General features: G+C 41.2%; 1 protein-coding gene across 4 annotated transcripts; it reads left to right on the top strand.

Annotated features, from left to right (window-relative positions):
- Window positions 1–13,645: 13,645 nt before the first annotated feature.
- Window positions 13,646–53,849, top strand: ILDR1 (immunoglobulin like domain containing receptor 1). Of its 4 annotated transcripts, none has more exons than XM_061194244.1 (8): window positions 13,646–13,900; window positions 26,675–26,845; window positions 28,240–28,389; window positions 32,028–32,147; window positions 32,430–32,576; window positions 38,573–38,704; window positions 38,923–39,711; window positions 52,454–53,849. In XM_061194244.1, exons 1-8 carry the CDS (start codon window positions 13,846–13,848, stop codon window positions 52,471–52,473), a joined length of 1,584 nt encoding a protein of 527 aa, XP_061050227.1. In that variant the 5' UTR covers window positions 13,646–13,845; the 3' UTR covers window positions 52,474–53,849. The 4 variants fall into 4 exon arrangements, with proteins under 4 accessions (XP_061050227.1, XP_061050226.1, XP_061050225.1 ...); XM_061194243.1 differs by having other exon boundaries at window positions 38,923–39,752; XM_061194242.1 differs by lacking the exon at window positions 52,454–53,849 and having other exon boundaries at window positions 38,923–40,475.
- Window positions 53,850–72,089: the final 18,240 nt, after the last annotated feature.

Below are 72,089 nucleotides of genomic sequence, written 5' to 3'. Positions count from 1 at the left end.
TGGGAAACCAGAAAATTTGTGTGACTCACTTTGTTAAGGTGGTTTGGAAACAAACCAGTGGTATCTCTGAGGTATGCCTGTTAATTTCTGACCAATACATATTCCTTCACCTAAAGGGTTTTGTTTGCTTGTTTTCTGCTCTTTGTGTTTTTTTACATTTCTTGGGGAGTATGCATACTGGCAATGAATTTTATCAACATTTGTCTGAAAAAGTATTTCTCCATCATTTCTGAAGAATATTTTTTGCTGAGCAAAGAATTGGAGTTGACAGGTTTTTTTTACTTTCAGCACTTTAAATATGTCACTCCATTGTCTTCTTACTTGCATGGTTTCAGGGGGAGAAAAAGAATTACAGTCTGCTGTAATTCTTATCCTTGTTCTTCTGCAGGTACTTTTTTTTTTTTTTTTTCCTATTTTTAAGATTTTCTCTTTGCTTTTGGTTTTCAGCACTTTGAATATTGGTGTGGACTGAATTGTGTCCCCCCCTCAAATTTATATGTTGAAGTCCTAACCCCAATTACCATGGATGTGACTGTATTTGAAGATATGGTCTTTAAGGAGGTGATTAAGTTTAAATGAGGCTGTTAAGATGGTTCCTAATCCAATCTGACTGATGTCCTTATAAGAAGGGAAAGTTTGGACACAAAAAGAGACACCATGGATGATAGTCATGGACAAAGGGATGATCATGTGAAGAGACAGCAAGAGGATGGCCATCTGCAAGCCACAAGGAGATGCCTCAGAGGAAATCAGTCCTGCCATACCTTGATCTTGAACTTGCACACTTCAGAACTGTGAGAAATAAATTTCTGTTGCTTAAGTCAACCAGTCTGTGGCATTTTGTTAGGGTAGCCTAGCAAATACAAATATTAGTGGGTTTTGGGGTTTTTTTTTTTTTGGTTTGGTTTGATTTTGATATTTATCCTTCATGGTGTTCTCTGAGCTTCTTAGGTCTGTGGTTTGAGGTATGGCATTAATTTTAGAAAATTTTTGGCCATTATTTCTCCAGATATTTGTTCTGTCTCATATTCTTTCTATTTAGTCCTTCTGGGATTCCAATTACACGTATATTATACCTTTTGGGATTTTCCTTCAGCTCTTGGTTGCTCTGTTCTGTTTTTTTTCCCCCATCCTATTTTTCCTCTTATCAGTTTATATAATTTTTATTGACCTACTTTCAAGTTCCATGATCTTTCTTTTGCTATGTCAAGTCTATTGATGGGCCTGTTTAAGGCATTTTCCTTCTCTGTTACTGCATTTTTAAATTGATTCTTTCTTATAGTTTACATTTCTCTGCTAAAATTATCTTTAAAATACCTTTTCCATTAGGTCCTTTAACATATTAATTACAATTATTTTAAATCTCCTATAAGATGGTGCCAACATCTGTATCATATTTGTGTTTGGTTCTGATGATTGCTTTGTCTCTTCAGATTTTTATTTTTCTTGCCTTTTTGTATGCCTCTGCTATACAAATTTGTATGTTGAGGCCCTAACATCCAATGTGATAGTATTTGGAGATGAAGCCTTTGGGAGGTAATTAGATGTGGGACCCTTGTGATGGGATTAGTGCCCATATACAAAGAGACACCAGAGAGCTTGCATGCTCACTCTCTTTCTCTCTCTTACCATATGAGGACACAGAGAGAAGGCAGCCATCTGAAAGTCAGGAAGAGAGCTCTCACTGGTACCAAACCAAACTTGGGTCTGCTTGTCCAATGCACAGCAAAGCCAGTCCATTAACACTGGGTTGTGGTGCAGGAAAGTATAGCATTTATTGTAGGGTGCCAAACAAGGAGAATAGGCAGCTCATGTTTAAAAGACCTGAACTCTCCAATGACTTTCAGGGAAGGGTTTTTAAAGACAGTGTGAGAGAGGGTGTGCACAATCCATGCACAGTTTTTTGATTGGTTGATGATGAGGTAATAGAGTGGTGTTTTGGGGATCTAGATCATCAACATTCTGGTTCCAAACAGTCTGGGGTTTACTTGCTGGTGGTCAGCATGCAGTTAACTTTTTTCCACCTGGTGGGGTTTTTAGTATCTGCAAAACAACTTAAGGATATGGCTCAGGATATTATCTACAGCTCTTGAGGAGGAACTAAAGACTTGACTTTCTTGACTTTGTTTTATGGCTAAACTATTATTATTTTGTTTTGCTTGATTGTTTTTCTTTGTTTTTTCATTTTTTTCACTTCTCTGATTAAATTTGCTCTTTGGAACTCAGGGAAGGCCTAGGAAGCTAAAGCAATTTTACGAAGAAGAGATGGGGAACACAGGGGTGGGGCATGTCCCTGCGAAGGCCCCACAGGGTCCTGCTTGTTTTCATCATCAGAACCCAACCATGCTGGCATGCTGATCTTGGACTTCCAACCTCCAGAACTGTGAGAAATAAATTTCTTCTTAAGCCACCCAGTCTATGGAATTTTGTTACGACAGCCTGAATCAAGTAAGACAGCCTCATAATTTTTTGTTCAAAATCAGATGTGTTATATAAAATAATAGATGCTGAGGTAAATATGTTTTGTGCTTAGAGATAAACATGCCTTCCTTCTGCTAGGTCCTTAGCAATGTGGGGATTTGTGTTAAGTTTGTCTGGAGTTGAGTTGGGTTTGAAGTTTGTTGTTGGTATGGTTAACCTCAGTGTACCGTAGACTTCAAATTTCTCTAATGATAACTTGTGTGGGCTATTTGCCAGGGTGTTTCTCCAAATGTCTGCTCTACACCTGGCTTCATCTCTCTCTGCTTTGAGTCTTCCCTTTGAACTGCTCCCCAGAAAGAATCTGTCTTTTGCAGCTCTCCTAGCTGTATTCCATTCTTATCTTACTTGATGCTTATCAGAGTGATTATGGAGGAGGGGCATGAGGAAGGCAGAGTTCTCTGATTCTCTAATTGTTTCAGTTTTAGTCAGACATTGTGAACCTGCTTCCTGTGGGCCTTCACTAAGTGTTCCTGTCCCTCCTCCAAATCAAGTGCTGGGCTAGAACCTATTCCTGACTTTTTCCCAGGGATGAACATGGTTTTCCTGCTTTTGTACCCAAGCGGCAACGGGCTTCCACAAGTGCCCTAAGGATATAGTTTTTGTTTTCATTATCCCTGCAGATTAAGCCTTTTGTTCCATATGGGAGACAGGATAGATGGGTTTGGGCAGAGTTTCTGCAGCAGTTTCTAATCTCCATCATCCACCCATCCCTGTGAAGAAAATTTCCTCAGGATTTTCTCCAGTTTTCCTTGTGAGCTCCCGATGATGTTCTCACAGAAAAACGATGCAAGCCAGGAGCTTCGCTGTATCACACTAACCTACACTCAGTCTTTACAATTAATTGTTACAATTTTCCAGCTGATTCTTGTTACTGATATGTGGCATCTGGAGGCATCTGCCCCAGGTAATCAAATGCTCGCATCCTGTTTTTCCATATAGGAGCTTGTCTCTCCCTAAATTTTGGGTTATATTTTTGCCCTGTTATAGCAGTTCTTTTAAGAGTTCTTCATTGGTTTGCAGTTTGTCCAGCATTTTCTCGTTGTTAGGGTGGGAACCACTGTCCTTATAGCTTTCTACATCTTCTGAGGTGAAACCAGAATTAATCACTGTAATTTTTCATGTACAATTTCTGGGGCTCAACAAAAATGACCAGACACACAAGTCTGCTGAATACAAGGTCAGTATACAAAATCAACTTAATGTCTATATACCAACTGCAAATAATAGAAAATAAAATTTTTTTAAGGATACAATTTGCCATCAAACAATATCAATAGAAATAAACCTCATGAAGATGTGTGGCATTTCTACCAAAAAAAAAAACCCTTAAAAATTATTAAGAGAAATTGAAAAATATAAAAATAAATGGAGATATTGAAGGGCTCAAAATATAAAAATGTTAACTCCCCCAAATTGACCTACTGATGTAAGGCAATCCCAATTAAGATCCTAGCAGATTTTTCTGGAAATTATCACACTGATTCCAAAATGTGTGTGTCAATGCAAAGAGATAAGAAAAGTCAGTCTTAAGGAAAAAATGAAGTAGAAGGACTTGCTCTAGCTGATATCAGGACTTGTTATAAAGCTCTAATTAAAAGAGTATAGATACAAAGGTAGGCAAATAAATAGACCAATGGAAGAGAATAGAGAATCCAGAATCAGAGAGACACATGTATCAACACTTGACTTTTGGAAGAGCTAACACTGCTGAGCAGTGGATAAATAAATTAATTTTCAATAACTGGTCTTGGTCAATTGGATCCATATGAGAAAAAGAAACTTAACCCACCCCGTACTTCACAACTTAATTCTATGTGGGTTATAGACCTAAATGTAAAAACCAAAATATAATCCTTCTAGGAGACATTAGAGGAGAATATCTTCATTACCTTAGGGAAGGCAAGTATTTCTTAAATAAAATACTAAAATATTAAGGACATTAAAGGAAAAGATTTTAAAATTTATAAATAATAAATTATTAAATAAATAAAAATATTTGTTCATCAAACAATATCATTAAGAGAGCAAGAAGGCAAGTCCTATAAATTAGGAGAAGATATTTTTAACCACGGAAAGGACCATATCCAAGACATATAAGAAACTCCTAAAAATCAAGAAATTAATAGAAAAATAAGCAAAAGATTCCACCAAAGCTAAAAATAAGATATCCAAAAGTCCAAAAGGCCAATAAACATATGAAAGTTTACTAGTCATCTAATCAACTTCATTAGTCATCAGGGAAATGCAAATTAAACCACAATACAATACCATTACACACCTACCCGTAGAGCTATACTTGAAAAGACTGTCAGTTCCAAATATTGCCAAGGATGTGGAACAATTAAAACTTTCATACACTGGTGGTGTGTGGGTAAATTTGGAAAAAATCTTTGGCATTTTCTACTAAGGTTGAACATACGCTTCCTCTGCTGGTAATCTATTGCTGCATAATAACAATATTGTTTCAGTGACTTAAAATAATAAATATATATTCTCTCACTCTTTCTGTGGGTCAGGTATTTGAAAGTAGTTTAGCTGTAGGGTTTTTGGCTCAGGGTCTCTCATGAGTTTAGTCAAGATGTCGGTTCTTTGGAAGACTTCACTGCAGCTAGACAATTTCCTTCCAGGATAGCTCACTCACATGGCCACTGGCAGGAGGCCTTACTTCCTCAGTGTGTGGGCCTCTCCATAGGACTAGCTAAGTATCCTCATAATATTGCAACTGCTTTTCCCCCAGAGGAGACAAGGAAGAAACTGTAATGTCTTTTATGACCTAGTCTCGGAGGTAACACGGTGTCACTTCTGTTATTTTATTCATTAGAAGTGAGTCACTAAGTCTGGCCTACACTTGAGGGTCATGGATTTAGGCTCCCCCTTTCGAAGACAGGAGGGTCAAAGACTTTATGGACATATATTAAAATCACCACACATACCCTGTGACCAAATAATTTGACCCTGAATTATAGAAGCAAAAAAGGGTGGGTGTATGGCCCCCCAAACATTTACAAGTATGTTTATAGCATCGTTATTCATAATAGCCAAATTGTAGAAACAAATCAAATGTCTATCAACAATAGAATGCATAAATAAATTGTGGTATATTCTAACAATGGGAAACTATTCAGAAATGAAAATTAGTAAACTACAGATTCATAAACTACAGGTACATGCGAAACCATAGATGAATCTCACTAATTCTTTTGCTCACTAATATTGAGCAAAAGAGACAAACTCCAAAAACTGTACTACATTATTTCCTTTATATAAATGTTAAAAGAGGCAAAACCAATCTACAATGTAAGAAATCAAGATGGTGGTTACCTTTGAAGAGGAGAAAGGAGGGAATGACTACGAGGGGTAATGAGGCGGAGCTTCTGAAATGGTGTTAACTGTTCTGTAACTTGCCCAGAGTGGTGGTTGCGAAGGTGTGTTTACAGCATGATGGTTCAATGAACCATACACCTCTTATTTGTGCAGATTTCAGCATTGTTTTATAATTCAAATTAGGAAAATTTTAAAAAGATACCAAGGAAAGAAAAGAATACTCTTCAGGCAAAGACAAAACAGGACTTTGTGCTGAATTTGGCTTTCAACTAGCCAGTTTATAATATCTGCTTTAGACCAGGGTTGGTAAATGTGATCTTCAGCAGGCCTCAAGGCATATGGGTTACAGTAGCCTTTGGTGGTAGCATAAATCTATTCCTATAGAATTTGGAATTGTTGAATGTTGGTTCTGGAAAAGACCTTCTGGATCATTTGATCCAGTGATTTTTCAAACCGGCCTCTCTGACAGAGGCAACCCCTTAGATATTCCACAGAACAGTTTCTCAGAACAGTTTAAAAACCACTGATCTAGTTTAACTCCCTTGTGCTACAAATAAAGAAACAGGCTTAGAGAGTGTGTGTTACTACTGTGTTATAACTGTTCAGAGTTATACAGCTATTACTTGGTGGTAATGACCTGAGATTCACTGCCATCTGAAGGTACCATATTGTGCTGCCCTGATGGAGAGGCCAAAAAAGGGGAAAGTTACACATCTCAGGATCATAGTTTTTGGAGTAGAAACTCTCCTATTCTGTCACTCAAGGTGGCAGCAAAGCAAAGTTACTAAAGAGAAGCTGACATAGGAGATGTGTTGGAAAGTGTTTCATTTAAGGACTGCGCTAGGGAATACCCTGTTTGGTAACAAATATGTGGGGCATTCTTTTATCCAGCTCACGCTTCAACTAGCTTCTCAACTCTGCCTGCACATTGGAACCACCTGGGAACTTAAAAAAAAATACTCCTTCCTGGGCCTCCCCATAGACTAATTGAACCAGAGTCTCTGAAGTGGGCTGCAAAGAACTGGATATTCTGACCCTCATTGAGCTTTACCGAGATGTGCATAGAGTGAGCTCATCATCTTAGAGGAGCTCTGAGTCTGAATAGCAAACTGGGCCTTGACACAAGAGGAAGAAACACTAGAGAGGAAAAAAAAAATTCCTCTGGTGGTAGCAAAACTCCAGGCTTTCTGCCTTTGTTGCTATGACCTGAGGACATGGACCTCTTCTCTATGGCTCCAACCTCAGGAATGCAGCCCCATTCCCCCAGCCCCCCCCCCCCCCCAATTCGTCTCTGGTTTCTCTCCTTATAATAAAATATTGAGAGAACCAGATTCTTAGGCCTTTCAATGACAAGTGCGATTAAAGTACATGGGTCTCATCCTTTGGCAGAACATGGAGTCTACCCCTTTGCTCAGAATGGGCAGAACCCAGCAGGACCCTTCTCTCAGGGAGGTCACCCTTAGAGATGCATTGGTTCTGTATTCCTCTGTCCAGTCAAGGGACCCTAACATCTTCCTAATCTGGGTTCTTCTCACCTTTGAACTGTAGAATACCAGAGCTGGGAGGGACCAAGGAGGTTATCTCATGCAGTTTCCCATTCGATAGATAAAAACATCTAGGCCCAAAGTGACTTACATAAAGTCACACTGAATGCCAGTGGAAATGTCATGAGACAAACACACTTGGTCTGATTCTACACCCACTGCTCACTCTCTTTTTTTGTCTTGAAAGTATTTTTTAAATACCTAAGATTCCAAAGGTACAGAAAAGCACACAAAATAATATAATCTCACACTTATACCACCTAAATTTAACTGATTTTACCTTTTTAGCATATTTGTTTCAAATATTTAAAAAAAAATTAAATGTTACAGATTCAGCTAAAGTCCCTTCCAACCCATTTCTCTCCTCCCCCTCTCTCAGGAGTAACAACACTCTAATACTGGTGAATCCCATTCCCCTGAATGTTTTTATACTTCGTTCTACATATATATGAATCTTCTATAACACTACACGATATTGTTTTGTGTCTTAACATTTGACAAAACAGTATCTTGCAACTTCTTTATTCATATAACATTATATTTGTAATGTTCATCCATGGTATAGATCTAGTTAATTCATTTTAACAGCGGCATATTATCTCATTCCATTGATAAGCCCTATCTTATTATTTCCCTCCAGTAGAAAGTTGTTTCCAAGTTTTGCACAAATTGCTTTGCAGTGAACACCCTTGCACATGTATCTGTGTTCACAAGAGTTGAGAATTTCTATAGAGTGGAGACCTAGAGGGGAAATCACAAGATCCTAGGATATGTTCACCTTCAACTTTATGAGGCTTTGTAAAATTGTTCTTCAAAGTATTTGAACCAATTTACACTTCTCACATCTTTACTAATGCTTAGTTGGCTCAGACTTTTACATTTTAACCAATTTGTCAAATGTGAAGTAGCATTTGTTGTTTTAAATTTCCAGTTTTTGACTACTAGGCAAGTTGAGCATCTTTTAATATGTTTAATACTGAATCAGATTTCCTCTAATGTGAATTGCCTGTTCATCTCCCTTACCATTGGATTGTCTCCTGCTTACTTTTTAGGAGTTTTTTAATATTTGTTGGTTATAGCTTTTTTGCCTTTTAAATGCACAGCAAATATATTTTTCCAGTTTGTGGTTTGTTTGTTCACTTTGTATATGTTGTCTTTTGTTTATAGAACTTTTAAATTTAATTTAGTCTTATGTATCAGTATTCCTTAATGAATTATTCTTTTTGTTTTCTGTTTAAGAATTCAGTCTTTTCTACAAGGTCATATCGGTATTCTATATTTTCTTATAAAAAATTGAAATTCTTGCCTTTAATATGTAGATTTTAATCAGTTTGGAATTTTGTATGTGGTATGAAGAAAAGATACACCTTATCTTTTAATACGACAGACACTAATTGTCCCAGCATCACTTACTTAATAGTTTATGGTTGTCCCATTGCATTGTAATGCCATCTCTGTTATATATCAAGTTCCCATTATTATGGGTGTCTATTTCCAGAATCTCTTTTACGTTCTACTTGTCTGTCTATCTATATGCAAGTGCCACATTGTTTTAATTGCTCTAGCTTTATCATTTGAAGAGGCAAATTCCCTCTTCCTCCTAATTTTTCTTCAAAATTATTTAGCTACTTATCACCCTATAATTTCCTTTTAATCTTAGAAATGGCTTGTGAAGTTTTACAGAGGTTTTTTTCAGAATTTTGTTAGAAATATATAGAATTTGATTAATTGGGGAAATATTATCATCCTTAGTGATATTGAGTGTTCTTATCTATGAGCATGGTACATCTTTGTATTTATTTAAATCTTTAAAAAATGTCTTCAGTACCTTTTTTCAAATTTCTTCATAAAACTGTTCCACATATATTTTTAGATTTATTCCTAGTTACTTTATAGATTTACTGCTATTGCAAATGTATATTTTAAATTCATTTCTTCTAAATGGATATTGTTGGTATATACAAACACCAGTGACATTAGTATATTGACCTTGTTTCCAGCAACCTTTCTTGTTAGTCCTTATATATAATTTATAGATTCTCTTCAATGTTTTGTGTAGATAATCATAATGTAACATCTTTATTCTTCATTTTCAGACTTTTACTTTTTATTTTCTTATTATACTAGTTATAATATCCTGTAAAATGTTGACTAGGAATGGTGATACTAAACGTATTTGTTCTCAAACTCCTTTTACTAGATTCTACCACCTCCTGCTTTTAGCCCTACTCCAAGATAAATTGTCTTGTTATATCCCACTAATCCAGAAGGTTTCTCAGTCCCTACTAACCCAGACCTCCCTATATAGTTGTGCATGTCCTACTAACCTAAACTAACCAGATCGCACTTAATAAAGATGTCCAACCCTCCATAGGATTTTCATTTGGATGGTCCACTATTCTCTCAGGTGCAATGTGTTTGAAGTGATTCAAAACCTTTCTATATATCTGTGTTCTTTAAAGGCATCACCATCCACCCAGGCTCAATAGTCAGAAACTTATATTCTTCTCTCAATTCCCACATCTAATTTATCACCAATCTTGTCAATTCTATATTCGAAATATCTGCCCAACTATTCTCTCCTCTCCATTCCCAACACCAACGACTGGCTTAAGCCCTCAGTATCTCCCACCTTGACTATAGTATCAGTTTCCTAACTGGTCTCCCTGCCTTTCATCTCAGTTCTCACCTACCATTCTTCTTACTGCTACCAAGTTTATCTTTCTAAAATGCAAGTCTGATCATGCCTCGCCCAGCTTAAAACCCTTCACTGGCTTCCCAGTGTCTATTATATGAAGTCTTAGTAATCCAGCTGGTCATGCAAGGCCCTTTATTTACCCTGGCTAGCTCTCTAACATACTTTCCTACCACTCCCCACCTTGCTCTATAGTCTAGCAGAACTCAAGTGCTTATAATTCAGCTATGCTATTTCCTGGTTCCATGATTCTTCACATGCTGGTCTCTCTGCTTGGATTACTCTGGCAAAATCTTATTTGTTTTCAAACCCAGATCACATGTCACTTCCTCCAGAAACTATGGATTAACAGCTCAACAAATATTTATTGAGCACTACCTATATGCCAGGTACTATGCTATATGCCAGGCATACAAAGATGAATAAGACATACTCCAAATGGTGCAGCATCAGTTGGTGACTTTCTTTTCTTGCCCTCCTTTACCTTTAACTGCCTGAAGCATAATTTTTATTTACATGTTCTTTTCTTTTCTCCATTTTGATAAATACACATATAGATGTAGAAATATCACAGTATTCTCAAATACAGATGCATATGCACATATAGACTCAGTATTCAGAACATTCATGGATACAGTTTCAACTAGGAAGTGCAATTATAAATGGTGAGATCATAAGCTCAGTACTTTGTGGTCAGAGCCTGGACCAGTCGACACAAAGAAGCACAGCATAACTAGAGTAGTAATTAAGGCTGTGTGCTCTGAAGACAGGTTGCTTGAGTTTGCATCTCAGCTCTATTACTTACAAACTGGGTGGCCCTGGGTAAATAACTGAATCTTTGTGCCTCAAGTTCATCAGCTATAAAATGGGGTCAATGATAGTCCTTGCCTCATAGTGTTGTTGAAAGAATTATTGAGGTTAAAACAAAAAGTGCTTAGAATAGTGCTTAGCACAATGTAAGTGTTTAATAATAGTAGCTATTATTATTTTGCAGATGAGGACACTTTTGTCTCAGTCAGTATCAGCAGGTCAAATGATTTTTACTTCTATATCTAGCAATGAAAAAACAATTTGTTCTGAGCCAAATGTATACTCTTATTTAATCTTTGTTGAATGAATGGCACATGTTGGCAAAATGACTGGTCCGGGAGAGCTCATGGCAGTGGAATGGAGTTTTTCTTTGTCTGGAGCTAAATGGCATATGTGGAAAGAAACTGCATTAGCACACGCTGATAGAGTCAACTATACACATTGAGACGTAACTAGGTGAGAGTGTATGGTGGTATAATAACTAAGAGCACAAGATCTGGAATTAGATTGCCTCACTTAGACTCATAACTCCACCACTTACTAGCTTTGTCACCTTGGGCAAGTTACTTCTTTGTATTTCAGCTTCCATTCCATAAAATGGGATTGATAATAAGCTCCTATTTCATACAGTTATTGTGGGAATTTAATGAGATAATGCATGTAAAGCACGTAGAACATTACTTGGTACATAATATGTAATAAGTGGTGAAGAAAAAAAGATGCACATAGTAGACAGAGGACCATATAAAGTTAACCTAAGTGTTCACTACAGGAGAAGAAATGGAGGTAGATGTTCAGTTGAATGAGTGATTCTCAAGAGAAAATAAGGGAATTTTCTAATTCTACTACACTTGGAATAACCTTTGTTAAAATCATTATTTTGTTGTTGTTGTTCCTATGTAAGCCTCAGCGTATTCCCCCAGTTATGTTTGGGTTAGACCACCAGGCTTTCCCAGAATATGTTCCATGGGACATCTGCCCTAAGATATGTATGAGAAAAAAGGGTTTTGTGGTTGAACAATGCTGGGAAATGCTGCATGACATATTCTCTTGGAAATTCAAATGTATATTAGCACCCTAAGGGGTTGATAGGTCCTGGAAAAATGTTTCATTTAGTTTAACCCAGCATTTCTTGAATATATGTGATCAAAGAGTCCTTTTTCCATATACTATTTATTAACATTCCATGGAACTACTGTTCCATGGAATAAACATGGAGAAATGCTGACTTCAGTGAATAGCAAAATGACCTTAATACCAAAGCAAGTGCTAAGGGAGGTATAGGTGTGGGAAGGAGAGGACTCATACTTTTTTAGACTGGATTGAAAATTTCCCTAGAACAATTCTCAAAGCCAGGAATCACACAAATCCCTCAGGGTCACAAACTCTCAAACACATACAAGGTTCCTGGGAGCACGTGCAGGGTCCCTGGAAGGCGTTGGGGGAGCACCCCTCACTCACATTGTATCCTGCTGCTCCTGCTGTGCTGGGATCCCACTGTGGAAGATCCAAAGGCTCCTAAACACACTGTGCCATCTGCCTTTGGCCATGCACTTCCTGATTTTACTTCCTACTTTTTAGAAGAGAAGAGGCTACAAGAAAACTCTTTAAAGTGGAGAGGCCCTATTGGGGAACCAGAGGCCAGACCCAGGAGTGGAGGGGGGAGGAGGGGATTTGGAGAGAAGAGACTGGGTTGAAACCTCCAGTCAGATTCAGGACAAGGATGCTCCTCTGGGTGGAGGCGAGATGAGGGACTCCAGTAGTGCCAAGCGAAGAGGAGCCTTCCTGGCAGAGCAAAACAAGATATACACTTAGGAGAAATAATACTGACTTCTAAGGTCGGTGAGCAGAATAGGAGATCCCTGAGGGCAGAAACCATGTTCAATGCATTTTTATAACTATTTTCTTCAGGAAAAAGGTGGTGGCTAGGAGGAGGGGGGAATTGTGTTTGTTACAGAATGGGGAGCACAGTGAGAAATCCCTGATAAAGGAGAGGTGTATAAGGTGGCTTGCTGTCTATTTATATTGGCCAGTGTTCATGTCACTTTCCAAATTAATGTCATTGGTTGGCTGGTTCCTGAAGGCAACTGTGCCTTCCTCCTCTGATTTGCTTTACCCCTTACTTCCTACCAAGGAAGAAGGAGAGACTGGGAATACATCCTAGGTGGCCTGGTGCAAAGAGACCTAGAATCTTTTATCTTGGGAGGCTGAGGTCTGTGAGGGGCTGCTGAGCTGCATGCAGGATGGCAAATAATAAGGCCTAAACCAATATTAACAATGCCTAACTATGGATGGTGGGAGCAGGATTTTTTCTTACTTCCATTAATTTATATTTTTTCTAACTTTTCTATAATGAGCACCCTTTTCTTTTATAACTTGGAAAATTACGTCTATTTCTCTAGTTCACACCCCACCATCTTTATTTATAGAAAACCTGAACAATCATTACACATAAACTTCCTATTAGTGTGTTTTTAGTGGGGAAAAAAATGTTTTCCAAGCACGTATGAGTGAATGGAAACATATGGCAGGAAATATTCCCTAGAAAGTTATATCCACATAATTCTACGAAGAGTGAGGGAGAAATTTGCTAGGGGTAAGATTTTCCAAGAACTTCTGGGGAAAATGGTAACAGGCTCTTGTAGGTGGGAGGCGAGAGTGGCACGAGATGGTGTTTCGGTGAGGAGAATCACCTGGCAGCCTGCCTGGGGGCGGTGGCAGGTAGGAACGGTGGCCGCGGGCCAGGGCCGGGGCGGAGCAGGAAACGGCGGCGCGCGGAGCGGGAGGCGGAGCCGCGGGGAGCTCCCAGGTGGACTGGAGGCGGGCGGTACCTGCCCGCGGAGCTGGACCGGTCCTCCCGCCGCGCTGCGCGCAGTGAGCGGAAAGCGGGGGGATTCCTTGGAGAAGCGGTGCGCCCTGAACCGGCCGCTGATGAAGACAGACACAGTGTCCCTGGAGCCCCTGAGCTGAAAGGGACCGGAGAGGGCCGGCATGGGCCCCGAGCTGACCGGACCTTGGCTGCTGCTCTTCACCTGGCTCCCAGCAGGTGAGCCGTGGGAAAATGGGTCCCACCCGGGGCCCAAGGGGAGAGGAAGCCATTGTTGCCTGGCCTTGCAGAGCTGGCCGCAGGCAGGACAGCGGAGGCCTGGGCCGCGCTCAGGTGGCTCTTGGCACGGGCGCCAGGAGTTGCGGGGACTGAATCGAGTTTCTGCCTGTGGGAACCTGTTGTTTTCTTCTTTTATTAGCCTAGGCCCTTCCGAAACAGGTGCAGCTAAGGAAGAAGCCAGGAGCCTCTGGGCTTCTCCTCCTGCTCTTTAGGCACTTCTTGGTCTCTAAAGCCAAACTGATGGAGGAGGAAACACCACTCTTACAATTCCTAATTGTAATTCTTAATTCCCACGTCTGACCCTGGGCACCCCATCCTCAGAATTAGGACTTTGTAGCCAGCAGTCATCTAGGTCAAAAGAATAATAAAAGAAGACTTACAAAAATCCCATTAGGGTATAAAACCCAGTCCTTAAATCACCAGCATGATGTTTTAAAAGCTGTTCTATTTTTACAAAGAATATTGAACGCTCAACATTTTTCAAACACAATGATTATAACCAAAGGGTATATCCTTTTTTTTTGGAATTTTATTTTATTTTTATGCAGCAGGTTCTTATTTGTTATCTATTTTATACATATTGGTGTATATATGTCAATCCCATTCTCCCAATTCATCCCTCTTTCCCCCTTTGGTGTCCATACGTTTGTTCTCTACGTCTGTGTCTCTATTTCTGTCTTGCAAACCGGTTCATCTATACCATTTTTCTAGATTCTACATGTATGTGTTAATGCATGATATTTGTTTTTCTCTTTCTGACTTACTTCACTCTGTACGACAGTCTCTAGGTCCATCCACGTCTCTACAAATGACCCAATTTCGTTCCTTTTTATGCTGAGTAATATCCCATTGTATATATGTACCACATCTTCTTTATCCATTAGTCTGTCGATGGGCATTTAGATTGCTTCCATGACCTGGCTACTGTAAATAGTGCTGCAATGAACATTGGGGTACATGTGTCTTTCTGAATTATTGTTTTCTCTGGGTATATGCCCAGCAGTGGGATTGCTGTGTCATATGGTAATTCTATTTTTAGTTTTTTAAGGAACCTCCATACTGTTCTCCATAGTGGCTGTATCAATTTATATTCCCACCAACAGTGCAAGAGGGTTCCCTTTTCTCCACACCCTCTCCATCATTTGTTGTTTGTAGATTTTCTGATGATGCCCATTCTAACCAGTGTGAGGTGATACCTCATTGTAGTTTTGGTTTGCATTTCTCTAATAATTAGTGATGTTGAGCATCTTTTCATGTGCCTCTTGGCCATCTATATGTCTCCTTTGGAGAAATGTCTATTTAGGTCTTCTGCACATTTTTGGATTGGGTTGTTTGTTATTCTAATATTGAGCTGCATGAACTGTTTATATATTTTGGAGATTAATCCTTTGTCCATTGATTCGTTTGCAAATATTTTCTCCCACTCTGAGGGTTGTCTTTTCATCTTGTTTATAGTTTCCTTTGCTGTGCAAAAGCTTTGAAGTTTCATTAGGGCCCATTTGTTTATTTTTGTTTTTATTTCCATTACTCTAGGAGGTGGATCAAAAAAGATCTTGCTGTGATTTATGTCAAAGAGTGTTCTTCCTATGTTTTCCTCTAAGAGTTTTATAGTGTCTGGTCTTACATTTAGGTCTTTAATCCATTTTGAGTTTATTTTTGTGTATGGTGTTAGGGAGTGTTCTAATTTCATTCTTTTACATGTAGCTGTCCAGTTTTCCCAGCACCACTTATCGAAGAGACTGTCTTTTCTCCATTGTATATCCTTGCCTCCTTTGTCATAGATGAGTTGACCATAGGTGTGTGGGTTTATCTCTGGGCTTTTGATCCTGTTCCATTGATCTATGTTTCTGTTTTTGTGCCAGTACCATATTGTCTTGATTACTGTAGCTTTGTAGTATAGTCTGAAGTCAGAGAGTCTGATTCCTCCAGCTCCATTTTTTTCCCTGAAGACTGCTTTGGCTATTCGGGGTCTTTTGTGTCTCCATACAAATTTTAAGATTTTTTGTTCCAGTTCTGTAAAAAATGACACTGGTAATTTGATAGGGATTGCATTGAATCTGTAGATTGCTTTGGGCAGTATAGTCATTTTCACACTATTGATTCTTCCAATCCAAGAACATGGTATATCTCTCCTTCTGTTTGTGTCATCTTTGATTTCTTTCATCAGTGTCTTATAGTTTTCTGAGTACAGGTCTTTTACCTCCTTAGGTAGGTTTATTCCTAGGTATTTTATTCTTTTTGTTGCAATGGTGAATGGGATTGTTTCCTTAATTTCTCTTTCTGATCTTTTGTTGTTAGTGTATAGGAATGCAAGAGATTTCTGTGCATTAATTTTGTAGCCTGCAACTTTACCAAATTCATTGATTAGCTCTAGTAGTTTTCTGGTGGCTAAAGGGTATATTCTTAAAGTAAGCCAATTGCTAAATGGACAGAGACTTCAGAAAGTGGAGCTCCAGGTGTTCATGAACCAACCATGCAGTGTGAGTAGCCAGGATACTGAGGTGGTCAAATAATACAGACTGCTGTATTTGCCTGGCATTCGTTAAGTGGAAGCCTACCTGCGTGACCCATTTTAGAAGCAAAGAATGCTGAACACGGAAAAATCCCAAGTCCAGGAAGAAATACAGTTTACATTGTGACATATACACACATATATGAGCTTTATGAAATAGGAACAAAAGGTATACACACACACACACAAAACCAGTTACTATGTTGATAAAAGAATAACAAATTAACATTAAATATTACTTTAATAACATTTAAATTCATAGAAAGTAAGCCCCAAATTAACAGTATTAAATAGAAAAATCCAGTAAGTTGATTTTCTCAAGACCCACTGCAAACTGAGGTATGAACTTTGGAAAACCCTGCATTAGAACGTGTTCATTTTGGTCTGTCACCTTGTTCTTTTCTGTTTCTAAAGAAAAGTCAACGCAGCTCTCTGATTAGCATCCAAGTTTCTGCAGTTGCGAAGTGTGGGTCAGTAGAGAGATTATGTCAGATGTGGGTACTGGCTAGTTGGTGTGGCTTGGGGCCTCTGATGAAGCCTCTGAGGTCAGGAAGTCCTGTGAAGTTACCACAGTCTTTATGTTTGGAGCTGTGGAGAGATGGGTTGTCAGAGGGTTTTGTGCGTGTGTAATTCTCCAAACTGTCTTTCCTTAAAAAGAAAGACATTTTTATCACACAAGTGATATTTGCTTCTTAATACAGAGCCTTAAGTTAAGGCTAAAGTAAGTTCCTATAGCCCTTTGCATTATTGGCTAATAGCTCTGGTTACCTTCATCCAACCTCAAAGTTTATTCCTGGAATGAAAAGTTTAGATTCCGCCCCCCGCCCCCCCACTGCCAAATTCTAAAAGGTTGTGTGTTGTTTGTGCTTTTGTGAATATTTAAAAAGATCTTAGAGGGGTGTTAACTTATAGATACACGTAGCTATCAACTTATATTATTCTTTGGGAAATCAGACGGCTGACATCTAAGGGACAAGATTCTTAGAGAGCGTCTAGACCAGGAGCTTCCCCTTGGTGGTGGGGGTGAAGGTTGGGATCATACTGAAGACCTAATGACATCTTGGTCCCTGATACAGTAGATAGTAAAAAGTAGAGCTTCTCAGGTGATGGATGGGGGACTGTCCACTCGACTCCTCCCTTGCCCCCCACCCCCCTGCCGTGAGGCTCCCTGAAGTACCTCCCAGAACCCCAGTGCTCTGCGAACACAAGTAGAAATCACTCCCAGTCCTTGTCTTCCCCTCCCAGCCAGTTTTACAGATAAGGAAATCCGTGTCCCGGGAAGTCAGGCGTCTCAAGTTGACACAGTGGAGTTGGTTTGAGAGCTGGGACGACGGGAACCCTGGCATCCTCACTCAGTCCATTGCTCTTTCACCTATTTCATACCATGGAGCAGGTTTGTTTTGTCTAATTGAATCCTGGTAGAAATAGAAATTGACCTCCTCCTGGATGTGTAACCAGATGTTAATCATTAAACCTCTTGCCTCAACAACAATGCAGTGGGATGAGATGCTGGGTAATTACTGTACTGTCTGCCTAAGTTTCTTTCAGCCTAATACTTTATTTCATTATTTGAAGTCCTTAGGGGAGAAATAAAATTGTGTGTTTTAAGAGTTAGGAAGACTCTGATCATGTCTTGTCTTTCTCCAGTCCTCGTTTCTGGATCTTCCAATCTACAAATCTTAGGGTAAGGTGGGGTCAGAGGAAAGCATTCTACACTTTCTTCATTTCCCAAACCCAGTTAATCACCATGTGCTATTGCTTAATCCCAGCATCTTAACCATCTCCTTGCCTCTAGGCCTGCTACCTCTCTGCCTAGTTCCAACCATCCTCCACCCAGATGATGGGTTAACCTACCTGGATTAATCTTTCCCACCTTCACTTGAGTCCTCCAAGAACCTCTACTAGATCCCCATAGTTTATATGAGTGGATTAAAGCTCTTTGGAATTCAAGACTCACTCATTATGGCCTCACTATCATGGGCAGCCTTGTCTCCACTGCTATGAGCATGCTCTTGTACCCCCTCTCCCCCCAACACACACCCTTCTTGCTTGCTTTTTGTCTGGCCATATTACAAATGGTTGACTTTAACCGTTTGTTTTCTGTACTTTCAGAGCACTTAAAATTTGTTCCAAGCAGCTTAGCCTGTCTTGTATGAATTTATTTGTTTGTTTATTCAGCAAAGATTTAATGCACACCATGTGCCAGACGTACTCTCAAACAAAAGCAGACACGGCTTTGGTCCCCATGGTGCTTATGGTCTAAAGGAAATACAAGCAAATGTAGAAATACAACTATGATAGGGACCATGAGAAAGAGATACAAGGCACCACAAGAGCATATAATAGATGGATTTTGCTCATTCAGGAGGCCCTCCCTGGAGAAATGATGCTTACACTGAGAGCTGAGGGGTGATCATCCCAAACAAATGAATAGTATGTGCAAGGCTGCTGGATAGGAGCTCAGTGTGAATGAGAGGTGGCAAGAATATCAGTGTGACTGAGAGGAGGAAGCCACCGGACGTGTGGTGGAAAGGAGGCCGGGGATAGGTAGGACCAGATATGCATGGCCTCATGGGTCATGGTAGAAGACTTTGTATTTATCCTAAGAACGATGGACAGCTTTTGGAGATATTTAAGGAGAAAGAGTTGGGAGACAGGTGTGGAATCCACATGGAGGAAAACCAGAGTATGTGCAGGTACCAGTTAAGCTGAAGCAGTATCCAGGCTGGAAGTGATGGTAGCTTGTGCTAGGGTGATGGTGACGATGGAGAGACAGAGATTCCAGAAATACTTAGGAGACAAATAAACCCAATTTGATAATAGATTTTATATGGAGTGAGGAAGAAAGAGATGTCAAGGACGATTCCTAGTTTTCAGTCTTGTCCATTCACTGAGATGGGAAATAGGGAAGAAGCCCAAGTTTGTACAGAAGGAATAGGATTTAGATTTGGGGCCTGATTTAGATTCTGAAACAACGAAGAAGAGCTATGAGGAGGATTTGGACCCGTGTGTCCTCTTGGCTCTTATTGTACAGTAGTAGGATTTGTTATTCAAAGCTCTAGCAGTTTCTAAGCAATCCTATAAAGCTTAGCCATGACCAGAGGTACCTTGTTTATCCGTTTACTTATATATTGTTGACTTTCCCCAAGAGTATAAGTTCCAAGAGTACAGGGACCTTGTCTCTCTCATTAGCTACTTTACCCCCATCATCTGGAACAGCACCTGGCTCATAGTAGGTATTCAATAAATGAGTGAATGAGTGACCTCTGAAGGCCCAGGGCACACAGAAATTTGTCATTCTGGTGAGACTTAAATTTGCATGTGCTCTGAGATTAGCATGTGGGGACACAGATGAGTCACTGAGTCACAGACACTGAGCGTCTGACTTTGGGAAACCCCGAGCATCTGCCTCTCAACCAGGTCTTGTTGTCCTCTACCCCTAATAACCAAAGGATATCAAATTCAAACCACCTGAGGGGCTATTTTTTTCACCTAGTAGTTTATCAGAAAATTTTTAAAGATTGATATTTCCCCTGTTGGAAGGATTGTGGTGAAACATGGGAGTGTCACACACTGTTGATGGGAATATAAATTTCTTTCCTGAATTGCCTTTTAAAATATAAAAGCCTTATCCCCTTTGACCCAGCAATCTCTCTTTGAGAAATACATCCTACTAGAATAAAAGCATGCATGTGAAGAGATACTTTATATAATATAAAGGTATTCATTTCAACAAATTATTTCAGCATTGTTTGTAATAGTGAAATATTAGAAACAACCTAAATGCCCATCATTAGAAAAATGGGTAAATTATGGTTCATCCATGTAGCGAATTTTCATGCAGCCACTAAAAAAATTAGATTTATATATACTGAGATAGAATATAATGATATCTCATTAGTTTGAAGAAAAAACAAAATTGCAGGTCAATGTACATAATATGATTAATTTTAAAAAAAAAAAGTGTAGGAAAAGATGTGGAGGGTAGACACCAAATTATGGTGCCTCTGGAGAGTAGAGTTCATAGTGAGCAAGGATGAACATTTTACCTTATACCCTTCTCTATTGTTTGAAGTTTCTTATTATTTATCTTATAAATAAAAAAGGAAGAAAGGGGTTTCTCTACAAAATGGTTAAAATAAATTTGTGAATGTCTCTTAAAGGGTTAAACCTCCACCATTAGGAAACTTATCCAGAAGGCAGGTGGTACAATGGAAACTGTAGGATTTGGGATTTTAGAGGTATACGCTTATATCTAGTTTTGCTATTTACTAGCTGTGTGGCTTCAAACCAGTTACTTAATCTCCCTGAGGATTTTCCTCATCTATGAAATTGAGAGAAAAATAAGGCTGATCTCATGGGGGTTTGCCAAGGTTAAACTACATACTGCATACTGAAGCCCCCAATACCATGCTGACCAACACTGAAGTGCTCAGTAGTTACCAGTTTCCTCCCCACGGTAGACATAGGCTTCTGCCACCCCAAGCCTAACAACTGTCGAGAAGCACCCCCAGACCTTTGTTAAATGTGCAATGCGTAGACATAATTCCTCCCCCGCCCCAACCTGCTTCTTTCTCCCCTTTTCTCCTCTCCTTGCTCTCTCTGTCCCTTACTTCTTGCCCATGCATTGCCAGGCCCTCTTCCCCTTGATTCCTCTTCTGTTTGCACTGTTACCTGAGGAAATGTAACAAATACTGATGGTAAATATACTTGGGGAGATAGCTTGCCCTGACATAAACTCTGATAGGATTAAACCTGTGTACTTTTTGTTAACCTGATTAGTGGAGCAGAGGTGCCTGGGTGCCTGAAAAACAGGAATCAAGACCTTCCATCGGAGGCACCATCAGGCCACTGCCCCTTGCTGGGAAAGACCTTGCTCTCCTCCCTGCCTGCCACTCCCTTCCAAGCAAGACCCTTCATGTGGAAAGGAGGGGAAATGCCATCCAGTCCCCTGAAAATGATTCTTAGCTTAAAAGGAAAAAAAACTTTTGTACCTGTATCCCTATACTGTATGGATAATATGTTCTAGAAACTATAAAACATCTTGCCCACTCTGATACTACACAGGGAAGACAGGCTGAATAAATAAATGTGTAAAGATCTGCATCTATTTGGGAACACATGGCATTTAATTGTAAAGATACTCTTTTTTTCCATTGGTATATTTACCTTCCACTTCAACGCAGGATGGTAGTCCCCACTCTGTGCAGCAGCGTAGTCTTGGAAAGTACCTCATGGCGGGAAACAGAGAATCCCCTTCTCCTTCCCTCCTTCCCATGAGCTCTGCTATCTCATCTGAAGTTACCTTTCCACCCTTACAGATCTCCCTTCCTCTTTCACAGAGACAAACTGTGAATGGGTTTGCCAGGTAAGACGCAGCTTTAAAAGCTTTTAATGCACTAACTCATTTTGCAAAGAGAAGGCAGTAATGATAGCTTACATTTGTATCATTTTAATTCTTTCAAAATGCTTTTACATGCTGTTCTCAATTGATCTCAACCTCTTGAAGTGGGCAAGGTAAGAACAAATGATACAAATAATAGCTACTGTTTATTGAGTGTCTATTATGTGCCAGGTTCTTTGCTAAATGCTGGACATATTTATCTTATTTAACCTTCACTATTACCCTATCAGGCACATTTTATCATCATCCCAATTTTGCATATATAGAAACAACTGTAGTTTGGAAATAACTTGTCAGGTCTTTTAGCTAGCGGGGGAGTGGAGGCAGAATTTGAACTCGGAAAATCAGTCTCCAGAATTAACGTTTTCAGGAGAAAATTATAGACACAACTAGGCAATTAGATGGTGATGAACTGGGGAGAAGGAGATGCCACAGGATGAAGGGAATTTAAGAAGAGAAAGAAAATTTAAGAATTTGAAAACCTGTAGTACCGGGTTTAAAAGAGCAAGGATGCAACCAGGACACATATAAACAGAACACTTATCTTTTTGAATCTCTTCATATTTTCAGCCCAGATTCTGCTGCCCTTAGTCTCTTCTTGAAAACTTTACCTGCTTACTAGTGTGCGTGCCCAGTGTGGTTAGTTTTACAGAGAAATTAGAGGCTAAAGGAAAAGATAGGAGGTTTCTGCCTTTGAAATGGTCTGTCTTGCTACTTCCTCTCTCTTCCTCCCAATCTGGAAATTCCTCCTGCTTTTTGAGAGTCCAGTGCCTGACTTCTACTTGGAAAGTCAGGCTTGCCTTCTTGGGAAAGATTGGATTTGGTGTGAGCAAGACCCGAGTTCAAATCCTGAGGCTGAGAGGGCCTGGTTTATTATAGTCTCTGAACTTTTGCCCACAGATATGAGCAGGGCTGACCCCACCCTAGGGAATTTTGTGAGGATTAGAGACAATGTATGTACATCACCTGGTACACAGTAGATGCTGAAATCCAGAGCAACAGCTGAGAAGAAGTGAGAAGGGTTTGCTGGTTGCTCGGTACCTTTTGTCCTGAGACTCTCCCCCACTCTCCATGTGAGGGTGGGCGAGGGGTGAAGGTCTGGGAGCTGTTCAGGATGCTGTAGGGCCAACAGACCCCTGGAGGGAGTGTGAGTGAGCTCATTATGGTCAGATATGTGGGAACCTGCCGTATTTCAAGGCTTGAAATTCACCTAAGGCATGAAATTAAAGAGAGGATAAAAGAGAAATACCAGGCAACAAAGCCAGTGCTGACGTTGGTAAAGGTGAGTCAAGTCACCCCACGTGTAGTTTGTCCATAACAAGAGCATTCATGGAAAAGAAGCTGAGTGAGCATTTGGTAATGAAGGTGATCACCCTTGTCCCCATTCTTCTGCCTCAGGGTGTCAGATTCAGCCATCTTCAAAGCTACCCCAGAGCAACTTCTGGCTCCAACCAAATACCCTCTCTGACTCCCAGCAAACCTGCACTACCCCCCTGCAGATATTCCACCTCTATACAAATAATGTTGACTGGAGTCCTTTGAATAAACTGTCATTTGTATTGAATTACCGTTCAGCAAAATAAAGAACATGTAGTTTATTAATCACGGTATTAGAGTTAACTGCTGCCCGTTGTATATTAATTATTGCTCTTGTAGCCTGGCCCCATGCTCTGATTATTTGCAAGCTATTGAATACCAAACATCTTCCTTTATTTAAAGAATAGCCAGGTAGAGTGGCAAGAGACTGCTCAGGGGCAGAATCTTGGCTCCAACCCCCTTAGAAAATGAATGACCACAGACAAGCCACTTGCCTTATCCAATCCTAGATTTGCTGTGTATGCACCGGCACAACTTGTTTCCTCCCAGGGCTCATATTTAGGGAATAAAAGAAAATATTTGAAAGTGCTTTGTGAACCTAAGATTTTGTTTACACCACAAATCAATGTTTTTCTCTCTATTCCAATCCATGCATGTTACTGAACAAAATAAGCTAGTGTTGACAGTGCCATCCTATTCATTGTCAAATCTTACCTGTAGCTGCTTCTGGTATTCAGTTAAAGCTGTGTTGGGTAAAAGCTCCAAGGTCTACTTCAGGTCAGTTCTGGAAAAAAACAAAGAGGTGGTGAAGGTGGAGAAGCAAAAATAAAAAATCAGATTATGAAATAATCCTCATTAGGCTTGAGATACTAGTCATTAGCTCTTCCATTCTGATTGGACTGATTTCAAGGAATCCTACAGCTAATAGAGACAGCAGCTATTTCCCCCAAACTCCTCAAGGCTTATTTTCAAAATGATGTTCTTTTTCCATTCACAACTAAATAAGGAAGTCATCCATCTTCCTAAAAACATCACTTTCACCTTATTACTCTTCTTCAGGAAAGCCTTCAGTGATTATCCATTAACTGGAAATAGACTCTGGAGTGCAATTTACACTCTACCCCATCTCCCCACTTCCTACTCCCCACCACCAGCTCGCCTTATTTATCCTCTGTCTATAAAGCCAGAGGCACCAGCTGGGTTGGTTCCCTCCAGGTTCTCCAAGGAACTGCCCCTTCCTGATAAGGGCCTTTGCTCACTCCTTTCTTCCATCCTGACACAGTGAGTCTCTCTGCCCTCTCCCTATTTTTCACGTATCATCTTAATCCTACCTGGGTTTTAGGGTCTAGCTTAAATCTCTTCCTTCTGTGATGCTTTCCACCCACAGGTCTCCCCCACACTGCTGCAGACCCTCTCTCTAGCATGGCTGTCACTGGCACATCCTCATTACAGCCCAGCCCTGGAGATGGCTCAGGTCATTTCTGGGGACCAGAGCCTGTCCCAAGCAACATTCTGCTACCTCTCTGTAGACATGAGAAAAGTGGCTGCTGGTGGCCATCATAAACCATGGTGGCTGTCTTATGAGGGTTGTGTCCAGAAGGCGAGGCAGGACCCAGAACCATGTGGCTCTGGCCATTGAGCCAGGCCCACCCAGTTGCTCTATAATGGGGGTGACTGTATTTATTTTGTTTATGGGAGTAACAGTCAAAATGAAGGTAGCTCTACCTGAGAACTCTATTGGAGGGACTCCCAGCTTGAACCCCTTTCTCCTTGGCCCTCATAATTAGGGAAAAAAGGAAAAAGACTCATACAGTGTCACTAACATGGCAGCATATATGCCAGCACCTTGCCAGGTACCATGCCAAGTGCCAGGAGTGGGTTATCTCATTGCATTCTTGCAAGGACCTGATTAGGTTAGTACTGTTATAATCTCCATTCATAGCTGAGGAAACACAAGCTCAGAGAGAGTAAATAACTTGTCCAATGTCCAAGTGAGTAGTACAGTTTGATTTGAACCCAGCTGTATCTGAGTCCAAAGCCTGGGTTTACTTTAGCTAGTCTACACCAGTGGTTCTCAAAGTATGGTACCCATCAAAGTAGTATCAGCATCTCCTGGAAATTTGTTAGAAATATAAGTTCTTGGGTCCCACCCAAGTCCTACTGAATTAGAAACTCCTGCTGACAGTGATCTGGGCTGTCACGAGTCCTCCTGGTGGTGCATGCTCAAGTTTGAATACTACTGCTCTACACTAAACCTCCTATGAGAAGGCCCCTATAACTTGGCCTAGAATCCATATTGACATAGGAACATTTGAAGATGCTGGTTATGTGTGGACTTCTGACCATGTCAAAGTCCCACCTGACATTTCTGTGCCACCTGGTTCCTCGTCAACACAGACTTGGAGCTTTCAATATATCTGTAGATTTGGAGGGTAAGGGGAGAAAGTTTTTAAAAAGTAAAAAGAAAAATTGTTAGTTCCTTCAAGTCTTTCGTGATAAAATTTGTCACAGTCTGATCATTTTTGTTTTATTTTCTTTATGCTTATGTCGACCAGTTGAACTGCCAATTTTCTCTGGTCATCCATTCCATCATTTATTCAACAAACATTTGTTGGGTGCCAAGGAGGTGACAGGCACAGTATGAGGCTCTTGTGTTTGAACAGTGAGTCAGAGGCAAACCCAGTCGGCCTTCTCAGAGCCTGCAGTAGACAGGCCATCCCCAGAAGTGTGAAATGCTCTGCCTGGGGGTAGGATGAGGCACTTTGGGAAAACAGAGGAAGGCCCCTCTCCCAGACTTGCAGTCAGAGGAGGCTTCTTGAGGAGGTAAGGGTGCAGCTGAAGTCCTAAGAAATAAATGGTACTTAGCCTGGGGAAGGGAGTGGAGTGGCAGCTGGTGATGTGGAAGAGTGCTCCAGCCAAGAGACGTACATGTGGGAGGACCTGGGGAAGACAGCACTCCTAGCGCGGGAAGGACTGAGGCAAGTCCGGAGTGGCTGAAGCCCCGAGTGGGGGTGGGCACGAAGGGAGATGAGGCCCCAGAGAAAGGCTGAAGGCGGACACGATTGGCCTCCTAGGCCAGGGTACAGAGGTTGAACTTTATCCTTAAGGAAATGGGAAAACATTTTAAGAAGAGAAGAGACATGAAAAATTATATATATATTAGCAGAGTCACTCCAGTACATACATGGCCTTCTTTATCATTGTTGGATGTGTTATCGCTCCCTGTGGACTGGGAGTGACTTGAGAGTCATGGTTTTTGCTCTTTTTCTCCTCCGTCTCCTCCAGGGTGTCGGTGCAGTTTCCGTCCCAACCCTGCCCAGGCTAAGTAAGAACACAGGCAGCTTGTGAGCTGCTCCCAGCCAGTCAGGCGGTGTGTTTGCTTGCGTGCAATGCTTTTACTGCCCCATGAATAGAAGTAGGTCACCCCTTAGAGACCTACCTAAGGTCTGCCTTCAGCATTGTCTCCCGCTCTTGGCCGCAGGGTGTGTGTCCTTGCTGGTGACAGTCCAGCACACGGAGCGCTACGTCACCCTGTTTGCCTCCGTCGTTCTCAAATGTGACTACACCACCTCTGCCCAGCTCCAGGATGTGGTGGTGACCTGGCGCTTCAAGTCCTTCTGCAAGGACCCCATCTTTGATTACTACTCTGCATGTGAGTGCCCTCCTCCCTACCCCCTGCTCTCCCAGAGCCCTTCTGTGAAGTACCGCCATTAGGGTGTAGGAATTATTTAGGATCACAGATCCTTATAGTGAGAAGAAGCCAGAAAGATCACTTAATACTGTCCCCTCGTTTTATAGATAAACAAACGGAGGCCAGATAGATGAAATAACTTATTCAGGGTCACATAATATTTATTTATTTTAAAATTTATGTCCCGCCTTGTTCTAAAATAAATTAAGGCAGCTTAGACATTAAGTAAAAGGCAGAGCAAGTCGTGACTCCTAGTTCATTCCTGGTTGCCCACCCACGCGCTAAGATGAGGATGTAGGTCTGCCTCTCACCACCCCCACCTCCTCCGAATGCAGACAAGACTCCTACCCGCCCCCCGTGACGCATGAGGAGTGGTCACCTGTGAGCCTCCCGCCCACTGCCACACTCCCTTCTAGAGCCAGCCTTCCTGGTGGACGGTCAGTCCTCTGTGGACTAAACACTCTCGGTGCTGGAGAGCTCCCTGGCCACAGGCAGCCTGTTCGTTGCTGGACATCCCTGAGTGCTGTGCAGCTCTCCCCATGCTTAGCCAAGTCCTACCTCTCAGTAACAGCTGCCCTACTCATGTCAGTCCTGCTGTCTGGAACCAAAGCTCTTCCCTAGCTGCCCACCTCTCAAGAAACAAAGGAACCCTGATCCCCACCACCAGCCTGGGACAATTAACCGTTAGAAATTTGGAGAATAGAAGTAGATACCCTGTTCACAGGAAGGAACTGAGCTTCCTGAGATGAGGAAGAGCAGGGGGAGACATCAGCTTTACCTTTTTTAGCCCTAATATCTTACAATATGAACTCCAAAACCTAACTGTCTGAGCCACCCGCGGAGCCTGACATTGTCCCCAAAACACCCCTCTCTAAATTGAGGCATTGTTTCCTGGGGGTTACTCTTAAAATGCCTGCATTAAGTGGGAAGGTAGGAGGGACCGGCTAGTAGGCATTTATCATCAGCAGATTTAACAGCTCTCAAAACTTTTATTGTAAGGGCAGGTGGATGAACCACATGGGAGCAGATTCTGGGGTGACTTTGAAAATGAGGCAAGGGAAACTGGGGTGGGAGATGGGGATGCAGTCAGGATTTGGAAATGATGGCCTATTAGAGGGGTCTGGAGTCTTGCTGCTCAAAGTGTGGGTCGTTGGTGTCACCTGGGAGCTCATTAGAAATGCAGAATCTCAGATCCCCACTCCAGAATCAGAATCTTCATGTTTAAGAAGATTCCCAGGGGATGCATAGGCTCAGGAAAAATTGAGAACATTCATTGCTCCAGAAAGCACTAAGGGCACCTTTCTTCATGGGAATTCCCCACTGCTGTGTGACTTAGGTGTGTACTCTTTCCCCAGCATACCAGGCGGCTTTATCCCTGGGCCAGGACCCATCCAATGACTGCAATGACAGCCAGCGGGAGGTTCGCATCGTGGCCCAGAGGCGGGGGCAGAACGAGCCCGTGCTGGGGGTGGATTACCGGCAGCGCAAGATCACCATCCAGAACCGTGAGTGTGGAGGCAGCAGGAACTGGGGGTGGAGAGGTGTGTAGACCAGGCCCAGAGGTCTGAGTCATTGTGGGGATTTCCCTTTTTTTCTGCTGCCTGATGGTCTACTTTGTCACTTTCATTTTTTGAGGAAAGTGCGAAATACACAGAATGTGCTATACCATCTGAAGTCATTACCCTGGAAGTTGGTCTCAGGCAAGAAGACATCCTACAGCTTTGGCTAAAGGTCAGGGAGTGGGTGATTTCCTTTGCTTTTCCAAGATGCAGGTCTAACGTGTGGCTCAGGCTCCCTTGATTCCTTCCACAAATTGCTCTCAGGGCCTGCTCGAACCCCAGGCCCCTGAGTTCTCCTCTGGCTACTTCTGTTGCCCAAATCTAAGGAAATAGGGGTTTCCAAGTAGATGGCCACCATAGACCCTCGCCCTCCATTGGTAGAGGAAAGAGTATTGTGCTTAGAATCAAAAGACAGGGTGGGTGCCCCCATGCTTCCACTCCCTTGCTTAGTGACCAGCAGCAGATCCATTCTTTTCTCTGGCCTCTGTTGCCACATCTGAAAGATGGGCATAATGGCCTCTGTCTCCCCACACCGAAGTGAGTGTCAAATGTGATATCTGAGAGCTATGTCTGAAGCATATGCATTCTTTGTGGGAGTACAGGGAGCAGTGGTCAGCCCCGGCTCTGGAGTCAGACTCAGGTGTAGGTCCCCATTCTGCACTTACAGGGTGTGTGAACTTGGGCAAGTCCCTTCCATTTTTTTTAGCCTCAATTTCTGTAAGATGGGACTTGCCGTAGCACGTATCTCATGGAGAGTTGTCAGGCTTAAGTGAGATAATACGTATAAAGCACTTAGCAAACATTAAGTGTGCAGTAAACTTCAATTATGATCACTCAACACACTTTTGAATGGATGGGTCAGCGCCCCACATTCCTGTCTTGTAATCCAGGACTGCTGCAATGGATTATTGGCACAGAATTCAGAGCGTATTTCAATGCGTTTTATGTGCAGTGTTAAATAAATATTGGCTGGTTAAAAGTGAAAAAAAAAAAAGTGGGAAAATACACCTAGAAGGCCACTCAGGGTACTCATAGCAACAATGTGAGGAAATCAGTGAATATTCTATGACTGTTGAGGTAGATCAAGCCAGTTTAAAAATTGCTTCCACCTTTGTATATAATACTTTGGCTATAATACATAAGTCTGATCCATTTACATGCAACCTCGGACCTTCCCAAGTCAACCCTTGAATGCTCAGCCTTAGGGAACATCTGTCCTTTTCCTGTTTCTAGGTGCATCCTCAGAGGTTCAGGGTGACTCTGCTTTCTCCAGAGCCCACAGAATTAGCTCCGATCTGACCCCAAAGTTTAAAGTCTCCTTTACGGTTTTTGAAGGATGAAAGTGCCCATAGGGGACAGTCCCTGATTTTCTGTCTTTTTTTCTAATTTTGAGCAGCACTGTCTACTACTTCCCCTCCCAACCACGTTTGGGTCAAACTCTGCCTCCTTCTTACTCCCATGGGAAAGCGGTATTTCCCCTTGGTTTTAATTTTTAACCCCAGGCTTGTTGTGACTTCTTGGAGCCCTTGTTTTCCGATACTTGTATGCCTGTGTTTGCATCATTTGAGAAGACCCTGTCAAATCAGTTCTTGGATCATTTAAAATATTAACATATCTGAATGTCCTCATTACTCTGACATCCCTGAAATAATCCTTATGTCTCTAATAAAGTTGGGGCGGATTTATAATACACATTAACCTTGGAGGGGGAATTTCCTCCTAAGCACTTTCACCATTCTTCCAAGTCTGGGGCAAGCTTGTTTCTGGGAAAGGCAGCGGGTTTGGAAAATCATGGGGTAGGAAAAAACCGTAGGGATTGACGTAGAAAGAGAAGGAAACAGAAGTCAAAGTTAGCTCCAGTGGTGCGTGACCTTGCATGTTTGTTTCATTTCCTCAGTAAATATTTCTTGACAAAGAGATAATAAAGAATTGCAGCTACGACTGCCAACTGAGCAGGAGCAAGTCTATAACTAAGGTCTTTAAGAATTTGAAGATGTCCTCTGGTACTTACTGTGGCTGAAGTTGCAGGGACGTGGGAGCTGCCCTGATGCCTTTGACTGGACTTTAAGCCCTTTGAGGACAGAGATAGGTCTTGTTTGACCTTCCACAGAGTCTGATATAGTGCTGGACCCACAAAAGGTCTTTAGTGAACATTTGTTGCATTTACTAAATGTGAACATAACATTCACCTATCTTAATGGGGTAGATGCTTGGTGCTCATGAAAACTGAAATTCTTTTCTTGAGTAACATTTACTCTTAAAATATTGGCATTTCATCCTTACTTCTTATTCAAGTTCATCTCACCTGTCCTTTCAAGATTCAGAAGTATGTGTTTCCAGCTTGTGAGGAATCCAGGCTGTGGAGTTTTCCACCCAGTTAGGAGAGGACAGTAGAGCTTGGTGGTTAAGGGCACCAGCTTTGGGGCAGAGACATGAGTTTGAACCTACCTCTGTTACCTCTCTCTGTTCTAGCTTCCTCTAGTCTTAGTTTCCTCATCTGAAATGCAGCTAATAATCCTACCCACTGTATCAGGATTAAGTTTGATTGCAAGTAAGCAAAAGCCCAAAATATTAGTGACTTAAACAATAAAGAAGTTTATTTCCTCTCATGTATAAATTTGGAGGTAGACAGACCAGAACTAGTGTGGTGGGTCTGTTCCATTATGTCCTCAGGGACCCAAGTTCCTTCCAGCTCACCAAGAATGTCATCTCCTTCCTCATGGTCCAAGATGGCAGCCATCACATTTGCTTTCCAGATAACAGAGTTGAAGAAGAAAGGGGCAAAGAAGTTCCTAAACTGTTTTTAAAAAAGTTCCTGGGGGCTTCCCTGGTGGCGCAGTGGTTAAGAATCTGCCTGCCAATGCAGGGGACATGGGTTCGAGCCCTGGTCTGGGAAGATCCCACATGCCGCAGAGCGGCTAGGCCCGTGAGCCACGACTACTGAGCCTGCGTGTCTGGAGCCTGTGCTCCGCAATGGGAGAGGCGGCGACAGTGAGAGGCCCGCGCACTGCAATGAAGAGTGGCCCCGGCTCGCCGGAACTGGAGAAAGCCCTCGCACAGAAACGAAGACCCAACACACCCAAAAATAAATAAATAAATAAATTTATTAAAAAAAAAAAAAAGTTCCTGGGAGCCATCATGTGACACTTCTGCTTATATTGTGTCCACCAGAACTGAGTCACATGTCTGTGTCCATCTGTCAATGAGGGTGGGAAATAGTGATTTTATTCTGGATGGCCATGTACATGACCAAAACTTCTATGATCGTGAGAGAAGGGGAGAATAGACATTGGGAGATAGCCGGTAATCTCTACCTCACCCACTTAAGAGTTGTTTTGGGAAGTAAATGAGGTGATGTATCCAAAATCCTTTCAAGGTACCTAGTAGGGCTCAATGAATGGTAAGTTCTGCCACCTTTATATTGTTTGGAGAAAGAAGAGAGTCTCAAAGGAAGGAATTGAGGCCTTTCTCTGAACTATGAGAGGCCCTCTTGGGATGTGGAAGTACAATGCTGGGGACTTGAAGCTACCATAGATCAGATCCCTCTCCTTTAACCACTGGCACCTTCGCCTCCCCTGTTGCAGGAGCAGATCTTGTGATTAATGAAGTGATGTGGTGGGACCATGGAGTGTATTACTGCACCATTGAGGCTCCAGGGGACACGTCAGGGGACCCAGATAAGGAAGTGAAGCTCATTGTCCTGCGTAAGTGCTCCTGGAGCTTTCTGTTCGGCCACCCCACTGTGACACTTTTACATACAGAAAAAAAAAGAAAAACAGAAACAAGCAAGCCTAGGTTATTGTTGTCAGTAGCCAGCCTCTGAAGTTCCCTTACCAAAGATAAACTTTTTTTTTTTTTTTTGCCTGTATATTGCTCAGCCTTAACCTATAGGTCAAGAGCTGTGTTGATCAGACCTCTACAATGTTACAACCTGAAGCACGCACCTGCATGTTTAGTTCAGTCCCTGCTCCGCTTCTCTCCTGCAGACTGGCTGACAGTGATCTTCATCATCCTGGGAGCGCTCCTCCTGCTCCTGCTGATTGGAGTGTGCTGGTGCCAGTGCTGTCCTCAGTACTGCTGCTGCTACCTCCGCTGCCCCTGCTGTCCCACCCGCTGCTGCTGCCCCGAGGAAGGTGAGAGGGGACGGACGAGCAGTGCGGTGGGGTGGTGCAGGAGCCTAGTGCCCCAGACAGATCAATTTCATATGCCCAGGTCAAAACCTTGGGTTCTTCCAGGTTCTCCTCCATGCCCTTCTCCCGTCAGAGGCTCAGAGGTCTTTGGCCTCAGCCCAGGAAATTATGCTCAGGGAAGCTATGGAGCAAAGTGGGAGGACTTCTGCCTGTTCACCTCCTAGCCTGCCTAAGGCCTCGTTCAGATGTCTCTGCCTACATATCAGCGGCCCTGATGTGCCTGTGCTGCAGTATTTGCTCCCAGCACTGACCTTGCTTGGACACGAGGTGGCTGGAGGGAGTGATTTGCATGGAGCCGTGAGAGAGAAGGCCACTTCTCAAAGATGACTTGAAAAGAACAGATGAGAAGAGAGAGGTGTTGGAGCAGGGGTTCTCAAACTTAAGAATCTCCTGGAAGCCTCCACCTCCAGAGTTTCTGATTTAATCGGTCTTGGGTGGCCCTGAGAATTTATATTTCTCAAAAGTTCACAGGTGATGCAATGCTGCCAGTCTGGGGGCCACACTTTGAGAGCCTCATTTTTAGACAAAGGAAAGAGGGGGCAGAAGAAGATCTTGCTCTAATGTGATCTTTCTTTGGGCTTAAGTTTGACCTTTTAAAACAGAATTGTGATATGCCATAAAAAATTTGGTGAAGGCAAAAGAAAAAGAATTATTCTACAAAGATCTTTCCTTACTTAAGAGATGGAATCAACAGCTTTAAATGGAAGGAGTTTTTGTGTTTTCAAAAGTAAGATTTCCTTTTCCTGATGATATAAGTAAAGTATTACATTGTAGAAAATTTGAAATGTAGGAAAATGAAAGGACTAATCTAAGCACCCAGATATAACCACTCTTATCATTTTGGTCCATTTGAAAGGAAAACTTTTAAAAGAAAAAAATAAGAAATTGGCTCTTAAGACAGAAACAAAACCTAATCTACAAGGTCAAGAAGGTCAATGGTCTGAGTCTAGTTTCAGGCCTATGTTCTGAGGTCGCTGTCTTACAGGAAAAGAGAACTAACTTTTATTGGATGTCTGGTGTGTGTGGGCCCTTTGCATATATTTCCCTTTTGAATCCTCACAACCCTAGAAGGCAGGTATCATCCTTATTTAACAATGAGGAGACTGAAGGTCAGAGGAGTCACACAGGTGGTAAGTAGCAGAAGTAGTGCAGCGTTGCATTCGTGCTCATCTGATTTATGAGCGCCTGAATTTCCCACGAGAGAGGCTGCCACGACCTATCTGTGTAGATCACTATGGGATTGGCTGAGATACCAATGAACTCCTTCAAGAGAAGAAAAATAGCAGAGAACTCAATATAGGGCCATGGCGCTCCCTACCTTTCAGAGGCCTCTGGGAGACATGCCACGTAGAAGTCACTGCCACTGGAGCAGTAATATGCAGACTGAGAGGAGAGAAACTCTCCCAAGATACTTTCTTGGAATCCCTAGGTCTGTGGGGTACTCAAAACAGTCAGGGCTAGGGACCCAGTCAGCCCAAGCGATAAATGTATCCACTGTCAGTAAGCTGATAAACAGGTTCTGGGAGAAAGTGTTTTCTCCTAAGTGGTTAGAGGTCATTTAGAAGAACTGGTAAAATAAAGAATTGTGGGCCACAAATAAAGATCCCTGAACTTGAGCAGATGAGATCACTTTCAAAGTGAGTCACCTGGGGAGTCTGTCCTGAGAAATTCGGTGATAAGAGGAGATTACATGGAGGGGGCAGGAGTTGTCAAGGAAAGCTCTTGGGTGGGGAAGAGGGTGTATGTGATCGTTGATTTTTTTAGAATAAGGTAACCCTAAGCGTATTTGTAGACAGAGAACCAAGGCCAATAGAAAGAGAGTGAAGGGAAGCATTGTGAAGTGAGGCGATGACTGAGAAGGGATGGAGCCAGTGGGAGAGACATCAGGCTTACAGTGAAAGGATCACCTTTAGAGAGAAAAGGAAAAGGAAACCTGCCCTCTGAAGAGAGAGGGGAAGTTGTTAACACCTGGAAGATGATTAAAGTGTAAGGGAAGGAGCTGAGGGGGCGAGCTCACGCCAGCCTGTCTCGATTTCAGCACATCAAAATTCTAGATGCAAAAGGCAGCTTCGAGAACGATGCCAGTGATTCTTGAGCTTCTGAGACCACAGCCCACCTCTCCAACCTGCTCCTACTTTCCAGTGAAAGTTAATAGAGGACCAGAGAGGAGAAAAATGAAAATGACACCAAAGTTTAGTAATCCTTGGTAATTCACCTAGTACTAGTAAACAACCCACAGTAGAACTTAAAGATGAAAGTTATTGACACTGAACCTTATTTTTTTTCCGTGGGAACTGGAGAGACAACTTCCATCCCTAGATTGCTTGTTGACCCTCCTCCCCACAGAACCCCTAGGCGCACCCTGCAGTGGGCTATAGGCCGCACGGAGAATCTCTGATCTATGCCACCCACCTCCCCATCCCCTCAGCTGAGGGAAGTGAGGCCTAGAGAGACTTTTCCACCATTACACACAGCTTGTTAGTGATGAGCCCTGGACTAGACCTAGGTCTCTTGATTCCATGTCCAGGGCTGGTTCCTCTTCCTCATCAAAGACATGTCATTAGCTGAAAGTTCATTGGGAGGGGAAGACATGAGAAGTTTAAACTGCTGCTCTGGAGGAGGGCAGCAGGGTCGCTAGATCAGTCAAGGAGATCTACGCACATTGGGAGAAGGGCTATATGAGGTCGGTTGCCTGATGTGCAGCCAGTGTGGGCCCAGGAAGCATTGACTGTTGGTTCCCTAAAGCTGAAATGGCAAGAGTTCAAGGGGCATGAGATTCTAGGATGCTCCTGAGGATGTCAGTGAAAGGACTGCCAGTCAAGTTGGTATACTGTGTATACTGCCAGTATATGTATAAAAAAAAGGAATGTGTGACCATGGGTCAGAGAGGGCGAAGAACACACTGTAAGAGCAGAGAGGGGGTGGTAAGGAATAGTAAGAAGTTGAAGGTCCTCAGAGGCACCACGGGTGATGCACACAGAGGATGCTGGCTGCAAGTCTCTGCAGGAGGGGAGGTGTTGAGTGTTATTTCCGCCACAAAAGGGTCATCTTAAAGAACATGCCCTGGATTTTCCTCAGAAATGAGGATGAATATGCTTTTGGTGGTTTAGTCTCCAAATGTGTGCTTTTTGTCTTCTATGAGATCTAAGGTGAAAGAAGCGACTTATTTTAACAATTTATTGTAACAGTGAGAGCCATGAGCTATTGACTGTCTGTCATGTATTAGGCATTTCATGTGCATTACCTCATTTAACTTCAACAACTTTGTGAAGTAGGTATTATTATCCCCAGCTCAGAGATGAGGAGATTGGGCTCAGACACTCTGGAAACTCACTCAAAATTACACAGCTAATACATGCTGGGATTCAAGTTGAAGTCCACGTGACCCTCAAAGCCTGTGTTTAAGGAAACCTATCCCTGAGGACCATAATTCTCAGAATGTTGTTGAGAATCCACAATAGTCAACTCCAGTTTGACTCCCTGCATTAAAGTCAGAGAGCTTGTTGAAAACATGGATTTTCTTACCTTGTATTAGACTGAAGGTCAGTCTGGGAGCAGGAGTCTGTATATTTAACTAGCTTGCTAAGGTTACCAAGGCAGACTTTACACCACTGAGGTTCAGAGATAACTTATTAGGAGTCTTGAAGCTTCGTTAATTTCTCCATGTTTCTTATTTTATTGCCTGATTCCCCCATTAGGTGAGCAATAGAAACCCCTGATAGTCTAGACTTCCCCATGGAGCTGTTTCCAGGGACAGGAGGGCAAGGGAGAAACTCAGAGGCTGTGTTTTTCCACTCCCAGCTCATCAGTTCCAGTCAATCAGGGAAAGGAGGGACCCTGGGAAAAAGTTTGTGGCAGCTGAGAAGGGAGCAGGTGGGTTAATCTTGGGAATATGTAAAAATTTGACAGGAAAGCGTGTGGAGGATCTGGAAGGGTCTCTAGGGAGTCATCTCTGCAGGGGGTCCCATTAATTAAAAAGTCATTTGGGGAGCAAGGAGTTAAGCCCAACTCTCCTTTTCCCTCCTATTGAATTGGAGGAGTTGAAGAAGGAAGTGGCCCAAAGGGGGAATGGTACCATCTGGAGGAAACCAAGATTCAGTCAGAGGGGCAGGGGGTGGGTAGGGTTGTTCCCAATGGAATCAGATGTCCCCAGGCCTTGGAAGCAGAGATTAGTCTGAAGTGGGTTTTGAATGGTGTGGTGCTGAGTGGAGAGAAATAAAGTGAGGCACTACCACTAAGGAAGGGGTTTTTTGTTTTTAGGTTGTTTTTTTTTTTGCTTTATCACATAAATAAAGGAGTCTGGGGACTCTGTGGTTTGGCAGAAAGAGTACAGGCTTGAGTGGCAGACAGACACCGGGTCACATGCTGCCTCTGCCAGTCACCAGCTGTGGGACGTTGGGCTGGGAAGGTAACCTCTGTAAGCCTAACTTCCTCATCTGATTCTCATATTAAGAGATTTCTCTGAGGATTAGTTAGCTCATGTAAAGTGACTGGCGCATATTAAGGAGGGCATTGTGTGTGCTGAAGATGCCATGTATAGGGAGCTGGGGGAGGCACCTGTTAGCAAGAGGGAGAGGAAAGTGCTGAGCAGGTGAACCTATCTTCAGAGGGTCTGAAGTGCTGTCCTTTGGCATGAAGATGTGGCAGCTGGGTGAGCTGCTCTAAGTTTGCATCTGATTTCCTCCATGCTGGGCTGTGACTCACCATCAGGGCTGGGGCTCCAAACATTTTTGGGGGCTTGGCTGAAACCACTTCCTATTGTGCTGGAAGTTGGTTTCATACTAGAGCCATTGGGTAGCCTTCCAGATGGCCCTTTAGCTGCTGGCCTCAGCAAATCCCCCAACCTATGCAGCTGGGTCCAGAATGCCTGTCTTCTACCTCTTCCTACTGTGGTAAGAGGAAGCCTCTGGCAGAGCCCTGCTGCTTTAGGGGTGGCCACAGGGCTTGGGGAACCCAGGAGGAGGTGAGAGTGCCAGGCTGGCAGGCACTTCCTGCACTTAAGCACACAAGTACATTTCCTACATGCATGGATAGACAGGGAGCTTGGGAGACATGTGCCCTTGGTCACAATTACCTCAAAATAGAAATTCATGAACAAAAACAACTAGATGCGTTTGTTTTTAATTTGTACTTGCTGTGGGTTGTGTGCTTCAGACCAGCTGCACCTAAGGGACTGGAGAAACATTTCTATGGATCCCTTGTGCTGCTTTTTTCTATTATTTTCTTTGCCCTGAAAGGAAATGGTATTTCCCTTCTCCCTTCTCTGCCTCCACCCCACCCATTAGAGATTCCCCCTACTTAGGGAAAACCCCAATACTTAATAAAGTGAGGAGAAGAGTAGAAAGGATCCACTTCAACTTTTTTGCATTCTCTGCCTTCTTCCCCCTGGTTTTCTCCCACCCAGGGCTGGCATTACCAGCTAGAAACGTTCTTCAGTCCCTCTCCCTTTACCAGTAATTCTGCCCATTGACCTCAGCATCTGCGTCCTTCTCTTTTTCCACTCTGAGCAGGCAGTCCTCCCAAGCAGCCCCTGACTAACGCCTCCTCTAAGCCCTTTGCATCTGTACCTTCTGTATTTGGCCTATGGCCTGAAACTTCATTGCCTGCTAATACCTATGTATCTACCTATACATTTTAGGTGACCTTGGAAATGAGCAGAACAATGAAATGTTTTCAAGACTAGGAAGTCAAGTTTTAAGATATATTTCCTAGTGTGCAGGAGTTGCAGTGTTGGCTAGGGAATTTATTCCCAGCTCCTTGCCAAAGGAATAGTTGATTCACTACTTCCCTTAACTCTTACTCCCATGCCAGAGAGGTCACAATAAACTTCGAAGAGAGAAAGTGGCCTCTTGGCAAGGCTGTTAGGTGGAGAGAAGTGAAGTGGAAGGTGTGGGCCTTGCCCTGGCTGAGGGTCTGCATTTCTCCTTTTCCCCCTGCAGCCCTGGCCCACCACCGCTACATGAAGCAGGCTCAGGCCCTAGGCCCTCAGATGATCGAAAAACCCCTGTACTGGGGGGCGGACAGGAGCTCCCAGTTTTCATCTTATCCAATGAATCCACTGCTGCAGCGAGGTAAACCTTGCCAGAGATTTGGGGTGGGAGAGGGTAAAGGGCAAGGGTAGGAGCATGGGCTGCATTGGGGCCTTCATGACCAATATGGTGGGCATCTTTACGACTGAGGATGGGAGGGGGTAGATGCAAGCTAATAAGGTGGCACTTTGGTGCCCTGATTCTGAGGAGCGTGTTTTGGACCAGCAGTTCTGCATGTTCTTTTCCTTATTTTCACTCAGATTTGTCCCTGCGATCCAGCCTCCCAGAGATGCCAGTGACCCAGAGCACCGCTCACCCTCCCATCACCAACGGTGTCCTAGAGTATTTGGAGAAAGAGCTGCGGAACCTCAACCCAGCCCAGCCTCTGCCGGCTGACCTCCAAGGCAGATCTGGCCATCCCCGCAGCATGCTGTCCTCCCTGGGCTCTGAGGTCGTGGAACGCAGAATCATCCACCTGCCCCCGCTGGTCAGAGACCTGCCGTCTTTGCGGAGGACCAGCAACTCCTCCCGCCAGCAGTGGCTCCCCCCCCCTCCCCCCGGACCCTGGGATCTGAGGGAGGGGAGAAGGCAACACCGCTACTCTGATTTCCAGCAGGAGCACCGGGACCGGGAGCCTCAGCGCTGGGCGTTGGAGCAAAGGGAGCTGGGCCGACTGCGGAGCGGAAGGCACCGCGGCTCCAGGCAGCGCGGGTCACCCACGCCCTGGTCAGACAGGGACAGCCTCAGCGACGGCCCCTCGTCCAGCGAGGCCCGCTGGCCGCCCAACCGCCCCCCTCTCCGGAGCCGCTTCCCAGAGAGACCCCGCGGGCCCAGCCCCCGGGGCAGAGCCCAGGGACACCAGAGGCGCCGGCACCGCAGCTACTCCCCTCCGCTGCCCTCCGGCCTCAGTTCCTGGAGCTCCGAAGAGGAGGAGGAGAAGGAGAGGCAGCCCCGGAACTGGGGGCCCCGCGGCCGCCGCCGCCGCTCGCGCTCCCCGAACTGGCCTGAGGAGAAGCCACCCAGCTACCGCTCGCTGGATGTCACCCCAGGCAAGAATGGCAGGAAAAAAGGGAGTGTGCAGAGGCGCTCGGTGAGCCTGGGGCTTCCTGCTGAGGGTCGGGCGTGGGCAGAAAGGACCCTTCAGCCAGGCTGACACAGGCCACGTCCCCTGCCGCCGCGGAGGGTCCCTCATCTCTGTTTTGCCCCGCTGGCCCTCTGGGCGTGGTGAGACCCGTCTTGCAGAGCTGGAAGGGACCCGTGAGTGCCAAGAGCAGGGGAGGGACTCCGGGCGCGATGCTTCACAGTCCCCTGAGGCCAGTCGGGCCGGGTCCCCCCATTTCACGGGTGAGGAGACGAAGCTCCAAATAATTAAGCGCCTTGTGAGTAGTGGAGCTAGAACTCCAGCACAGGCTTCCACCGGCTGAGGCTTTACTTCCTGTCATAGCTGCCTTGCTTTACTTAGCAACAATTTCCATACCCCAAATTAGAACCGTGGGCCTGACAGGACATTTGTGCCACTTCTGGGTGCTGCAAGTCAGTGTGCAAGGGCCTGAGACCCACCCCCGACCCCTCCGGAAAGTATCGTTAAAGTGATTTGGGGAAACAAAAACAAAACAAAACAAAACCCCCCAAAAACCCTGATATCCCAAATATGGGTCAAAACTTTAGGACTCTGTGAACAGGCAAGGTGCCAATGGAAAGGGGCACAAAGAGGGATGCAGGCTTTTTACGCCTCTGAATATAGACCTGTTTTTCCCCTTTAAGATGTGACTTTAAAATATCATCTTATAATTAATATACCCTAATGATAGTATTCCTTCTATGTTGTCACTTTGCAAAGTTATGCTGTTGCTCAGAAATATTCATGAACTGCCTCAGAACCGACCTACAGGCTACCCACAAAAATCTATTTCTCTATTCGACTAAAATCCTTTTTCTGTTTTGCTTCTGTTGAGATAAAGGGATATGTAGTAGGTTGTGAGGGAAGTTCCCAGAGTAGAGGGATATTAGAGGAATAAGAATTTTAATCTCTCACGCACTTTGAAGGATACAACTCTCATTTGGAAATGCAAGTTCTGCTGTGAACTTGCTTTAAAACCAATCATCTGCATAGTGTGTACAAAGAAACAGGCACCTTATGAGAGCCCCAGTGCTGGTCTTTCTAGGGAAGAACCTTGGTGAAAGAGTGATTTGTGAGGAAGGTAGCAAAAGCCTGCAGGCATTTCTGAAATAATCAATGGCAATTATATTCTCACAGATGTCCCACGAGAGAGGCAAAGACCAGTAATAATGAAACTTAGTAGTATCCTTACTAAGTGGTACTGAGCTATGGACATTTAGGCAACATCTCATTTAATCCTTTCAACACCCTGTGAGGTTTGTACTATTATGTTCATTTTACGGTGGATACAACTCTTTCTTCCATGTTGCCAGTAAGAAAATTACACCCTGAAAGAAAATACAGAATCAATCAGAGCCAGGACAACCACTGTTACTTTGGTCATATGATTACTAGACAGTCTCTTATCTTCATTTTAACAGAAAAATGTAATTTAAAAGTCAGCTTTCGGCTTCAAATTCAAACCCTATTTTCTTTTAAGTTAAACTTTTTCTTTATTTTCTTCTAAATTATATGGTTTCTTGCAAGTGAGAGAAAGGTAAAAGGAGCACCAGTTATGTTTTGGATACCAGAATAAGCCCTTTCCAAGCCTTATTTCATTTAATCCTTGCGATAGCCCTGTGAGGCTCCGTGAGGTTAAGTAACATGCTCAAGGTCACACAGCCAATAGGGAGTGAAGCCAGAATTTGAACAAAGCCCTCTGACTCAAGACTATGCCCTTTTCAATAACTCATGCTGCCTAATTAGAAGATAATTGTGTGGGGCAATGCTGTTTTCTTGTGACTTTATTTCTTCCTTATCATCAAGATGTACACACCAATAATTCTATCACAAGCAAACCAAATTTTCGATTGTGAAGTTGCTTGTGAGAGGCAAAGTCGCTCAAGATAATTGTAAAGGCCTTCATTGTTTTGGATTTCTCTGAGCTTATCTCCAAAATAGTTATCACTTTACTTTATCACATTCAACTGTCCACTCATACTCTGAGTGACCAGAGGCCCAAGACCAAAGCTTGATTTGGAAGGTTGATTTGTTTGAAGGGCACCGTGTTTTGTTTATTTTGTTTGTAACTTGAATTTTGAATGCTTTTAGTGGGCCCAAAATCTCTCTTCACTCCTCTTCTTGGCGGGGCCGGGTGCTTTCCACAACACCTTCTAGCCTCTGAAGTCTTTGGAGCTTGCAGCTAACTTTAGAAGTTATAGTACAGTTGGGCCACTAGATGGTGATCTTTGATTATATATAACTTGAGTTTCTTAAATTGAGCTGATAAGATGTATCACTGTTTTCTTAAATCAAGCTTTCAACAGTTACAGCTTTACCATAACTTTTTACAAAATACTTATTAAAGAATACTTTATTAAATATTCAGAGTAATATGAATTAATCAAAAAATCTTTTGGCTCAAATGGAGTCTCTCTATAGAGTAATGTTTAACAAGTAGATACCAACAGGCAAGGCCTTGCATGTAAATGATCTCATCGGAACTGAACTAGGTAAGGAGTATCGTTTGCACAGTGCCCATGAGAAAAGGGAAGTTATGTTGAGGTATCTTCAATTTGACTCCAGAACCAGGACTCCAGCCAAGATCTCATTGCGTGTCTGGTGGTCTTTTAACTCCGCCAATAGTCAACAGTCTCAGAAATATAAGAAGCAGTAATATCAAGCTTTAAACTCCAGGGGTTTCAGACTGAGTGGCCCCTGTGTTTCTGGTATCCTTCAAATCGATCATCTTTCTTTCCAGTCTTGCTCTGTCAGAAAGGGCTTCCCAAGGCATTGCTGATTTGTTCCAATCTTGGCCTGTACACACCTGTTCTAATGCAAGAGAAAGCTACTGCATTCTTTCTTCTCCAAGCTAAACTCAAACTTGCTGTAGAGAATCCAAGATTTTTTTCTTTTTTCTTGACTCTTTGATTTAATTTAAAAAATTTTAGATTATGGTACTTTCTTCTACTTTCAGTAAAATGTCTATTCTTTGATAATGTCTTTTCTTTAGAAAGCCCTGTACAACTTCCTTTGGCCCCATTTTGTTGCTTTCCTTTGTGTCAGAGAGCATTCATCCCACAGCATTTTTGTTCCAAGAAAAATTTTTTTTATTGAACTATAGATGGTTTACAGTGTTTCAGGTGTACAGCAAAGTGATTCAGTTTTATATATATATTCTTTTTCAGACTCTTTTCTGTTATAGATTATTACAAGATATTGAATATAGTTCCCTGTGCTATACAGGAGGTCCTTGTTGTTTATCTACTTTATATATAGTAGTGTGTATGTGTTAATCCCAAGTTCCTACTTTATCCCCCGCCCCTTTCCCTTTGATAACCATAAGTTTGTTTTCTATGACTGTGGGTCTATTTCTGTTTTGTAAATAAGTCCATTTGTATCATTTTTTAATCCCACATATAAGTGATATTATATGATATCTGTGTTTCTGTGTCTGACTTACTTCACTTAGTATGATAATCTCTAGGTCCATCCATGTTGCTACAAATGACATTATTTCATTCTTTTTTATGGCTGAGTAATAGTCCATTGTATATATATACCACATCTTTTTTAAAAAAAATTTATTGGACTTCCCTGATGGTCCAGTGGTTAAGACTTCATGCTTCCACTGCAGGGGGCATGGGTTTGATCCCTGGTTGGGGAACTAAGATCCCACATGCTGCGTGATGTGGCCAAAAAAAAGAAAAAAATTATTGAAATATAGTTGATTTACAATGTGTATTAGTTTCAGCAAAGTGATTCAGTTTTATATATATTATTTGTGTATATATGTGTGTATATATATATATATATATATTTGTATATATATTCTTTTTTAGATTCTTTTCCATTATAGGTTATTACAAGATATTGAGTATAGTTCCCTGCGCTATATAGTAGGTCCTTGTTGGTTATCTGTTTTATAAATATATAGTAGCATATTTTAATCCCAAACTCCTAATTTATCCCTCCCCCACCTTTTCCCTTTAGTAACCATAAAGTTTGTTTTCTATGTCTATGCATATATACCACATCTTCTTTATCCATTCATCTGTCGCTGGACATTTAGGTTGCTTCCATGTCTTGGCTATTGTAAATAGTGCCGCTATGAACATTGGGGTGCATGTTTCTTTTCGAATTAGAGTTTGCATCTTTTCCAGATATATGCCCAGGAGTGGGATTGCTGGATTATATGGTAACTCTATTTTTAGTTTTTTAAGGAACCTTCATACTGTTTCCATAGTGACTGCACCAATTTACATTCCCACCAACAGTGTAGGAGGGTTCTTTTTTCTCCACACCCTCTCTAGTATTTATCATTTGTAGACTTTTTGATGATGGCCATTCTGACCGATGTGAGGTGATACCTCATTGTAGTTTTGATTTGCATTTCTCTAATAATTAGTGATGTTGAGCATCCTTTCATGTGCCTGTTGGCCATCTGTGTGTCATCTTTGGAGAAATGTGTAATTAGGTCTTCTGTCAATTTTTTGATTGGGTTATTGGGGTTTTTTTTTTATTGAGATGTATAAGCTGTTTGTATATTTTGGAAATTAATCCCTTGTTGGTCTCATTGCCTGCAAATATTTTTCTCCCATTCTGTAGGTTGTCTTTTCATTTTGTTTATGGTTTCCTTTGCTGTGCAAAAGCTTTTAAGTTATTTAGGTCCCATTTGTTTATTTTTGCTTTTGTTTCCATTGCTCTAGGAGGCAGATCCAAAAAAAAATTGCAACTTATGTCAGAGTGTTCCACTTATGTTTTCCTCTAGGAGTTTTATAGTATCCAGTCTTACATTTAGTTTGCTTTTCTATATGGTGTTAGAGAATTTTCTAATTTCATTCTTTTACAGGTAGCTGTCCAGTTTTCCCATCACCACTTGTTGAAGAGACTGTCTGTTCTCCACTGTATATTCTTGCCTCCTTTGTTGTAGATTAATTGACCATAAGTGCATGGGTTTATTTCTGGGCTTTCAGTCCTGTTCCATTGAAGTATGTGTCTGATTTTGTGCCAGTACCATATTGTTTTGATTAGTGTAGCTTTATAGTATAGTCTGAAGTCAGGGAGTGTGATTGCTCCAGCTCCGTTCTTCTTTCTCAAGATTAGTTTAGCTAGTCAAGGTCTTTTGTGTTTCCATACAAATTAAAAATCTTTTGTTCTAGTTCTGTGAAAAATGTCATTGGTAATTTGATAGGGGTTGCATTGAATCTGTAGATTGCCTTGGGTAGTATGGTCATTTTAACAATACTGATTCTTCCAATCCAGGAATATGGTATATCTTTCCATCTGTTTGTGTCATCCTCAGTTTCTTTCATCAGTGCCTTATAGTTTTCAGAGTACAGGTCTTTTGCCCCCTTAAGGTAGGTTTATTCCTAGGTATTTTATTTTTTTTAATGGTATTGTTTCCTTAATTTCTCTTTCTGATATTTTGTTATTAGTGTATAGAAATGCAACAGATTTCTATACGTTAATTTTGTATCCTGCAACTTTACCGAATTCATTGATGAGCTCTAGTAGTTTTCTGGTAGTGTCTTTAGAATTTTCTATGTATAGTATCATGTCATCTGCAAACAGTGACAGTTTTACTACTTCCTTTCCCATCTGGATTCCTTTTATTTCTTTTTCTTCTCTGATTGCAGTGGCTGTGACTTCCACAACTATGTTGAATAAAAGTGGCAAGAGTGGGCATCCTTGTCTTGTACCTGATCTTAGAGGGAATGCTTTCAGCTTTTCACCATTGAGTATGATGTTAGCTGTGGGTTTGTCATATATGGCCTTAATTATGTTGAGATATGTTCCCTTTATGCCCACTTTCTGGAGAGGTTTTATCATAAATGGATGTTGAATTGTATCAAGAGCCTTTTCTGCTTCAATTGAGATGGTTGTATCATGGTTTTTTTTTTTAATTGAAGTGTTCTGAGCCATTGCAATTACTACTTTTTTTTAAAAAAATTAATTTATTTTTATTTTTGGCTGTGTTGGGTCTTCGTTTCTGTGTGAGGGCTTTCTCTAGTTGCGGCAAGCGGGGGCCACTCTTTATCGCGGTGCGCGGGCCTCTCACTATCGTGGCCTCACTTGTTGTGGAGCACAGGCTCCAGACGCGCAGGCTCAGTAGTTGTGGCTCACAGGCCCAGTTGCTCCGCGGCATGTGGGATCCTCCCAGACCAGGGCTCGAACCCGTGTCCCCTGCATTAGCAGGCAGATTCTCAACCACTGCGCCACCATGGAAGCCCTATCATATGGTTTTTATTCTTCAATTTGTTAATGTGTGGTGTATCACACTGATTGATTTGTGGATATTGAAAAATCTTTGCATACCTGGGATAAATCCCACTTGATCATGGAATATTATCCTTTTAATGTATTGTTGGATTTGATTTGCTAGTATTTTTATTTATTTATTTTATTTTTGGCTGCGTTGGGTCTTTGTTGCTGTGCACGGGCTTTATCTAGTTGTGGCGAGTGGGGGCTACTCTCTATTGTGGTGCGTGGGCTTCTCATTGCGGTGGCTTCTGTTGTTGCAGAGCACAGGCTCTAGGCACACGGGCTTCAGTAGTTGTGGCACATGGGCTCAGTAGTTGTGGTTCACGGGCTCTAGAGCACAGGCTCAGTAGTAGTGACGCGTGGGCTTAGTTGCTCCATGGCATGTGTATCTTCCCAGACCAGGGCTTGAACCCGTGTCTCCTGCATTGGCAGGTGGATTCTTAACCAGTGCACCTCCAGGGAAGCCTGATTTGCTAGTATTTTGTTGAGGATTTTTGCATCTGTGTTCATCAGTGATATTGGCCTATAATTTTCTTTTTTGTTTGATATCTTTGTCTGGTTTTGGTATCAGGGTGATGGTGGCCTCAGAGAATGGGTTCAGAAGTGTTCCTTCCTCTGCAGTTTTTTAGAATAGTTTCAGAAGGATAGGTGTTAACGCTTCTCTAAATGTTTGGTAGAATTCATCTGTGAAGCTATCTTGTCCTGGACTTTTGTTTTTTGGGAGTTTTTAAATTACCGATTCAGTTTCCTTACTGGTAATTTGTCTGTTTGTATTTTCTGTTTCTTCCTGGTTCAGTCTAGGGAGATTGTACTTCCTAAGAATTTGTCCATTTTTCCTAGGCTGTCCATTTTATTGGCATAGAGTTGCTCGTAGTATTCTCTTATGATCCTGGATAAGTCTGAGTAAAGGCTTATCAATTTTGTTTACCTTTTCAAAGAACCAGCTTTTAGTTTCATTGGTCTTTTCTATTGTTTTTGTGGGGTTTTTTGGTCTCTATTTCATTTATTTCTGCTCTGAACTTTGTGATTTCTTTCCTTCTACTAACTTTGGGTTTTGTGTGTTCTTCTTTCTCTAGTTGCTTTAAGTATAAGGTTAGGTTGTTTATTTGAGATTTTTCTTGTTTCTGAGGTAAGCTTGTATTACTATAAACATTCCTCTTAGAACTGCTTTTGCTGCGTCCCATAGGTTTTGGATCATTGTGCTTTCATTTTCATTTGTCTCTAGGTATTTTTAAAATTTCCTCTTTGATTTCTTCAGTGATCCATTAGTAGCATATTGTTTAGCCTCCACGTGTTTGTGTTTTTTGCAGTTTTTTTTCTTGTAGTTGATTTCTAGTCTCATAGCGTTGTGGTCAGAAAAGATGCTTGATAAGATTTCAATTTTCTTAAATTTACCAAGGCTTGTTTTATGGCCTAGCATGTGATCTATCCTGGAGAATGTTCCATGTGCACTTGAATGTGTAACCTGCTGCTTTTGGATGGAATGCTGTATAAATATCAGTTGAGTCCGTTTGTTCTAATGTGTTATTTAAGACCTGTGTTTCCATACTAATTTCTGTCTGGATTATCTGTCCATTGATGTAAGTGGGGTGTTAAAGTCCCTCACTATTATTATGTTACTGTCAGTTTCTCCTTTTATGTCTGTTAACATTTGCCTTATATATTGAAGTGCTCCTACGTTGGGTGCATATATATTTACAATTACTTTATCTTCTTCTTGGATTGATCCTTTGATCATTATGTAGTGTCCTTGTCTCTTATAAAGACAAGAACACTTGTCAGTGTCTTTATATATATATATATATATATTTTTTTTAAACATCTTGATTGGGGTATAATTGCTTTACAATGGTGTGTTAGTTTCTGCTTTATAACAAAGTGAATCTGTTATACATATACATATGTCCCCATATCTCTTCCCTCTTGCATCTCCCTCCCTCCCACCCTCCCTATCCCACCCCTCTAGGTGGTCACAAAGCACTGAGCTGATCTCCCTGTGCTATGTGGCTGCTTCCCACTAGGTATCTATTTTACGTTTGGTAGTGTCTATATGTCCATGCCACTCTCTCACTTCATCCCAGCTTACCCTTCCCCCTCCCCGTATCCTCAAGTCCATTCTCTAGTAGGTCTGCATCTTTATTCCCATCTTGCCTCTAGGTTCTTCATGACCTTTTTTTTTTTTTTTTTAGATTCCATATATATGTATTAGCATACGGTATTTATTTTTCTCTTTCTGACTTACTTTACTCTGAATGACAGTCTCTAGGTCCATCCACCTCACTACAAATAACTCAGTTTCGTTCCTTTTTATGGCTGAGTAATATTCCATTGTATATATGTGCCATATCTTCTTTATCCATTCATCTGTTGATGGACACTTAGGTTGCTTCCATGTCCTGGCTATTGTAAATACAGCTGCAATGAACATTTTAGTACATGACTCTCTTTGAATTATGGTTTTCTCAGGGTATATGCCCAGTAGTGGGATTGCTGGGTCATATGGTATTTCTATTTTTAGTTTTTTAAGGAACCTCCATACTGTTCTCCATAGTGGCTGTATCAACTTACATTCCCACCAACAGTGCAGGAGGGTTCTCTTTTCTCCAGCATTTATTATTTGTAGATTTTTTGATGGTGGCCATTCTGACTGGTGTGAGGTGAAACCTCATTGTAGTTTTGATTTGCATTTCTCTGATGATTAATGATGTTGAGCATTCTTTCATGTGTTTGTTGGCAATCTGTATATCTTCTTTGGAGAAATGTCTAGGTCTTCTGCCCATTTTTGGACTGGGTTGTTTTTTTGTTGATATTGAGCTGCATGAGCTGCTTGTAAATTTTGGAGAATAATCCTTTGTCAGTTGCTTCATTTGCAAATATTTTCTCCCATTCTGAGGGTTGTCTTTTCATCGTTTATGGTTTCCTTTGCTGTGCAAAAGCTTTTAAGTTTCATTAGGTCCCATTTGTTTATTTTTGTTTTTATTTCCGTTTCTCTAGGAGGTGAGTCAAAAAGGATCTTGCTGTGATTTATGTCATAGAGTGTTCTGCCTATGTTTTCCTCTAAGAGTTTGATGGTGTCTGGCCTTACATTTAGGTCTTTGATATATTTTGAGTTTATTTTTGTGTATGGTGTTAGGGAGTGTTCTAATTTCATTCTTTTACATGTAGCTGTCCAATTTTCCCAGCACCACTTATTGAAAAGGCTGTCTTTTCTCCACTGTATATTCTTGCCTCCTTTATCAAAGATAAGGTGACCATATGTGCGTGGGTTTATCTCTGGGCTTTCTATCCTGTTCCATTGATCTATATTTCTGTTTCTGTGCCAGTGTCTTTATATTTTAAACTCTATTTTGTCTGATATAAGTATTGCTACTCTAGGTTTCTTTTGACTTCCATTTGCATGGAATACATTTTTCCATCCCCTCACTTTCAGTCTGTAGATCTGAACTGAATCTCCTATAGGCAGGATATATATGGGTCTTGTTTTTGTATTCATTCAGCCAGTCTATGTGTTTTGGTTGGAGCATTTAGTCCACTTACATTTAAGGTAATTACTGATATGTGTGTTCTTACTGACATTTTGTTAATTGGTTTGGATTTGTTTTTCTGGGTCTTTTTTCCTTTTCTTCTTTTGTTCTCTTCTCTTGTGATTTGATGACTACCTTTAGTGTTATGTTTGGACTTCTTTCTCTTTTTTGTGCATATATCTATTATAGATTTTTGGTTTGTGGTTACCATGAGGTTTTTGTACAGCAATCTATAAATAAATATTTTTATGTCAGTTATTGTATTCTTCAATTCTGTTTGGTTGTTCTTTATATTTTCTAATTCTTTGTTGAAAATCTCTAACTTCTCACTCTGTACATCCATTTTCTTCTTGAGTTCCTTGATAATCTTTATGAGTATTACTCTAAACTCTTTCTCAGATAGATTGCCTGTCTCCACTTCACTTAGTTCATCTTCTGGGGTTTTATCTTGTTCCTTCGTCTGGAACATATTCCTCTGCTACCTTATTTTGTCCAAGTTGCTATTTGTATTTTTGTGTATATGGTATATTAGTTATGTTTCTCAACCTTGGAGAAGTGGCCCTCTGTAGGAGGCATCCTATGGGTCCCAGAAGTGCATTCCCCTTTTGTTACCCAAGCTGTATTTTCTAGGGGTTCCCCCTAAGAGGGCTACGTGGGTCCTTCTGTTGAGGCAGGCTATGTGGGCAGTCTGGTAGGCTTGGTTGGCCCCTAGTTTGGTTGGTGTCAGCCCCTGTCTTGTACAGATGCTGCTGGCTGCTGTTTAGTGTGGTGTTGTCATGAGGTGCCTGGCTTTGGAATCCAAGTGGGCTCCCCAGGGCTAGTGCTGGCTCCCTGGTGGGCAAAGTCAGGATCCTGAAGACTCTGGGGCTGTTGCGCACCCACTAGCAGGTGAAGCCAGATCCTGGGGTTAGTGCCAGACTACTGGCAGGCAGAGCTAGTTCCCAAGTCTTGCTGCAGGGTCCAGGGATCTCAGAGCTTGTTTCAGACCATTAGTGGAAGGGGGGCAGTTCCTGACACAGTTGGGTATGGCGTCTGGGGTGTCCTGAAGTTTGCATTCGCATGATAGTGGGCAGGGCCAGGGTCCAGGTGGTCCCAGGGTAGGATCTGGCCTGCATTGCAGGATCGTGGATTTCTTGCTTCTGGTGTCTGCCCCCTGGTGGGTGAGGCTGATCTAGAGGCTTGTGCAGGCTTCCTGGTGGGAGGGGCTGGTACCTGCCCACTGGTGTGTGGAGCTGGATCTTGGCCCTTTGGTGGGCTGGGCTGTTTCTAGAGGCTTCTGTGGGCTCTGTAGTCTTTAGGCAGCCTGTCTGTGGATGGGTGGGGCTGTGTCCCCACCAAGTTAGTTGTTTGGCCTGAGATGTCCCAGCACTAGTGCACCTACAGACTGTTGGGTGGGCCCAGGTCTTGACTCTAATGAGCCAATATGGCAGCTGCCAGGAGTGTTCATGTGGCTGAATGTTTAATATGTCTGCAACTAGTGTCTATATCCCCAGGGTGAGCTGTAGCCACCCCTACCTCTCCAGGAGACTCTCCAAGACCAGCAGGTAGGTCTGGCCCAGGCTCCTATCAAAGTATTGCTTTTGCCTTGTGTCCTGGTGAATGGGAGCTTTTGTGTACTCCCTTTAAGAGTGAAGTCTCTATTTCCCCCAGTCCTGTGGGGCTCCTGCAATTAAGCCCAGCTGGCCTTCAAAGCCAAATGCTCTGGGGGCTCATCTTCCTGGTGCTGGATCCCCAGGTTGGGGAGCCTGATGTGGGGCTCAGAACTCTCACTCCTGTGGGAGAACCTCTGCAATATAATTATTCTCCAGTTTGTGGTTCACCCACCCAGGGGGTATGGGATTTGATTATATTGCAAGTCTGCCCCTCCTACCTGTCTCATTGTGGTTCTTTCTATATATCTTTAGTTGTAGGAGATCTTTTCCTGTAGGTTCCAGGTTTTTTGGGGGTTTTTTTTGTTTTGTTTTTTATTGATGGTGGTTCTGGAGATAGTTGTGATTTTGGTGTGCTCATGAGAGGAGGTGAGGTCAGGGCCTTTCTACTCTGCCATCTTGGCTAAAATCTCCCATCCCACAGCATTTTGATTAGAAACCATGCTCTCAAAACTCACTTTCTTGATAAAATGGAAACACACAAAATTTTTATAGTAACATGAATATAGTACATACATGTACATTTTGAACAGTATGTTTTGAGGCAGATACCTTATCTTGCCATTTCAAACAAGAAGGGTCACATTCATAGATGACATTGTAGATATTCAAAACTGAAATAAAAATAATCTTCTCCAATACAAAGTTAGAGAAATACGAGAAATTAAAACCATAGTTCTTGAAGCCCTCATAGCGCAAGATGAGAAAGCCAAAAGATCAAGTGGAATAACTTCTGAAGAAAAGCCACCACGTTTGGTCAGGAAGAGGTAATTAGTGATCTGAACAAATAACATCAGAGAAATACCAAGGTGTGAAGCTTAACTTTTTAGACAAGGGCTGAGAACAAATGGTTCGGGAGAATATAAATGGGAAAAGGAAAACTGGGCCATATCTTCATGAATAAATGATAGAGAGAGGGACTGATGAATGGAACAGGGTACCTTGTTTTTCGATCTAAGAGAGACTTAAAGATGTTAAAAACCAGCAAAAAGAAGAGTGAATGAGACTCTAAGAAATTTTCAGAAATTAAAGGTGTTTGAGGGAGGCTCCAGCGAGGTAGAAAGATGAGAAACATAAGCCAAGGGGAGAAACTGGCTTCATGACAAGTCAAGAAATAATTTTTAGATTCAGAGCTGCTGTCCCAGCAGCCACCACTCACTGAGGATTTGCACCAGAATCAAGCCTACTTGTGTATTGTATACATAGACAATAGAGCCCAGCTGACTGGATTTTTGTATATTCTTCTATTCCCCAGGAGAGAGAGAGCTCCCATAGTGGAAGGAGTGTGGTCATTTAGTCACCAGGCACAACACTGCTTCTGTGGCTACTTCTCAGCTCCTGCGTGTCATCAGCATCACCTAGATTTCCAGCTGACTTGGGAGGGGCCATTCCAGCTGACTTGAGATGGACACCGCAAGTTTGTATCTAACAGTTTTGGCTTAGGTTCTGAGAATCAAATAGAAGAATTTTATAAACAAAATTTGAGGAATTAATGACTGTAATTTTAGCCTTGGTACACACTCTGCATATTTAGATAGTCAGACTTGTAATGAATTCTAACTGGGATGTGATCCCTCAGGAACTTAGTAGCCTGAGTCTTCAACTGGGTTACACTGCTCAGAACTGTGGCCATTCTCAAAGTGAGAACTCAGGAATCTTTAAGAGGAAATCAAACATTTCCTGCTCCTCTTAGGAGCAGGAAATCTATGGAGTACTATAGGGAAATTTCCATGGAAACTTGTCTCCCCCTATAGCATATCTAGAGGATCCCTCCATGTTACGAGTCCACTTTACTGCCCCCAAGCCTGGTCCTGAATGCCTTTGAGGGTTCACTCAGAGATGGCACAGGAAATACTCCAGCAATGTGCCCTCTCACAGGCTATTTATTGCGTGTGTAGAAAGTCACAGAGAAGCACTTTTGCACCAGTCTTATTCCTGTCCTTTGTTTTCTTCTTGCCTTTTTTTTTTTTTGCCTATATCTAATTTATATTTTCCCAAATAACATGCATCCATTAAAACCACTTTAAATGCTTCTTGGGAACAACACAGTACATAAGTAAAGAAGAAGTAAGTGAAACCTACTGGCCTGAGGATTCTGCCCCAAACATCTATTTTGATGCACTTGATGAAATTAAGCCTTCTTCCCGACTAAAGCTCAGAGAAGAGCCAGGCCAACCTGATAATTTTGGAGTGACCTTTCTCCTGGCACCACTCAGCCTTGCAGAGTTATTCCCCAAGCAAAGGCATCCAGGCAGGTTTTACTACTCAGTGCCCCAGGAGGAAGGGTCTGTGCCTCTCTGTAATAGGCCCTACCTCTCTCATTTTCCTCAGCCCCTTCTGGTGGCTTCATCAATCCATTTGTGCTTCATGTAGAGACTCTCCTTGAGCAGACTGTAAGTAGATGGCCTGAAAGGAAGTGCGTGCGTGTGTGTGTGTGTGTGTGTGTGTGTGTGTGTGTGCGCGCGCATGCGTGTTCAACAGTATCTTTATGTGTATGGCCTTAAGCTCATTTTAGATCCTTTTGTATTAACATCCGTTGTTTCTCCCAGTCTCATTAATTACATGTTAGAGAATATTGGTTAAATACCTGCACTGTGCAAAGGTGTCTTTGGGATTTTTACTATCCATAATGTAACTGAGTCTAAATTGGTAAAACAGAAAAAATAAAATTTTAATGGATAATTCAGTAGCTGAGGGACTTCTGGTCTGGACAAGATGGCATAGACCTCTTTTTCCCTGCTCCTCCTCCCTAAGCACAACTTTATATATCCTAGAAATGACACAAGAGACAAGCAAAAGATGACTCTGAAGGGTGCTAAGAAGAAGACAATTTGGTTTGGGAACCCAGGACCAGATGACAACACAGAGGCAGGGCATCTTGTGTCCCCCAACCAACAGAAGGCAGCCACCCAGACCTGATGTTTTTCTGACTTCCCACTTGGCAACAGAAAGTAGTCCAGTAGCTTGTTCTTCCCCCTAGATGTAGTGGGAGTCCCTCTGACAACCTCAGGCAAGGGGGAACAACTGGGAGTCCTGCCAAAAATAAGTGACCAGGGGAAGCATTCTCCTACCCTGTTGGGCCAGAGACTTCTCTCTTCTATGGAGAGATACTGATGTGGATGGGAGGAACCAGTAAGAGACACCCAGGTAAAGCAGGTGGCCCACCTGGGGAAGCCTCTTTGTCCCCAAGGGCCAGAGACTCTCCTCCTCTGCCCAGAGACACTAGGGCTGACTGGCGGAATCATGAAAAAGAACCTGTCACAGCTAGCAGCCCTGTAGCTAGCAGCCTGGTCCCAGAAATCACTTTATCTCTCCTCCCTGCCCAGAGAAACCTGGGTAGCTGGTGGGGGGGTGGGGGGGGATTACTAATAGAAGGATTTCCTCACCTGCCTCCCTCAGGCAGTCACAAAGTCTCTGAAAATTAAACTGTTGTTGGAATCACAGCCCACAAAAGTAGGCTAAGACTCATGTGTTAAACCTAAATAGAGTAAATTCCTGTAAAATATAATATTTAAATAGGTCCCAGATTGTCCTAACAAACACAATAGACAAAATGTCCAGGATATAAATCAAGAACCTAGAAAATCACAACTTGAATGAAAAGTGAAATCAACTGATGCCAACACTGAGATGAATCAGATGTTGGAGTTATCTGATAAGAATTTTAAGGCAGACATTATAAAGATGCTACAACAATCAATTACAAATTGTCTTAAATTAAAATGTAGAAAATCCCAGAAAAGAAATAGAAGTTATGCAAAAAAGAAACAGGTGGAAATTATAGAACTGAAAAATACAATAGAAATTTAAAACTTGCTGGATGGGCTCAACAGAAGACTGGAGATGATGAAGAATAGAATCAGTGAACATGAGGGCAGAACAGTAGAATTCACCCAATATGAATAATGGAAAAGAGATTGGGAAAAAAATGACCAGAGCCTCAGGGACCTGTGGAACAATAACAAAATATCCAACATTCATTTCATTGGAGTCCCAGAAAGTAAAGGAGAAAGAGTGGGGAAATAAGCATTCAAAGAAACAATGACTGAAAACTTCCCAAATTTGATGAATGACATCAACATAGAGATCCAAGAAGCTGAATGAACTCCAAACAGGATAAACCCAAAGAATCCATGCCAATACACATCATAATTAAACTTTTGAAAACTAAAGACAAAGAAAAAATCCTGAAAGCAGCCAGAGAGAAACAATGCATTCCCTATAGGGAAACACCAATTTGAATGGATTTCTCATGTGAAATCATGAAAAAGGAAATGGCCAAATATTTTTTTAAGCACGGAAAGAAAGTAACTGTTGACCCATAATTTTATATATGGCAAAACTAGTTTTCAGAAATGAAGGGAAAATAAAAACTTAGATGAATGAAAACTAAAAGATTTTGTGACTAGCAGATACACCCTGGAAAGACTGGACAAAGGAAGTTCTTCAAACAGAAAGAAAACGATAAAAGGAAACTTAAGCATCAGAACGCAAGAAGAAACAATAGAAAGATCGGAAATATGAGTCCATACAGTAGACATTTTTTGAGTATTAGATGGTATTATAATTTGTTTCAATCATAAAATATGATTTATAAAACCCAAAAGGAAAAAAATCTCACAAAAGAAATAGAAGTTATGCAATGAGTTAACAATGATATGTAAAGGTGGGGAAGGTAAAGAGACCTAATTGGAAGTGAGGTTTCTATATTTCATTTTAAATGGTAAACACTGTGATACCAAGTACAGAGTTACAAGCAGCACCCAGAGCAACCACTATGAAAACTGCAGAGATGAACTCAAAAGTGCTATAAACTAAGATGGAATCCTAAAACATGTTCAAATAACCAACAGAAAGGCAAGAAAAAAGAATAAAGAGCAACAACAACCAAAGGAAACAAGTAGAAAATAAATAATAAAATAGCATCGTAAAGTGCTAACATATCAATAATTACCTTAATTGTAAATGGTCTAAACATACCAATCAAAAGACAGAGATTAGCAGAGTAGATTAAAAAATTAAAAAACCGAATCCAACTATATGCTGCATATAAGAAACTCACTTCATATTCAACCACAGGTAGGTTGAAAGTAAAAGGATGGGAAAAGATATACTATGTACACATTAATAATAGAGAAATAAAAAGCAGTGACAATATTAATATCTCATAAGGTAGCCTTCAAAGCAAAGAAAATTATGAGAAAAAAAGGGATATTATATAATGATGAAAGGATCAATCTGCCAGGAAGACACGATATACTAATGTGTATAAACCACAGAGCCTCAAATACATGAAGCAAAAACTGTTAAAGCTGAAATGAGAAAGAGAAGAATGTATGATTATAGTTGGGAACGTTAACACTGCTCACATTCAGCAACCAATAGAACTGTTAGGCAAAAAATCACAAGGATATAGAAGATCTGAACAACACAATCATCAGGATCTAATTAACATATATAAAACAGACCATCCAACAACAGTAGACTACATTTTTCTCAATTTCCTGTGAAACATTGACCAAGTAGGAAAAAAAAAAAAACACATAAAACATACCATAAAACAAATCTTGACAAATATAAAAGAACTGAAATCATAAAGCATGTGTGCTCTGACTATGGTGGAATCAAACTGGAAATCTGTAAGAAAGACAACAGGAAACTCTCAAAACACTTGGAAACTAAGCAACACACTTCTAAATAATTATGGGTCAAATAATAAGTCTCAAGGGAAATTAAAAAGTATGTAGAACTAAATAAAAATTAAAACGCAACTTAAAGTATGTAGGATGCAACTAAAGCAGTATTGAGAGGGAAATTTATAGGTCTAAATGCTTACATTTAAAATGAGGAAAGGTGTCATATCAATAACTTCTTTCCTCCAGAAACTAGAAAAAGGAGCAAAATAAACCCAAAGCAAGCAGCAGGAATGAGATAGTACAGAAAATAAAATTGGAAATAGGACAAAATTACTGAAAAAAACCCCCAAGGAAACAAAAAGTTCGTTCTTCAAAAAAATAATGAATTTGGTAAACCTCTAGCAAGACTGACAAAAATAGAACACAAAACACCAATATCAGGAATGAAAGCAGATATATCATTCCACATAGTGCAGCCATTAAAAAAAATAAGGGAGTACTACATACAACTGTATGCTCATAAATATGACAACTTAGAAAAAAAATGGAACAATTCCTTAAGAACCACAAACTGCTAAAATTCAAGTAAGATGAAATAGACAATCTGAATAGCCCTATAACCATTAAGGAAATTGAATTTTTAATTAAAAGGCTCTCCAAAATGAAATCTCAAGGCCCAGATAGTCTCACTGGATAATTGTATCAAACCTTTAAAGGGTAGTTAAAACTAACTTTACACAATCTCTTCCAGAAAATGGAAGAGGAAACATTTCCCAACTCATTCAGGAAGACAGTACAGAGCCAGACAAAGATACGACCAAAATAAGAAAACTACAAACATCCCTCATGAACTTAGATGCAAAAATCCTTAACAGAATATTACCAAATATTTTAATACACAAAAATAATTATACACCACGAACAAGTGGGATTTATTCTAGGTATGCAAGACTGATTACCAGAATAGTCAAAACAATCTTGAAAAATACAGTTGGAGGACTTATACCTTCCCATTTTAAAATGTACTATAAAGCTACCATAATTGAGACCGTGTGGTACTGACATAAGGATAGAGACATATTGATCAATGGAACAGAATTGAGAGTCCAGAAATAAATCCTTATATTTATGGTAAGTTGATTTTTGGCAAAGCTAGTTAGGCAATTCAATGGGGAAAAGCTAGTCTTTTCTACAAATGCTGCTGGGTCATTTGCCAATAGCCACATGCCAAAAAGTGGATTTAGACCCTTAATTCATAGCACACAAAAGCAGTTAACTCAAAATGGACAGTGGACTTAAGTGTAAGAGCTAAAACTGTAAAACATTTAGAGGAAAAGGTGGTAGAAAGCCTTTGTGTCCTTGGATTACTTAAAGAGTTCTTAGCTATGACACCAACAGCATAATCCTTAAAAGAAAAATTTATAAATTGGACTTCATCAAAATTTAAAACTTTTGCACTTCAAAAGACACCATTAAGGAAATGGAAATACAAGCCACAAACTTAGAGAATATAGTGACAAATCATGTTTCTAATAAAATACTTCTAACCAGAATATATAAAGAAATCTCATAACTCAATAAGAAGACAAAGAACCCAATTTTTAAAAAGACAAGATTTGAATAGCGATTTCACCAAAGAAAACAAAGATGGCTAATAAGCACATGTAAAGATGCTCTTTATCATATCATTAGTCATTAGGAAAATACAAATTAAAACCACGCACCCACTAGAATGATGATAATAAAAGAGACAGACAATAATAAGTGGAGGCCCAGACATGGAGAAATGGGAATCCTCATAATTGCTAATAGAAATGTAAAATGATGTAGCCACTTTGAAATGCCTTTTGTCAATTAAAAAAAAAACACATTCTAAAAAAAAAAAAATCGTTCTGAAGAACCTAGGGGCAGGACAGGAATAAAGATGCAGATGTAGAGAATGGACCTGAGGACACGGGGAGGGGGAAGGGTAAGCTGGGATGAAGTGAGAGAGTGGCATGGACATATATATACTACCAAATGTAAAATAGCTAGTGGGAAGCAGCCACAGGGAGATCAGCTCAGTGCTTTGTGACCACCTAGGGGGGTGGGATAGGGAGGGTGGGAGGGAGATGCAAGAGGGAGGAGATATGGGGATATATGTATATGTATAGCTGATTCACTTTGTTATAAAGCAGAAATTAACACACCATTGTAAAGCAATTATACTCCAATAAAGATGTTAAAAAAAAAAAAAACAGACGTTAAACATAAATTTACCATATGACCTAGCAATTTCACTCCCTGGCATCTACCCAAGAGGAATAATATATTCATGTAAAGACTTGTACATGAATGTTCATAGGAGCCTTATTTTTAATAACTAAAAATGCAGAAAAAATCCAAATTTCCATCAACTGGTGAATGGATGAACAAAATATGGTATATCCATACAATGGAATTCTATTCAGTAGTAAAAAAAGAACAAATAACTGATACGTGCTACAACATGGATGAACTTCAAAAACAATATGTTCAGTGAAGGAACCCAGATGCATAAGACCACATATCATATGATCCAGAAAAGACAACTCTGTAGAGACAGAAAGTAGATTAGGGGTTGCCTGAGATTGGGTTGCAAACAGGAATTGACTGCAAGTGGACAAGAAATTTATGCCTGTTGTCCCAGCATATTTATTACTAGTGCCCCCTTTACTCTCAAGACATTCCTAGTTTGAACGATAGATGATTATTTATGACCAGTGAGTCCAATGGTTTGCAAAATACCTGTGACTGATCAAGATGCTGTATGGACTCTGTGAAAGCCCTGATAGGAGATTCAGAGTAGAGGCCCATAGGGTTTTTGAGTAAAATCACACCGATTTTGAAAAGTTATTATCCTTATTTTGAGAGAGAACTCTTGGCTTCCTATTGGGCTGTGGTAAAGACTGAACACTCACTTGACTGTAAAACAACAGCTGCCCCACCTGAATTGGGTGTCCAATCTACCAAGCCATAGAGTCAGGCATGCCCAGTAACACTCCTGCATCACGTGGTATATTTGGGACTGGGCTTGAGCAAGTGTAAATTGGATGAGCAGGTAGTTCTCACTCCTGGTGTGCTACTCCCATTGCATTGCCATTCTGCCCTCATACTATGCTTAAGCCGCATGAAGTGCTCTCCATGGCCAGTTGATTGAAAAAGAAAAATATCTGAGCCTAGTTCATAGATGGTTTTGCATGACAGCTGGAGATGACTTCTGCAATGCAGCAGCCCCACCAAGGAGTGACCCTTCAGCAAAATAAAATGGAAATTCCATCCAATGGGCATAATTTTAAACAGGACATCTCATTGCCCATTTTGCCCACAGGAAAGCAGGCCTGTGGAGAAGCTCTATAGTAATGCATGGACAGGGGCTAATGATTTGGCAGGATAGTCGGGGACATGAAAGGAATAAGATAATGAGGATTGGTAACAAGTTGGTCTGGAAAAAGAGGTATGTGACGGGATCTCTCAGAATGAACTCAGAGTGTGAGAATATCTGTGTCCTGTGTAAATGCTCACCAAAGGGCCTTTACTTCAGAGAAATTTTTCTTTACCCAGGTAAGCATGATGACCCTCCTAATTTCAGCGCTAGTGACCCTATGATCAGTTATTCAATGCCAAATGTTCCTGTGGGTCAAACCAAATTGATTACCCACACCAGCTCTTCTGCCTATTAAAATAACCAGCTCCAAGTTGTTTCTGGCAATTTGGTGCCACTTATTATATCTTCCATCCCAAGCTGCCATCATCCTTATTGAAATCACAGAATCTATTTCAATATCAGTATTTTCCACCTTCATCTCTGACCTACAGAAGGTAGCCACTGTGGTGCTTTTCAAATACGTTGGTACTACCTTCATTAATGCATTTCTCAATGTTCTTATGACAGCTGTGTCCTCAGGGTTGGGATGGCTTAGAGGGTAGTACATAAATCCACGCTGGCATTCTCATCTCCCTAGATCTTTCTATTCCTTCCTCTATAAGGGATTTCTGGCATCTCAACTCAGCCTAGGTGAGAAGTGAATCCAATTTTCAGTCTACAAAAAGATAAAATTATTAGAACTCTACCAACTGCATGTGATTGCACATTGAATGCAGACTCTCTGATAAGTGCACCTATATAATAATTTTTAACCTAACTGAAATTCTTTTCCTCCATTTCTAGTGTAGTACCCTCATAATTCAGTTCCATGTTTATTCCTCTGGGGTTTTGCTGATAAACATTAGTGCAGTTTTGCAACTCTTTTACCATGCAGGCCTCTTGCTCCCAAATTTGACTGTGTAGTTGGCCCACATGCATTTTAGGATCTGCCTCTAGCTGTAGATGTGGAAGCAGATGTGAAGGAAAGCTGGGGAGTGTGTGAGGAAAGCTGGCACTCACTTGCCTGGTAATCACCTCAAGTAGAGTCATTACAGGGTCTTCAGGCAAGGCCGGCACCATCAATCAGGTGTAAAGCGGCTGCTTCTGGCAACAGAGGCTCAGTGGTGTTTGCAGCTAACACATTCCTAGAGTCATCTGAATTCTTCTAGGTTGAGCATTCCAATTCTCTGTGTTCCTGATATCCTGTCCCCTTTTCTTTCTCACTTTTCCCTGGATGTCTGTCCTCTTGTCTGTTTTTGTCTCTTTGTTGCTCTTTTTGTTTTCCTTCCAAGCTGTGTGTCTTCATACTTAAGCTTTTCTCTCTTTTGCTCATCTGTCCTCTCAGCTGACCACATTCTTTTACAGGATTCTAATCTCACCCCTGTGTAACTTCTGCTTACACAAAAGTTGCCATGCTGCCACCACCCCTGACCCCCCAAAACCCACACACCCTTCAGTTTGAGTGTCCTATTCCATCTGACTCTCTGAACGTTTGTCTCAATTCTAAATTCTTGAGAGACACTGATGAGCCCTACTTGGGCCAATGTTCTGCCTTGGTCCAATCTCCAAGGATGGCAGAGTCGCTTAATACCTAGGGCTTCCCCTCTTCTGGGTGTGGCTGGTGAGCTTCTCTAAGAGAGAGGTTTGGGCAGGGAGGAGGATCCTCTGGAGAATGTAAAAGAAATATAAGATATGATCCTTGTCTTCAGGGAATTGAATATCATGGACTCAGAACCTGCTGTGCTTCATTAGTAGAATTCTGGCTCCTTTTTGAATTTCTATAATTGGATATTGCAGAGAATATAGATGAAGTTAGCCCAAGGCAGGTTTATACCAATAAAGTTCTAACTTACTGAAAATCTGAACTTTCCTTCCTAAAGATTAAAACTTAATGTAGTAGACTATAGTATTTATGGAGTACCTACTGTATCCCCAATGCTTTGCACATATATTATTTTATTCTCTTCTCTGAGAAACTCTATGGACAGTTATTATCACCCTTTACCCAAGTCTCAGAGATATTAAGAAACTTTGCAAAAGGACCCACAGTAGTAAATAGAGTAGAGATTCAAACTAGAGTTTGCTAGTCCAGAGTCCATGTTTCTTCTGGTAATAATACAAAGCTGTCTCTCTAACCAGAGCAATAAGAAACTTACCTTTAGTTAGAACTAAATCCACCTCTTCTAGAGGTCCTAGTGTCTCAGAAGGCACCAGAGCAATGCAGAAACCAGACATGTTAAAAGTGAATTGTGCTGGCTTTGTTTGTTATGGCATAGCCTAGGAAGGAGGCCACATGCCACTACTCAAGCTACACGTTGCAACATGGTCTACGTGCCACCATACAGGACTCATAATTTCTCAGGGACCACACAAGACCTTATAAACCCTCCCTAGATGCCATACCAAACATTAATCTCACCCTTACGAAGGCCTCTACTATAGTCTGTGGAAGAAAGGAAAGGTCAACAAAACAAAAATCACATTATGTTTGGGTTTTTAGAAAGTAAACTCACAGGAATTCCTAGGTTTCCTTTTGTTTCCTATGTATCTCAGGCAGGGTGCTGGAGAAGCCTACAAACTGCAACAGGTGCAGCAAAAAAAGTCCTCCATAATGACTGTTCACACAGCCAAGGAACCAGAAAAAGAGCAGGTTAGCAGAACAGAAAACATTGTTTGCAATACCAATCCTACTCCATCCAAACACCAATGGAAAACTGTCTCCTCCACTATAATGTCTGTGGGACTGAGCAGGGAGTTGAATTTTCATCCCTCAACCATTGCTACCATTCTGCTTCTCCCATCAGGGTGGTGTATGCAAGGTCAGTGATAGCAGGCAGTACTCCAGTTCCACCACTGGGGTAGTGTCAGCATGACTAAGCAAGGAGCTGAGCTTCCAACACTTACTTATCAGCTAGGAGGCAAAAGGAGGTTGTTGAAGGTGGTGCTAGTCAGCACTCTTCTTCCTTCCTGCCCTTGTGTCAGCAGGGCCCACGGGGTTGCTGAACTTCTTCCTCTACCAGGCAGCAATGAGATGGAATGAAGTGGGACATATTGGTGGTCCACGTTCTCCACTCTCACCATCTTTCCATCCCTAGTTTAAATGGAGCTCAGCAGAGAACTGAACTTCCACACCCACCCACTAGCAATGAGGTGGAAGGGGAAGTATGAGGTGGAGCTATGTGGCACTCTAATCTCCCCCCTGCTGTCAGTGGGGCCCAGCAGGGAGCTCAACTTTAAACCCAGCAGCAATGAGGTAGTGCCAGTTGGTATCATAGGACCCAGGGTTGTCACAGGACCCAATGGGAAACTGAATATCCACCTCCACCTGACCTGAGCACTACTCTTAAACAGGGTGACTTCTTGCCAAAAAAGAAAAAGATTGCATATAGAATCTAACAACATAATAACCAAAATGTATGAGATACAATTGAAAATAATTCACCATTCTAAGCACCAGGACAATCACAACTTGGATGAGAAAAGGCAATTAGCAGATGCCAACAATGAGATGATTCAGATGTTGGAATTATCTGGCAAGCACTTTAAAACAGCAATCATAAAAATATTTTAACTACCAATTACAAACATTCTTGAAACAAATGAAAAAATAGAAAGTCTCAGCAAAGAAATAAAGCTATAAAAAAGAATAAAAAAGAAATTATAAAACTGAAAATTACAATAAATGAAATAAAACTCACTAGATGTGCTCAACAGTAGACTAGAGATGACAGAGTAAAGAATCAGTAAACTCAAAAACAGGTTAATAGAAGCTATCCAGTCAACAACAGTAAATGAACAGAGCCTCAGCGGCATGTGGGACAATAACAAAAGATCTAACATTTATGTCATGAGAGCCCCAGAAGCAGAGGAGGAGAGTAGGGCTGAAAAAATATTCAAAGAAATAGTCAAAGGCTGAAAAATTTTCAAATTTGATGAAAGATGTTAACTTACAGATTCAAGAAGATTAGAGAGACAGACCTTCAAGATGGCAGAGGAGTAAGAAGTGGAGATCATCTTCCTCCCCACAAATACATCAGAAATACATCTACATGTGGAACAACTCCTACAGAACACATACTGAACACTGGCAGAAGACCTCAGACTTCCCAAAAGGCAAGAAACTCCCCACGTACCTGGCTGTGTGGCTGAAAGGGTCTTGGTGCTCCGGTGGGGTGTCAGGCCTGTGCCTTTGAGGTGGGAGAGCCGAGTTCAGGACACTGGTCCACCAGAGACTTCCTGGCTCCATGTAATATCAAACAGTGAAAGCTCTCCCAGAGATCTGCATCTCAACGATAAGACCCAGCTCCACTCAACAACCAGCAAGCTACAGTGCTGGACACCCTATGCCAAACAATTAGCAAGACAGGAACACAACCTCACCCATTAGCAGAGAGGCTGCCTAAAATCATAATAAGGTCACAGACACCCCACAACACACCACCGGACGCAGTCCTGCCCACAACAAAGACAAGATCCAGCCTCATCCACCAGAACACAGGCACTAGTCCCCTCCACCAGGAAGCCTACACAACACACTGAACCAACCCTACCCACTGGGGGCAGACACCAAAAACGGCGGGAACTACGAACCTGCAGCCTGCGAAAAGGAAACCCCAAACACAGTAAGTTAAGCAAAATCAGAAGACAGAGAAACACACAGCAGATGAAGGAGCAAGGTAAAAACTCACCAGACCAAACAAATGAAGAGGAATTAGGCAGTCTACCTGAAAAAGAATTCAGAGTAATGATAGTAAAATGATCCAAAATCTTGGAAATAGAATGGAGAAAATACAAGAAACGTTTAACAAGGACCTAGAAGAACTAAAGAGCAAACAAACAATGATGAACAACACAATAAATGAAATTAAAAATTCTCTAGAAGGAATCAATAGCAGAATAACTGAGGCAGAAGAACGGATAAGTGACCTGCAGGATAAAATAGTGGAAATAACTACTGCAGAGCAGAATGAAGAAAAAAGAATGAAAAGAATTGAGGACAGGCTCAGAGACCTCTGGGACAACATTAAACACACCAACATTCGAATTATAGGGGTCCCAGAAGAAGAAGAGAAAAAGAAAGAGACTGAGAAAATATCTGAAGAGATTATAGTTGAAAACTTCCCTAATATGGGAAAGGAAATAGTCAATCAAGTCCAGGAAGCACAGAGAGTCCCATACAGGATAAATCCAAGGAGAAACACACTAAGACACATATTAATCAAGCTATCAAAAATTAAGACAAAGAAAAAATGTTAAAAGCAGCAAGGGAAAAACAATAAATAACATACAAGGGAATCCCCATAAGGTTAACAGCTGATCTTTCAGCAGAAACTCTGCAAACCAGAGGGAGTGGCAAGACATATTTAAAGTGATGCAAAGGAAAAACCTACAACCAAGATTACGCTACCCAGCAAGGATCTCATTCAGATTCGATGGAGAAATTAAAACCTTTACAGAGAGCAAAAGGTAAGAAAATTCAGCACCACCAAACCAGCTTTACAACAAATGCTAAGGAACTTCTCTAGGCAGGAAACACAAGAGAAGGAAAAGACCTACAATAACAAACCCAAAACAAATAAGAAAATGGTAATAGGAACATACATATTGATAATTACCTTAAATGTATATGGATTAAATGTTCCCACCAAAAGACATAGACTGGCTGAATGGATACAAAAACAAGACCTGTATATATTCTGCCTACAAGAGACCCACTTCAGACCTAGGGACACATACAGACTGAAAGTGAGGGGATGGAAAAAGATATTCCATGCAAATGGAAATCAAAAGAAAGCTGGAGTAGCAATTCTCATATCAGACAAAATAGACTTTAAAATAAAGACTGTTACAAGAGACAAAGAAGGACACTTCATAATGATCAAGGGATCAATCCAAGAAGATATAACAATTGTAAATATTTATGCACCCAACACAGGAGCACCTCAATACATAAGGCAAATGCTAACAGCCATAAAAGGGGAAATCAACAGTAACACAATCATAGTAGGGGACTTTAACACCCCACTTTCACCAATGGAACAATCATCCAAAATGAAATAAATAAGGAAACACAAGCTTTAAATGATACATTAAACAAGATGGACTTAACTGATATTTATAGGACATTCCATCCAAAAACAACAGAATACACTTTCTTCTCAAGTGCACATGGAACATTCTCCAGGATAGACCCTATCTTGGGTCACAAATCAAGTCTTGGTAAATTTAAGAAAATTGAAATCGTATCAAGTATCTTTTCTGACCACAATGCTATGAGACTAGATATCAATTACAGGAAAAAATTTGTAAAAAATACAAACACATGGAGGCTAAATAATACACTACTTAATAACCAAGAGATCACTGAAAAAATCAAAAAGGGAATCAAAAAAAACCTAGAAACAAATGACAATGAAAACACGATGACTCAAAACCTATGGGATGCAGCAAAAGCAGTTCTAAGAGGGACGTTTATAGCTATACAACCCTACCTCAAGAAACAAGAAACAGCTCAAATAAACAACCTAACCTTACACCTAAAGCAATTAGAGAAAGAAGAACAAAAAAACCCCATAGTTAGCAGAAGGAAAGAAATCATAAAGATCAGATCGGAAATAAATGAAAAAGAAATGAAGGAAACGATAGCAAAGATCAATAAAACTAAAATCTGGTTCTTTGAGAAGATAAACAAAATTGACCAACCAGTAGCCAGACTCATCAAGAAAAAAAGGGAGAAGACTCAAATCAATAGAATTAGAAATGAAAAAGGAGTAGTAACAACTGACACTGCAGAAATACAAAGGATCATGAGAGATTACTACAAGCAACTATATGCCAATAAAATGGACAACCTGGAAGAAATGGACAAATTCTTAGAAAAGCACAACCTACTGAGACTGAACCAGAAAGACACAGAAAATATAAACAGACCAATCACAAGCACTGAAATTGAGACTGTGATTAAAATCTTCCAACAAACAAAAGCCCAGGACCAGATGGCTTCATAAGCAAATTCTATCAAACATTTAGAGAAGAGCTAACACCTACCCTTCTCAAACTCTTCCGAAATAGAGCAGAGGGAGGAACACTCCCAAACTCATTCTACGAGGCCACCATCACCCGGATACCAAAACCAGACAAAGAAAAAAGATACAGGCCAATATCACTGATGAACATAGATGCAAAAATCCTCAACAAAATACTAGCAAACAGAATCCAACAGCACATTAAAAGGATCATACACCATGATCAAGTGGGGTTGATGCCAGGAATGCAAGGATTCTTCAATATACTCAAATCAATCAATGTGATAAACCATATTAACTGAAGGAGAAAAACCATATGATCATCTCAATAGATGCAGAAAAAGTTTTTGACAAAATTCAACACCCATTTATGATAAAAACCCTCCAGAAAGTAGGCATAGAGGGAACTTACCTCAACATAATAAAGGCCATATATGACAAACCCATAGCCAACATCGTTCTCAATGGTGAAAAACTGAAACCATTTCCTCTAAGATCAGGAACAAGACAAGGATGTCCACTCTCACCACCATTATGCAATATAGTTTTGGGAGTTTTAGCCACAGCAATCAGAGAAGAAAAACAAATAAAAGGAATCCAAATTGGAAAAGAAGAAGTAAAACTGTCACTGTTTGCAGATGACATGAGACTGTACATAGAGAAGCCTTAAAGATGCTATCAGAAAACTACTAGAGCTAATCAATGAATTTGGTAAAGTTGCAGGATACATAATTAATGCACAGAAATCTCTTGCATTCCTATACACTAATGATGAAAAATCTGAAAGAGAAATTAAGGAAACACTCCCATTTACCATTGCAACAAAAAGAATAAAATACCTAGGAATAAACCTACCTAAGGAGACAAAAGACCTGTATGTAGAAAACTATAAGACACTGATGAAAGAAATTAAAGATACAAACAGATGGAGAGATATACCATGTTCTTGGATTGGAAGAATCAACATTGTGAAAATGACTCTACTACCCAAAGCAATCTACAGATTCAATGCAATCCCTATCAAACTACCAATGGCATTTTTCACAGAACTAGAACAAAATATTTCACAATTTGTATGGAAACACAAAAGACCCTGAATAGCCAAAGCAATCTTGAGAAAGAAAAACGGAGCTAGACGAATCAGGCTCCCTGACTTCAGACTATACTACAAAGCTACAGTAATCAAGACAGTACAGTACTGGCACAAAAACAGAAATATAGATCAATGGAACAGGATAGAAAGCCCAGAGGTAAACCCACACACATATGGTCACCTTATTTTTGATAAAGGAGGCAAGAATATACAATGGAGAAAAGACAGCCTCTGCAATAAGTGGTGCTGGGAAAACTGGACAGCTACATGTAACAGAATGAAATTAGAACACTCCCTAACTCCATAAACAAAAATAAACTCAAAATGGATTAAAGACCTAAATGTAAGGCCAGACACTATAAAACTCTTAGAGGAAAACATAGGCAGAACACTCTGTGACATAAATCACAGCAAGATCCTTTTTGACCCACCTCCTAGAGAAATGGAAATAAAAACAAAAATAAATAAATGGGACCTACTGAAACTTAAAAGCTTTTACACAGCAAAGGAAACCATAAATAAGATGAAAAGACAACCCTCAGAATGGGAGAAAATATTTGCAAATGAAGCAACTGACAAAGGATTAATCTCTAAGACTTACAAGCAGCTCATGCAGCTCAATATCTAAAAAGCAAACAACCGAATCCAAAAATGGGCAGAAGACCTAAATAGACATTTCTCCAAAGAAGACATACAGATTGCCAACAAACACATGAAAGAATGCTCAACATCACTAATCATTAGAGAAATGCAAATCAAAACTACAATGAGGTATCACCTCACACCAGTCAGAATGGCCATCGTTTAAAAATCTACAAACATTAAATGCTGGAGAGGGTGTGGAGAAAAGGGAACCCTCTTGCACTGTTGATGGGAATGTAAATTGATACAGCCACTATGGAGAACAATATGGAGGTTCCTTAAAATACTAAAAATAGAACTACCATATGACCCAGCAATCCCATTACTGGGCATATACCCTGAGAAAACCATAATTCAAAAAGAGTCATATACCACAATGTTCATTGCAGCTCTATTTACAATAGTCAGGACATGGAAGCAAACTAAGTGTCCATCGACAGATGAATGGATAAAGAAGATGTGGAACATATATACAATGGAATATTACTCAGCCATAAAAAGAAACGAAATTGAGTTATTTGTAGTGAGGTAGGTGGACCTAGAGACTGTCATACAGAGTGAAGTAAGTCAGAAAGACAAAAATAAATACCGTATGTTAACACATATATATGGAATCTAAAAAAAAAAAAAAAAGTTTCTGAAGAACCCAGGGGCAGGACAGGAATAAAGACGCAGACGTAGAGAATGGACTTGAGGACACGGGGAGGGGGAAGGGTAAGCTGGGATGAAGTGAGAGAGTGGCATGGACTTATATATACTAACAAATGTAAAATAGATAGCTAGTGGGAAGCAGCCGCATAGCACAGGGAGATCAGCTCCGTGCTTTGTGCCCACCTAGAGGGGTGGGATAGGGAGGATGGGAGGGAGACGCACGACGGAGGAGATATGGGGATGTATGTATATGTATAGCTGATTCACTTTGTTACAAAGCAGAAACTAACAAACCACTGTAAAGCAATTATACTCCAATAAAGATGTTAAAAGAAAAAAAAAGAAAAAAAATGTGTTGAATGGATAAACCAATGAATAAATGAACAGATGCAAATAAAGACCGGCTCAATGCGGGGGGAAAAAAAAAAAAAGAGTAGCCCCCGCTCGCCGCAACTAGAGAAAGCCCGTGCACAGCAACGAAGACCCAACACAGCCAAAAATAAATAAATAAAATAAACTTATTTTAAAAAATACTATTAAAAAAACCCCACTATTATCCTAAATGTGTATATTATAAAAAAAAAAATGAACCAAGTATCTATATCAAGAAGTTAGAAAGAGCAAACCAAATTAAACCCAAAGAAAGTAAAAGGAATGACATTTAAAAAAGAAAGATTCAAGGTTGGGAAGGCTCAGTATGGTAAAGATGCGAACTCTCCCCAGACTGACCTATAGATGTGATAGAATCCCAATTAAGATCTCAACAGATCTCTGTGGGGGGGGGGGGTGTGCAACTTGACAAGGGCCAGTGGCAGGATGAGACTAGTTAGGTAGGTAGGGACAAGGTCAGATGGCCTTGTTGAGGAGTTAGAAGTTTAGATTGAATAGGGAGCAATGAAGTGTTTTTAAGCAATAAAGCAATATGGGTTACATTGTAAGAAAGATCATATTGCTAGTAATGTAGGAAAAATTGGAGGCTGAAAAGTAAACTTAAAAGGCTGTTGTAATAATCTACAGATATGATGGTGGCTTTAACTGGTATAGTGGCAGTGGGAAAGGAGAGAAGTGGACAGATTCGAAGCCTACTAAGTAAGTAGAATCTCCAAGACTTGTTGATCAGTTGAGTATGTGTGAAGTGGCAGAGGGAGGAATCATGGAAAATGCCTAAGTTCCTAATTTGGAAAATGGGTAAATGATGTAGAATTTGGAACTACATAATCAAAGTCTTGTGACTTTTTCCTGCACTCCCAGGCAATCCAAAAATAGGAATAGAAATAATGGATATATGTGCCTAGTGGTAGAAGAGATTGGCAAAGATGTTGGAAGGTGAAGAAGGCCAAAAATTCTGAGGTGGTAGCAAATGCATAATTAAAATGTGGAGCTATAATAACTGACCATGAGGTCCAAGCTAGTTTCATGGCCAGACTAGCACACAGTATGAGAAAACTGAGATGTGTCAATTGGAGGTTAAAATGAAGATGAACAATGAGTTCAATAGAGAGGGGGAGGAAAAGTTGTAGAAGGATAGAAGATCTCAAAATTGGAGATTTTGGAGGTAGAGTCTTTCAAGGTATGTTTAAGTTTAAGATATAGCTGAGTTTGAGGATGACTGAGTTACCCTAGATAATGTAAAATGGAGATCACTGGCATTAAAAAGGAGCCAAAGAATTGGTGTTAATGTTTATGTCTATGGATGTGGAAGACTCCAACATATTTTTATATACTTCTCCAGCCTTATCTCCCACTACTACTCTGCACACACTCTACTCCACAGAAATCAGGCTACTCATCATTTTCCCAATGTTTTGTATTCCTGCCTTTTCACCTTTGCTTGTGAGGGACTCTCTACCTGCAATGCTGTCTTGTCCCTTGCTTCCATGTCCAAATTCTAGTCACCTTCAAGGTCAAGCCTAGTACACTATCTACTCCATGAATCCTTCCCTAATTCCCATGGCCAGAAGTAATCTCTCCTTCTTATGAATTTTCGTAGTATTTTGTAATTTCCTTGGTATAGGTGACATTCTATCTTCAGTAAACAGGATTGAAATAATGCATGTGAAAAGTAAAATGCTAAACAAATGAAAATTATTACACTAATTTTTATTTACATGATAGTTATTTAGGTACATGCCTTATCTTCCTACTGCAAACTCCTTAAGAGTAGGGACTCTATTTATTCCAATTTATTTCTCCCATAGCTTCTGAGATAATGTCTCTCAGGTTAAAAAAAAAAAAGTTTCATTAAATTGAATTAAACCATGGAGGCAAAAGAATTCAGGTAAACTTACATAGAAATTACCAGAACCCAGGTTTCCTAAGAGGAACATGTGCTTCCTTTAGGTCAAAGATTTTCTTTTTCATTTTAGTTTTATCTAATTGTAATACACAATGTATAATTAAATCACATTCTCCTGGTTTTCCTCTTACTTCATAAATCACTCATTCTCATCACCTTTTCT

The sequence above is a fragment of the Eubalaena glacialis genome, chromosome 6 (genome assembly GCF_028564815.1).
Source record: "Eubalaena glacialis isolate mEubGla1 chromosome 6, mEubGla1.1.hap2.+ XY, whole genome shotgun sequence".
NCBI classification, from domain to species: Eukaryota; Metazoa; Chordata; class Mammalia; order Artiodactyla; family Balaenidae; genus Eubalaena; species Eubalaena glacialis.
This window is presented reverse-complemented; position numbering and strand designations above follow the sequence as displayed.

Bases quoted from the DNA above. Each gene is read 5' to 3' on its own strand.
- ILDR1 (XM_061194242.1), top strand. From the start codon at position 13,846: ATGGGCCCCGAGCTGACCGGACCTTGGCTGCTGCTCTTCACCTGGCTC. The intron at 13,901-26,674 runs GTGAGCCGTGGG...TCTTGGCCGCAG, and splicing joins CTTCACCTGGCTCCCAGCAG to GGTGTGTGTCCTTGCTGGTG. The intron at 32,577-38,572 runs GTGAGAGGGGAC...TTCCCCCTGCAG, and splicing joins CTGCTGCTGCCCCGAGGAAG to CCCTGGCCCACCACCGCTAC.